The sequence below is a fragment of the Culex quinquefasciatus genome, chromosome 2 (genome assembly GCF_015732765.1).
Source record: "Culex quinquefasciatus strain JHB chromosome 2, VPISU_Cqui_1.0_pri_paternal, whole genome shotgun sequence".
Lineage (NCBI taxonomy): Eukaryota > Metazoa > Arthropoda > Insecta > Diptera > Culicidae > Culex > Culex quinquefasciatus.
The window spans coordinates 34,886,634-34,958,722 of NC_051862.1; the positions used below are offsets into that span (position 1 = coordinate 34,886,634).

A 72,089-nucleotide genomic window follows, 5' to 3' on the forward strand; every position below is an offset into this window, starting at 1 on the left:
TTTTAGTTTTTAGTTTTTAGTTTTTAGTTTTAGTTTTTAGTTTTTAGTTTTTAGTTTTTAGTTTTTAGTTTTTAGTTTTTAGTTTTTAGTTTTTAGTTTTTAGTTTTTAGTTTTTAGTTTTTAGTTTTTAGTTTTTAGTTTTTAGTTTTTAGTTTTTAGTTTTTAGTTTTGAGTTTTTAGTTTTTAGTTTTGAGTTTTTGGTTTTTAGTTTTTAGTTTTTAGTTTTTAGTTTTGAGTTTTGAGTTTTTAGTTTTTAGTTTTTAGTTTTTAGTTTTTAGTTTTTAGTTTTTAGTTTTAGTTTTTAGTTTTTAGTTTTAGTTTTAGTTTTTAGTTTTTAGTTTTTAGTTTTTAGTTTTTAGTTTTTAGTTTTTAGTTTTTAGTTTTTAGTTTTTAGTTTTTAGTTTTTAGTTTTTAGTTTTTAGTTTTTAGTTTTTAGTTTTTAGTTTTTAGTTTTTAGTTTTTAGTTTTTAGTTTTTAGTTTTTAGTTTTTAGTTTTTAGTTTTTAGTTTTTAGTTTTTAGTTTTTAGTTTTTAGTTTTTAGTTTTTAGTTTTTAGTTTTTAGTTTTTAGTTTTTAGTTTTTAGTTTTTAGTTTTTAGTTTTTAGTTTTTAGTTTTTAGTTTTTTTTTTGAAAAATGTCATTTTGTGAATTCCAGAAGCTCAAATACTTTTAAAATTCCTTAAACATCGGAGAGGACGAATCAGCACTCCATACCGGTACAGCCTCAAACGAAAATGGAAGTCTACCTGAATTCTGTGATCCTCACAGAACGTGCGTACGTGACCCGCAAACCGGCTACGTATGGAAAACTTTGTCACCTCAATCCATAATTTGGTGTGATATTGACCCTGATGATCCTCATAGATTGTTGTTGTTGCTGCTGCTGTCGTCAGCAAAATCCGCTTCAAACAGCAGCAGAAAACATCGCGCTCACCTTAATTTATAATGCACAAGTTTTACTAACGGGGCCGGATTCTTCCCGGGTCTGACCGCCGCCCGTGCGTTAGTATAAATTCTTATCAAGACGGTATCGCCCAGCTGCAAAGCTGACGGAAAAAGAACAATCATTTAATTTTCGACAATTTTGGAGAACTGCGTTTGTAGGAGGGTTTCGTGGTGTGGGTGCTTAGGGCGATTACTACGTTATTGGAGTATGTTTAAAATTCTCCGAATTTTAGGTTAATATTCAGAATTGGGACATAATTTTAACACTAAGATGTTCTCTTCTAAATTGTATTGCTCAAACTTATTGATGACAGAATCACCCTAATGTAAGAATCCGGAGTGACCCTCAAATGCCTAGTTTCGTTCAAGGATGGTTCCACCAAAAGCTTAACTGCCGTATCGTTTTATGTTTACGTCAGTGCTATCACTTAAATATGGTAGGATCCTCTGTATTTGGAACCTAACCCTTACAATTTGTTGTCTTAGATTGTTAACTTGAAAATTTTTACTTTTTTTGTTTTGCTTGGAAGAACTATAATTTCTCAAATATTTTCCTAGGGTCCAAAACAGATTTTCTTTCCCTATGATCACTGCTAAAAAGTGGTCCCTCTCTGGGCATGTGGTCGCATTTGACCTACTTTTCAGCGACATCGGTCGTACACATTAAAATTAATAATGTTTTCATTTTCAATTCATTAGACTGATATCATCTCTGGCCGTGTCCTAGGTCAGACTTGTTGCGAACGCAGCACGATAGTTGACTATGCTATGAGGAGGTAAGATGTGCCATTTTGTACGGATGGGGACATTAAGAAAGTGGCGCCACCGATGCCAGCAGTTTAAAAATGATAAACTGCCCCGACACTCACGGAGTTGTACTCACCGATCCACGAGCCCATCTCGATGTCGATGACCAGCGGTTCGCTCATGTTGTAGAGCTGGGGCAGCAGCACCGCTGAGTATCCGATTGGCATCCCGCATGCCGCGGCCAGGAGCAGCACGGCACCCGTCACCAGGATCTGTGGAAAGTGACAAAACGATGTTGGGTTAAAATATTTTCATGAAATTGAACTTAAAAAATATGTAACCAAATTCGGCTCAATTCCGTTGAAATTCATCAATTTTTAACATTTTTTTCTTAAATATTAAAAAGCTTATCAAGAAGTTTTTCGGAATAAAAAAAAAATATTTAAGTTTTATTTTCCATTTCGCCCCAATGTTCCTTTTCTCCAGAGGGAGAAACATTTAATTGCTTTAAATGGGAACGGAGACCAATAACTGGGATATGATTGTTTTGATTCAGCATCCAGAGAGTTGATCAATTTGTTGCCACGCGGCGGTGTCGAGACGGAGTCGACCAGCTGATTGGATCGAAAGTGCATCGCTGCTGCTGGGAATGTTGATTAATTGGGACCAAATGGTGTTTGTTATAACGACACACGTGACTGGGGGAATATTAATTGATTTCTTCTGTGGTAACGCATAAATAAAAAGTTGCTTCGTATTTCTTCAATGAGCAATTCTCTGGTTTTTAATCTGGCTGATACTTTTTGGTGCCTTCGGTATGCCCAAATAAGCCATTTTGCATCATTAGTTTGTCCAAACAATTTTCCATACAAATTTGGCAGCTGTCCATACAAAAATGATATATAAAAATTCAAAAATCATTATCTTTTGAAGGATTTTTTTATCGATTTGGTGTCTTCGGCAAAGTGGTAGGTTTGGATAAGGACTACACTAAAAAAAAAGATACACGGTAAAAAAAACTGGTGATTTTTAATTTATCTTTTTGTCACTAAAACTTGATTTCCAAAAAAACCCTATTTTTAATTTTTTTTCATTTTCTGATACGTTTTAGGGGACATAAAATGCCAACTTTTTCAGAAATTTTTGTGCATAAAATCTTTGATCGAGTTATGAATATTTGAATCAATACCGATTTTTTCATAAACTTAATTTTTCGATGTAAAATCAAATTTTCAATCAAAAAGTACTTGAGTTATAGCCATTTTTAGGTTGCAAATATTTTTCAAAGTTTATTTAGCATTTTTGGGCTGGATTAAAAGTATTTTGAATTTTTATGAAATTCCAATGTACAGCACCGCAAAATTTTTGTCAATACTTAGGTATTTTGGAAACTAATGATTGCAAAACAACTGGGCAGGTGTAAAATGCATTTTTCCAATCAAATTTACAACTCCAATACTTCTAACTTACGTGAAATTGTCTGAGGATTCCTAATATGATAAAATTGAGACCAAAAAGTGCACCTATGCACGGAGAAAAAAGAGTTCCCAAAATCGTGAACAAGCGTTCATGAAAATGGGAACCTCGAACAAAGTGTTCAAATCCCATGGTACGATTTTGAAAAACGTACCATGAAATTTGAACACTTTGTTCGTGGTTCCCATTTTCATGAACGCTGGTTCACGATTTTGGGAACTCTTTTTTCTCCGTGTGACGGCTTACAGGGGAAAAACTAACGTTGTAAAATATTTGTTATAGAAAAATCAAAAGTTATTACCGTAGACTTATAGTCCATGAAATTACCTAACTTTTGACTTATGGGAGTATGGGTGTTGGAGGCTGTTGCAAAAAGATATTAAGGTTTAAAAAAAATCCATTTTTGACAGTAATTTACAAAAGCTAAGAGAAAAAGTCGAACCAATCCTGGATGTCTATGGCACATTTTCAACTGCTTCAAAAGATCTTTCGAATGCATCAAAGAGAATTGGAATTGATAAGCATAAGCATAGGTGCCCACCCGCAGTTGCTACTCCGTTATTGACCAGGACCTCCAGAAGTTACATCCACGAGCCGTGGAAGATAAGTGGGTGCTATCTTTCCTCGCTTCGCAACTTCTCAAAGGCCCCTATCATGCTGATCAATACCGGCGCCGGCCACGACCAATGGTAGGGTCACGGGGAAGTGGATGGGAATGTTAGTCCGATACTTGAGTGATAGAGACCGCCCAATCGACTGCTTCTCCGACAAAGTATCACATGAGTTTTGAGGGGGTTAGTAGATGGGTATGAGGTCAGGATTCACGAGTGGCAGTGATGTGACCATGAGCATTTTGTTTATCGGTTGAAATTTTAAATCTTAGGCAGCCGGCTGCGGAAAGATAAATAATTGATTATTTAAAAAGTTTGTTTTAATCGAACGCGTGCCAACCGAGCGGTAGTGCTATGGGCTGGACTTATCAGTATATTTTTACTGTTGGTACAATTAAGATAACGCGAGCAAATGTCAAAAATAGTAGATGAGTTAATACTAAAGCTGCCAGTTGGAATAAATTATTACGATCAACGAATATAAACGAAAAGAAAACAGGACACCACGTAACCGATTGTAATGAAATTAAAACAATAACTTAAACGAACTTAACCGGCGGCGTGCCTTCCTATCAACGATGATAAAAGAAGGACTTATAAATTTAAAATATAAAAAGACTCCAAAAATACGTTGCATAGTAACCGCGAAGTCCCGCTACTCACAATCGAATCCGAAAGATAGCTATCTAGAATTTTAAATATAGTATTAATTCGACCGCGATCCTCCAGAAATTCTTCGTCGGCGTGCCTTCCGATCAACGGTGATGTAAGAAGGGCTTTATTCATTAAAATGATTTTATATCATAAGCCTTAAAACATATTCGTCGGCGTGCCTTCCGATCATCGATGATATAGAAAGGACTTAATCCAGCAATACGACTTGCTTGTCTCGAAAAAAGAATTCGGATCGTTTCTATCGAAAACTATGTAAAGAGAACAAAAATAAACTCATTGGCCAACGAACGCGCGAACTAAAAATAAAGAAAAAAGAAGAAGAAGAAGACCAATCACCCCATGCACACAAACAGCGACACAAAAAAGATGAAAACAACACGAATCAGAAGAAATCCAATCACCCCATGTACACAAATAGCGACACAAAAGAGATGGAAAATAACACGAAAAAACAGGACTGCACGTCCACACAGGCACCGCACTACTGATGCCATTATTTAATTTTAATGACCAATCACCCCATGCACTCGAACAGCGACACAAAAGAGACGGAAAATAACACGAAAAAACAGGACTGCGCGTCCACACAGGCACCGCACTACTGATGCCATTATTTAATTATAGTGACCAATCACCCCATGCACTCGAACAGCGACACAAAAGAGACGGAAAATAACACGAAAAAACAGGACTGCGCGTCCACACAGGCACCGCACTACTCCATCAAAGAGAATTGGAATTGATGAAGTTTTACTGAAATGCGAGCAATTTTAAGATTTTTTATGTTTTTCGGAACTCAAACTTCAATGCCCCTTTTACCCCACTTCCCTTTGTCGTAGAGGGCTCATATTTGGCATGAGTTCATCTCATGTATAGAAAAAACAAACGCTGAATGTTTTACCAAATCGGAGCACCTCGATACGACCTGTTACACATTGGTGAAAAACTCGCTCTTAAGTGCGTTAAATAAATGTACGACCCGTGCTGAAAAGAACTTCTTTTTGGAAGTACATAGGAACTTGTTTTGTTTTGGAGCATTAGTTTAGCGTTATTTGACCCAATGTCGCATCTCAAACTTTTTTGATTGGCATTTAGGACAGGTTTCATATTTTTTTGCAAAATTTTGGGAAAATGGTGGTAACCTGTAGAGACCAGCTCCATGAAAAAGTACTAAAAATAAAAAAAAAGCAGTTGTAGGGTAGGGTAGTCATCAATGAGACACTTTTGGTTTTCAACTTTCAACGATTTTTCTAAATTTTCCATCAGCATGTTTTAATGAGCTTTTTGTTGCATTTTCTTTCTTTTAGTGTGTTCAAACATTGACCAAAATATGAGATCGATCCGACATCTACAGCCAGAGTTATTCAACTGTCTCATTGTAGACGCACTAATCAGGAACAATGAGACAGCTGGGGAACAATGAGACACTCTACGAAAGTCAATACTTTTCTAGTAAAACATCATGTTTTTGTATTGTTCCATTACAGGTGACTTGCCTTGAACATTTTAGAGCAATTTTGCCAACATGAAACTTTAATTAACAAAAGTTATACTAAAAAGTATTTTAATTTTGTAAAATCCATATATTTGTACCAAATAACTTTGTATGTCTGGTTAAATGAAGTTAAGATTCTATAAATATGCCAAAAATCACTTTCAATTCATGTTTTGAAAGATTTACATGGATTTTGAAATGTTTAATGAAGAAAAATCAAAGTGTCTCATTGTTACCCATTGGCTAACATGAGTGGGGAACAATGAGACAGCCCTGGATTCTGGGTATATTCTAAATTTTGGTCAAATCTAATGAAAGGACATTGTAGCCCAACTCAATCCCTATGGAACGTCGAAATAAATTTGAAGAAATATTAGTTTTGGTGTAAATGGCAGCCTACGAGCGAAAAAGTATTTTTTGTCCATAATTTACTTTTACACCCCAGAATCAAACATTTATGAATAACTTTTTAGAGGGGCGTCCATAACCAAACCCACTATTATGGCAGACGTGTATCCCGTAGACACACCTTTCCTCCAAATATGAGCCTGATTGGTTGAAACTACGACTTGTGAGAGCCATTTTATCATTGTTCCCCGTGTCTCATTGATGACTACTCTACCCTAAATAGATTCACATCGATAATTCGAGGAAATTTTCGTTTGCTTGGCGAGTAAGGATTTTATGTTTTTTTTTAAACATGAAAATAAGCTAGTTTTTTTTAAATTGTAACAGCTCTGTTTGCCCAAAACACTTATCTACTACCGGTGATGAATGAACATGTATTGTATTGGTTGAAGTCACTCTAACTAAATAAACTAATTTCTATTCACGTCAACTGTCTCCACAATTAAAATTGTCACCGATATCATCTCCTCCATCACACGTCACTCACCTGGTGGAACACGCCTCTGGCATTGGAGTTGATTTCATGACCGCTGGGACCGTCGTCAATTTTCTTATCCACTTCCTGTGGCGCCATCCCTCCGTTAAGGTACACCGTCATCAGCTGATTACTGGGACTACTGTCGGCAGTCACTGTTTGGACCGGCAGGTTGCAATCACCATTTCGCAGCAAAGGTCTCGTGCTATTTTCGAACTCTGTCGTTGTTGTTGTTGCGTTACTGTTATCACCACCGTTCAGGTACATCAATTTGTTTGGTTTGTCGAGGGGGCTGGTGGGGGTGGGGAATTTTGAATTGTAAGAATGCAAGCGATAGATGATTGAGCGTTTTTTCTGACTGTATCGAACTTATTCATTCAAAGGTTTGAGAGAATAGGTGCAACACGTGAATGTTTATATAATTCCAGTAAATAGCAAAAAAAAAAAAAAATAACATGACTTGCTCAACGTGCTCAACTTTTATTTATTTTCTGACGTGAATTCTAACACACGTTTTGGTTTTTACGTAAACAAAGCCTAACTATTTACTGAACGATCCATATAATGACCCCCTGAATCATGTTGTTGACGATATGCTATCAGTTCAGTAATTTAATCCGCCGGCCTATTATAGTAAGTAATTGGTCCGAAATGAAAAGGGCGGACTGGAGACAACAACATAGTGATAGAGTATTTGGGGCAAGGCCACAACGATATCGTTTTCAATAAGGTTAGCGTGATAGGATGGAAGTAAATTTCGGCTCTAGGCTCTAGTAAGTAAATTTGATTCGCAAAAAATCGTTACGAAAGTTAAAACCTAAAATATTTACCGTTTTAAGTTAAAATGTGAGGGTAATTTTCATTTTTGTTTCATTTCTTAAGCAATATAGACGCGCTTATTTAAACAAAACTTTCAAAAAAATGTTGATACGCCCTCATATTTTGTTATAAATGTTTTAGGCACAGTGCCACTATCAATAATAGACCCTAATGAAAAAAAGAGAAAGCGATGAAAAATTCACAAACATTTTTTTAAAAAGTAGACAGCTTATATCCTATCCAACTAAACACAACATTTAACCGTAATTTCGAGTGTCTCAAAACTTTTTATGACGCATGACGAAGCCTTAAATACACTGAAAAACTTCAAAATTAAAAGTCAAAATTGCTATTTGAGATTTCCTACATTATCTTTTGTGCAGAAGCGGTCACATTGTACTATGACACTAGGCAAACAATTTTTATTTTGAGGATTTAAAAAAAACTGTCTAAAATTTCCAAAATGTCAATGAACTGACAAAAACATAATTTTGCTTTAAAGTTTTACGTCTTTTTCGATAAGTGGTCTAAAATAAAAGTGAAAGCTCAAAAGTGATCAAATGCAGTATAAACGTTCTGAAAGGTATTCTACAAAGTTCAAAACTGGTCGTATATTTTTTTTAAAGTTACTTTTTGAAATAAATTAATGGAAATACTTTGCCGAATTAAAAAAAAATAACTTTGCATTTTAATCAGAGCTTTATACACCAAGATTTTAGGCCTATTTTGAATAAATTTATGAAAATATTTTTTTCTTAGACTATTTTTTTGCGCTCCTAAATTTTAAAATGTGTAAAAATATCAGCATTATGCAATGTTTAACGAACAGTTTTCTATCGATTTATTTTTTTTCTAAATGAAAATGTCTATTTAACTCAATTATACAGCAATTCCATTTGAATAGAGCCTAAACCGAAAAAAAGTTCTCCGATCGGGCTCAACATTTTTCTGGGGGTTCCATGGCCAAAATAATTAAACCTTTTTTTTGTTTGGCCATTAGGGTGGCCTATATCAGTGGGTGGTTCAAACAATGGCATTTTTTGCAAAAACCCCTTTTTTCAAAAAAACATATCTCCGTGTCATTTTATTCGATTTTAGCTGTCTTAGACGCAACAGAAAGGTGATGAGTTTGGCTGTTTAGGAAGAATAGTAAGAACTTCTAAAAATCTAGCTTAACATTTGAAAAAGTCGTATGAAAACTTAAAATGGCGTTTTGACCGTGTCTGGACCAAAGGGCCTATGTCTGAAAATATTTTAAAACTTCTTACTATTTTTCTCAAATAGCCAAAAAATCATCTTTCTTTTGCATCTAAGACAGCTAAAATCGGATGAAATGACGCGGAGATATTATTTTTTGAAAAAAGTGGTTTTTGCCAAAAATTACGAAAATTGCCATTTTTTGAACCACCCTAGCACGATGTTGGTCACCCTAATGGGTAAACAAAAAAATACGGGTCTAATTATTTAGGCCAAGGAACCCTCAGAAAAATTTTAAGCCCGATCGGAGAACTTTTTTTCGGTTTAGGCTCTTTTCAAATGGAATTGCTGTATATTTATATTTTTTGCATTCTGATTTTTCAGGGCAATTTTGAAAGGTGGCGGGGAACAAAAACTTGAAATATTTTGACCTTTCCGTTTTTTTTGTTAAATCACAGTTTCTTCAAAAAATCATAGCATGGCCAAAGATGTTTTCCCAATTCTCTAACAAAAAAGAAGGCATTTTATTTCAAATAAGAGATATAAAAAATATAATGCTTTAAATAAATATTTACTGCTAAAAGTAAAAAAAAGTTAAGTATATGGATCACTTTTTATTGTTGAAGTTTGTACGGGAAAAACCGTAAATATGTATGGGGAAAAGCTAAAAACTCAAATTTCACCAAAACGTGGCGTTTAATATGTCGGATTATTGTCGAGTTTGATATTCTGAGTAAAATTTTATGACTTACAACTTTGTCCAAGACGGCAAAACGATCCAAGTTAACCCTGACGAGTTATTAGCGTTTTTAAGAAGACGTTTTTGAATGACAAGATTTTTTCACTAGCTTTGACGATAAAAGCGACCCTTAAACCTTATCCGATTTCGCTCAAAATTTGCACGGTGTCTTATTTTTGCTAAAGGAATCGATTCAGGGAGTATCCCTGAGATCGATTTTTTTTCATTGTCACCCTATGATTCAAAATGACTTTTTATGGATTACGGAAGTCATTCAACAAGAGTCATTCAAGTTTAAAAATGCAAAAAAAAAATATATATATATATATGGGATGGTCGAAATCTTAGAAAATGGCTCTTGTATGTATTTTGTGATACTGTTTGCCCAAAAAAATAAAAATTAATGGTTTGAATTATGAAAAAAATAATTAAAAGTCTTTTTTAAATTGATCTTTTTTTGGTTTATCCCAAAATATCAATTTGGCCTACAGTGGCGAAATTATGAAATTGCCGAGAAAAACCTGTAATTTCCACTCGTCACTCTATATCTTATTTTTTGCAATTCCGCTGTGAAACTGTCAACTTTTCCTGTCCTTCTGAAGAAATGAAACGGCCTACTTTTTCCTACCAAAAATAACAGAATCGAATAGCAACACTTTTCAAAATAAATGCTGAAAAGTTCTACTTTTCAGCACTGAAATGAGTGCTGAAAAGTTGAACTTTTCAGCACTTGTTTCGAAAAGTAAAACTTTTCAACATTTTTTTTATTTAAACAATTTATTGGAAAAATACATGAAAATTTTACTTAAAATTTCACTCAATGGGTGTTTTTCGGAATTGCAAAAAATATTGTATGGAACTCGTTGCAAAACTTGATTTTTTCAACACTCGTCGTATTTATCCAACTCGGTGAACCTCGTTGGATAAATGTACGACTCGTGCTGAAAAAATCCTCTTTTTGCAACTTGTTGCATAAACTACTATTTTGTGAAAATTTACTTTCGGTTCAAATTGAAAATGCTGTCAGCAAATTTTAAACTTAAATATTCTTTAACAATAATATAAGTTTTTATACATCTTATTGGCTTTATTTGAGTCCGTTTTAATTTCCTCAATGACTGTAGAACACACAATAAATTTTTCATTTTTTAAACCAGTTGGTATTTTAGTTCAAAATTTTTTAATGATATTTTGTCTCAAAATTTTGTTCTTTTTGGCAGATTTACTAATCTAAGTTCATTTTTTCACAACTAATTTTGCATTTGTTGCATTCATTCCAAAAAAATATTTTGTTTAAACATAACACAAAATATAAAAAGGGTTTCCAGTAAGTGATTTGATAAAATATTGCAATTTTGATACACAAGTCAAAAACAATCTTGCTCTTTTTTTAAATCTGTAATTATTTCAATTTTATCTTCAATTTTGGTACTCTTCCTCCACATGACACCATTATCCCTGGTATGCGGCCACCTTCTTCGCACACGCACTGTCCACTCAGTCCATTCCGTTCCAGATTGCCTAATTTGTGAGAGTTTAAATTTCACCACCCGTTTGGCCTGAGCTGCTGGAATTATGTCATTGCCACCCAAACACAATTTCGTTGAACGTTGTTCTGTCTTCCTTCCACTTTCACGCAAGACGTAGATTTCGGTCTCAGGATTCGTTGCTGGATGTTTATCCTTAAACGCCAGCGAGGGTTCGAATCCTGTGCGGTTCATTGACCCTCGACGAGTTTCGTGTTTTTCCTGTTTTCCACCGCTGCTATTACCTTTCGCTGGAATTCATTTTCACTTCGGTATCTTCCTTGGTTGGTTCACTACGATGCAAGGAATCCTCACTTCTTCGCTCTACAGTGAGCAAACACCTCTGGCAAGACACTTTGTTCACACTAAACACCTTTGCACAGTCACTTTAGAAGAAAGCTCTCAACGATAACTCCGTAGACACATCTTGTCCCGACGGCGGACACGATACGAATGCTTGCGCTGCTCAGAATCGATTTCGTATATATCCCACTTGGCGAGCTTCCGGAGCGCGCGTTGTGCGTGTCCAAGCTGCTATCACACTTCTTCCTAGTTGAACGCCTCTTCACCGACTACATCGGTCCGCCCAGCTTGCTGGTCAGCCTAGATGTACATTGGAACAGATATGTCACCGTTTGTTCCGATATGACGTTCTGCTCTTGCGGTGACGTAGTGATATATCGCGGGAGAGTGACTCTTCCAACCATCAAAAGAGTAAGAGAGTCTCGCGACGCTCTCTGTTGATGTCTCGCGTGTTCAGCGGTCTTCGCGGCGTCGAAAGCGAAAGTATCGGCGTAAACAAGTAATCGACGAGGACCGGCTTCGGGAGCAGCGGATGGTGAAGATGATGTGGAGAAACGGTTCAACAGCTGTTCGGGCTTGTGTGTTCGTGAGAGCGATACGCAGGGAACCCTTGCGGGACTTGGTGGTAAAGAATCGTATTCATGACAATGTCTCAATTCTGACTCGAAGTCTGTGCAAACATTTTACTTTGGATAATTGAATTCAATTTGTGTTCGATGTCTTGATTTGGATCGTTGAGCTCAAATATGACCCCAACATGCACCTAAGAGAACTAAAACTAAAACTAAGGTTTGTTTCATGTTTTGATTATTTATAGAGCAATTCCATTTGAAAAGGGCACAACCCGAATAAAAAGTTCTCCGATCGGGCTTCGATTATTTTGGCCAAGGAACCCCCACCAAAATTTTGAGCCCGATCGGAGAACTTTTTTTCGGTTTGTTTGTGCCCTTTTCAAATGGAATTTCTGAATAATTATCGGAACTTTTTTTTCAGGACCTTTGAATAATTAAACTTTGGATTATCGAACATTGGATAGTCGAACTTTGGATAGTCTAACATTGGATAACTAAACGAACATTGGATAATCAATCGAACTTTGGATAATCAATCTGTGGATAGTCGAAATTTAGATAATCAAATTTTGAATTATCAAAACCGTGGATATGAAAATTGTCGCAAAATGAATCATCAGACTATTGAAAATTCTGTTTTTTTTTTATAATTATATATCATTAGCATTTAGATAAGTGAAGTGCTTCTGGGGACGCGCAGTTTTGTTTTCTCGCGATAATTTTCGTCTCTTTTGTGTCGCTGTTTGTGTGCATGGGGTGATTGGTCATAATAATCGAATAATGCCTTCATAAGTGCAGTGCTTCTGGGGACGCGCAGTCCTGTTTTCTCGCGATAATTTTCGTCGTAAATGATCGTAAAAATTTATTCCAACATTCAGTTTTAGTATTAACTCATCAAACTATCGATTTTATGAAGAGTAAAGCGTCATTTATTTACTATTTTTGAAATTTGCTCGCGTTATCTAAATGGTAAAAACAGTAAAAATATACTGATAAGTCCAGCCCATAGCACTACTGCTCAGCTGGCACGCGTACGATAAAAATAAACTATTTTAAATAATCAATTATCTATCTTTCCGCAGCCGGCTGCCTAAGATTTAAAAAATTTCAACCGATAAACAAAATGCTCATGGTCACATCACTGCCACTCGTGAATCCTGACCTCATACCCATCTACTAACCCCTCAAAACTCATGTGATACTTTGTCGGAGAAGCAGTCGATTGGGCGGTCTCTATCACTCAAGTATCGGACTAACATTCCCATCCACTTCCCCGTGACCCTACCACTGGTCGTGGCCGGCGCCGATATTGATCAGCATGATAGGGGCCTTTGAGAAGTTGCGAAGCGAGGAAAGATAGCACCCACTCATCTTCCACGGCTCGTGGATGTAACTTCTGGAGGTCCTGGTCAATAACGGAGTAGCACCTATGCTTATGCTTATAATTATATATCATTAGCATTTAGATTAAAACTCTACGTTTTCGTTATGTATTTTTTTGATTTAGATTAAACTTTGTCCATGAATTAATTTTGCATAACAGTCCAGTCTCGATTATCCGATAATTTTTTTTTATGGTTACATTTTTTTTTACTTTTTACATCAAATTCGAGTTCTGCAACCCGTTTTTAGTCAAATTTAAATAGTTGATTGCCTATTAAAATACAAAATGCTTTTTTCAATATTTCATCACCGCCATTTTGGCCGCCATCTTGGTTTAAAAAATTCGAAATCACTTCAGAGTAGTTTAGGGGTCATACATAAGCTGAAATTTTGCCAAGGCCTTCGGATAATCGAGTTTGGACTGTATTAGATTTTCCATGCAAGCCTCCATTCAATTTTGCGGGCATTTCTAAAGATTGTAAAAAGAGTAGTTTTTGTAAGATTGTTGTTATACATTTTTAGAAAGGTATTGAAAAGACCTTTCCCACGAGCCCAAAACATTGTAGATCTGACAACCCTATCAAATGTTAATAGCACTTAAGTTTTATTTATACACTTTTTGGAAGCCGGATTTAAGACAATTGGATGAAAATTATGTCCGGGTCCATCATGCGACCCATCGTTAGATAGATAATTGAAAGACCATTCAAATGAGCCTAAATGAGCCATTATGCAACCCATCTATAGTTAGATAATTGAACGATCTTTCAAATAAGCATAAAACATTGAGGATCTGACAACCCTATCAAAAGTTATTAGCACTTAAGTATTATTTATACACTTTTTGGAGGCCGGATCTTAGATATTTCAATGAAAATGATGTCCAGGTCCATTATGCTACCCATCTATAGTTAGATAATTAAACGATCTTTCAAATTAGCCTAAAATATCGACTTCTCAAAAGTTATTAGCACTTAAGTGTAATTTATATACTCTTTGGAGGCCGGAGTCCTAATCATAATCTACAGTTTTGCAGAAGATATCAAATCGATTTAAAAATCCTTCAAGATAAAGATTTTAGATGAAAATATATTATGTTACAATGTTTTGTTCGCTGCATTAACTTTGTCTACCATTTCGGTGACTCATCAACAACCAATGAATAAATCTGTTATCTCTTTAGGTAAGAGGTACAGCTAAACTTCCCCTCGCGGAATTTGGGGAACCTCATGTTCGCCGAAAATATAGGGATATAACATGTGCTATCCAAACGCAACCCAGCACTCATTCCGGAGGTAACCGTCTACCGGTTCGGACAGTTTTGTAAAAAGTCTGTTAGAAGTTTAGATTGAAATGGATTGTATTAATAAGGATGGCGTTGATTCCGATTTTCGAAGACGAGGTAATTTAAACTTCTCGATTTAAATGTTTGTGGAAATAATAACATTGTTTTAAATTCGTAGTTCAAAATACTCCAGAACGAATCTCACCCGAGTTCTACGATGCAGCTCACAAGTCAGAACATACTTGCGTTAAAAGGATACGCCTGAAAGAGTTTGCATGTCGGGAGTCCCTGCTCACCGAACTGCTCGAAGTTCCTCACATAAGATCAATCCGGCGACTCTTTGTGGGAATATTCTGCATGGCGATCCTGCTCACCGTGCTCTACAATTTGGCCGAGTTTGGCACGCTGAACCTGGGTTTGGGAGTTTTCCAAGCAGGATTCGCCAAGCCCCACCTCTCGCTGGCCGTGTGGGTCACCATGCAGACGGCAACGTTTTGCGTTTATCCCTGCTTTATCGGATGGGCTTGCTATCGGAAGCGGCTCAAGCACGGTGAGTCATGTCTACCGGCGGGCGGGGATGTGCAAGCGGACAGTTTGTAGACTAATTTGCGATATCTTCCAGGTGTTTTGCGAGCGGTTTGTGATTACGCGTACTATCTGGGGGTTTTCACGTTCCAGTGTAGCTTCTTGGTTCTGGTGACCTGTTCCGTTGTTTGGCTGGAGCTGCCACCGGCGGCTACGGTAGCGGTGTTGATGGAGATGCTACGATTCGTCATGAAGATCCATGCGTTCTTTTGGAGTAACGTTTCACGAGTTGTGGACAACTCGACTGGCGTTGCTTCTTTCAGACAGTTTGCGTACTTTTTGTTTGCACCGACGCTGGTGTATCGTGATGAGTACCCACGAACCAGTGGAATCCGATGGCCAGTGGTTTTCCGCCATCTGAAAGAGTTTGTTTGCTGTGTTTGGTTCTTCAGTTTGGTCTACGAATGGTTGGTGTTCCGACAGATTGGTAGTTTAGGTGCGGTGAAGCTATCCGGAGGTCAGTTCATATTGGCGTTCTTCAGTGCAAGTGCGGCAGGACTCACGTCGGTGCTGCTGTTCTTCTACTGCGTCCAACACTGCTGGAGCAATGCCGTGGCGGAGGTTATGTGCTTCGGGGATCGACAGTTCTACGATGACTGGTGGAATGCGCACACCTTTGCGCAGTATATGCGCCGTTGGAACGGGATAGTTCACGATTGGTTGCATACGTACGTGTACCGGGAGTCGATCGAGTTGGTGTTCCGGGAACGTCGCTGGCTGGGAACCGTGCTGGTGTTTACGATTTCGGCGTTTTTTCACGAGGTCGTTATAACGGCCGCGTTTCGGAACTTGTATCCTGTAATGGCGATCCAGTTTGAGGTTGGCGGATTGACGTTCATGTTTGTGAAGGTTCACATGAGCCAAGGTTTGGGCAATACGATGCTGTGGATCATGCACTGCCTCGGTAACGGGGTCCACGTGTTACTGTACGCGATGGAATACTACGCGAGGAGGAACTGCCCAGCTGATATGGGTTCACTGCTGCATTACGCAGTTCCCGTCTCCTGGTCCTGCAACGGAATAGCGTTGAGTGGGAACTGGAGCACGTCGTGGAATTAGCTAGCATCCCTACTTTAGTAGGCTAAGCGTGCCAAGGTTGAGTTCAAAGTACAGGCTACGATCCGTAGTAACAGCGCTGTTTATTACCGATATTTACTGTAAATAACGAACCTGCGGATCGTGAAGTGATAGCCTATGAACTACTTACCTATAGTCGTTATCAGCCAGCCACGCTTTATTGTACTAACGCTGATAACGTGCCGGTAAACTAGTAAGTGCAAAAGGATTAAGGAGTTATTTTAAGCATCCAGATCTCAATAAAAACGAGGAATGTTCTAAGAGATAAATCTACAACCCTTTCAATACCTTACACCACATCCCTCAAATCCAACTCAGCCCATCGGTAGGTATCGCTCTTCCTAGTGCAGCTGAACTTTGTTCGCTATCGTGGAACGTCACGCCATACCAGTCAAACGATAGCGAAAGCAATGCGTGTCGTGTGACTAAGCTAACGCTTAAACTTACCCGCGGGTTTGGTCAACGTCAAGTGTGAGCCGAGTGCACGCGTCCTCAAAGTACACGTGCACTCGGGGCGGTCCAAAACAACGCCGTCTTCTAATACACTGTTTTGGTTCATAGAGACACGTACACACGTACGCTTTCTTGAGAGCAGGATGGGCGATAAAGCAATCGGGATTTACTGGAGCAGGTTGGCCGCAAGAATGACGAAAAAGATTTCTGACTGGTAGTGGTTGCTTAAGGTTGGGTTTCATTCCCGGTCGGCAATACGTCGGCCATGTTTGTTTTAGAAAAACATACAATCCTTAACTAAGAATGGTGGTGGTGGTTAATTTATTTCAGGCAGCTTTAACAATATTTGTCATTCGCTGCCTTAACTAAGAATGAATCGATCAAAAAATGGTTTGCTACATGTAGGTTTAAGAAGTATTTCGCATATCGTGATTTTTTTTATATTTTAATTTATTAATTTTGAATATTTGTTACTACGGGCTTTCCCCATACTTGGGTCTGAAGGACCCTGACAACGCCCCAGCCGGTTGGTCTTAGAGCCACGGCCGGACTGGGGTGGGCTCAGGGCCTCTTTTCGCGCTGGCGGGGCTAGTCAAGCAAGAGCTCTTTCTTTCAAGGGTCGGCTCGAAGCTCAAGGAATCAAGGTACTATTTTAGTTAAATTAAGCACTGTATTTCTTGGACTCACGCTGTGTATGTGTGTGTGTTGTGCGGGGCAGGTTGGCTGCTACATCTGCTGCTGTTGGTCACCTCCGATGACACTCTCGTGGCTGGCTTGCTCCGGAGGTCCACGATCGCCCTCGACCGCGTCCGGAACTTGTTTCTGGAGCATCTGGCCTGCTCTTCGCAGGTACGCCCACGCCACGCACGAGGAGGGGGGGGGGCGCTGGTATCTCCGGCCTTGCAGGCCGACATCTTGGGTGTGGGTTAGACCGGGACCACGTGGTCACGTGCCGGGTCTTCAGGCGGTTTTTTGATGGACTTTCGCCGGATAGCCTTCGGCATCGAGTCCGTCACTTCGGCGTGCTGACGGCGATCGTTCGCGGTCACCGTGATCTGGTTCTTGAGCGGAAACCTTGGGTCCTTCGGGTGAGAACACAGGGGAAAGGGGGGTTAGAGTACTACTGGGGCAGCTTTGAGGGCTTCACTATCGATTTCACTCGAGTTGTACCTGAATCGCCGATCTTTGCTTGCGTGTTATAGTTTTCCACTATTGAATACTGTACAAGTTCAAGGGCACTGATACTTGCTGGCTCTTTGGTTTGAAGGTCTTGCTAGCGGGCTGGTCAATGTGGAAAAGATCTTCCTAGTCAACGCTGACCCTCAGTAGAGTACTCTCTCGCTTCTTGTTAGCCCCTTTATTCCCTTTTTCTTCTAGTCCTCTCCTTACAGTACTACTTCGTACTTTTCTGGTAGCAATCCCGCAATGTAGGTTTGTACAGTGTGTTAACAAACTTTGTTCCTGCGGTTTGCAATAACAGTGTGTTTTATAGTTATGATTCCTAGCTGTGCTCTGATTTTATATTGTTTGTGATATTTATTTTACTTTTATTTACTTGACAATATTTAATTTAAAGACTACACAAACTCTCTAATCTGTGATACCCTAATTTTAATGTAAAGCTTGCCAAATCCTCCTATTTGCCCATGACTGATTAAGGGGCAAAGTAGAGCATATAGCCGCAACGGTAACACTACCTCACACTCCCCCTTAAAAAAAATTAAAAATGTAAAACATTTATTAATTTTTTTATACTAGGAAAAATCAAGTCAAAATAGGCCCGGGTTTTTGACACTGTTTTCACAGTTAAGCCTTTGATCGGGCTCGATCGAAAATCCACATTCGTACGTCGAACTAGCGAATAGATTCACCTTAACAAAGGATGATTATTCTTCAACGATACTAAGTAAACCGATTACTCGACCTTACTTCTCCCTTATTCCCGAACAGATCTTTGTTCTAAGGAAGAGAACAATCTTCTCTCTCTGGAATCATTACGAGATTTCCTGATGAGGTTGTTTGAATGTTTGAGCGTTTTGATCTTTTATCACAAATCGGAAGTTTATCGAATTGTTACTTCAAAATTGAACATTCAACACATAACATCAAAGTAGGGTAAATTTAATTCGTCAATCAAATTACTCATCGCGATTCTGAATTCTGCATTCTTAGTCTCGTAATCTTGTATCAGTTTGATTCATCTGTCGCTTCCACTTTATTTAAATTTTTGTGGATTGTTTTCTTTCTGTTTTCATTCAACCTTTTGTTGCACGAGTACATCAAGGACTACAAACAACAAACGAAAATATACTCAAATACTATACAAACAAACTTCTCATTAGACTCGTGTCATCTCTCTTGTACTCTTGTAGCTTGTAAATAACAAAAAACCTTGATCATGATCACACATTTACTATGCCCGTCCAATTGGTACGGGACAATAGTGTACTAATACTCTGGTACTTGGCTGGAAATTTCTTGGCTCTATACACTTTTCAGCGAAACAACGATAAAGATGTTTCAAAGTGTTAAAATCTTTGTTCTGGTACTGTGACTTTTTTTTTGGCATTCAAGTTCACAAACTGTCCACCACAAATAAATCTTGCTCTTCTTGTTCTTACTTGTTGCCACGCTTGACCGAAAGAAAAACTTAGGATCAGCTTCGCGTTTACTGGCACTTCCAGATACTTCGTTTCTCCCGCAGTTCTTTAGTCTCACCTGAATTCTATCAAGCTTCCGAAACTAAAGAATCTCTGCTTTCAAAACTTGCTTGCTTGTACACCATTCTGCTGTTAACAACCATTCTAGTGTAAACTCTATACTTCTCTTGATGAACACATAAATTTAACATTCAACATAAAACATTGATTTAAATTCCTCAAAACTCGTTGTCAGAAAATTCAGTCTCACCTGTTGAAGTCGTGCAGTCGCGAAACTGGAAAATCTGTTTTTCATCTTGCTTTTCTCGTAATCAATCGTCGTTTTTCTGCTAGTTCTCTTCTCTTTTCCGTTCTTAAAACATCCTTTTTACATTTTGAAACCAATTCATTTGAACACACAAAAATCAATAATCACAGATTAGCCCACTACAAATCATTTTGTTGTACTTTTTATTTTTTTTATCACATGCTTGAATCTTTTATCTTGTACTCACTGTACTCACTTTACTTCGCACAACATTTTGTATATAAATCCGACAAAAGACTAGCAGTTAAAAGCTGTCCACAAAACTCTTGCTCTTGTTGGCGATAGTATTTGTAACATATTTTTTTTTAAATGTATTTGTGAAACTAAAAAAAGGTTTGCTTGTAGCTCGTTGCTCGTTGTGTATGGGCAAACATTATTATTGCTCTGGAAATAAATCTGGACTTGAAATCTCTTGCTAGGGTGTCAACTCAACTGTTGCTCAAAAATATTCACAATAATAAATAAATAAATAGGATACACATTGAAACAAAATAAATAAATAAATAACTAAATTACATTTACAATTGAACTCCAACCATAACATATCATGCTCCGAAATTGTGTTTCTTTCTTGAAATCTACTTTAAGTTGCCAATTTGGTAGACTATCATGCGTCTCCATGTACTCTCTTGTCTTTCTTTTACGTTTTCCAAATTTTAGCACAGTTGAAAATTGTTAATTAAAAATGTTTCTTTGCTGATCACTCTGTATTGCTCTCTTGTACTTCTGCTAAATTAATGGGCGCCATGAGAACAAAACCGAAAATATTCTCAAACAACACAAAATAAATACTAACTTGAACATCTCTACAACAAATTAAAACCTAGAGAAACAATACTCTCTCAAAATTATATCACAGCTAAATCTCACATTAACTTCTTATCAGTAAGTGTGCGTTTTCTAAGAATTTGATCTTACTATTACTTGTGCATGGTTATTGTAATCCACACAAAAGACTTCCCTCAAACAATTTGATCTTGCTAGTCAGATTCTGCAGTTCAACTGATGAAGGTTGTGATTCCCCAACTTCATCCATTTCAAATGTTTTTTGTGCTATCTACCCGAATAAATGTTGTTACTTGTAACTGCAAGTGTTTTCAGTTAAAAATTATCACAGAGAAAGCTGATGTCTCAAAAACAAACACAAGAAATATGGACACCTATGAAAATAAAAATTAATCCTGAAAATTTTCAACCTTTTCTTCAACATGCAAAACAGGCTAATTAAAAGTAAGTGCTGTGGAAAATTGCTGATAACAGACTTAATGATACTACTGAAAACTTATTAAGATATTTTATTGTTGAATTTTCATGCAAAATTGGCTACAAGTGGTGCTTGTTTGGAGGAAATGTTGTTTCTTCAAACATTTTTTCCCAATTTTCCCCTTCCGTTTCTCTCTCTCTCCTTTTCCTTCTTGTATAATTTCTTGTATGTGCAACTGCAAAAGTGTAACCAATACAAATAAAACGTAATTGTTCAGATCTATATACAGTAATCATCTTCTATCTTGCTCGACAAAAGAATGTCGATCCCAAGTTTCACGGTCAATGTCAGTGAATCACTTCTTTTGTTCTGCTATCATTTGCTTGGCTGCTAACCAGTTTATGGATAAAATCCTATATTTCTGGCCCGTTTTTAACCTTAAAAAAACTTGTATTTATCAGCGCAGTTTTGAAATTTTTGTAAAGCATCGTACATTTTTGAATTCTTCTCAACTTACTTCAAATTATGGTTTCGTATCAAGATGCGACACAATTCTGAACTTTGTTACTCTTGCACAGATTGTTTAAAATCAAGAAATTGATCAATTGGAAAAACGTGTGTTGATTTCAAAGTACTTTTTACAGTTAATTTGCATCAAACATCATCAACGATCTTCAAGAAAAATGAATAAATCCAAACAAAATATCTGCTAAGGAAGTCGGTCGAATCAAGACCCAATAATCCCGAAAAATCAATTTTTTATACTAAAACTCCCGCTATTCGCTGGTTCCACAGTACAAGTGCTGATTTCGGTCGCGTTCGCGCACCGGCAGCAAATGTTAACTAAAATTCAACCATTTTTAGAAAAAGTGTAATTTAATGATATCGTTTTGGCTAAACACTCTCTAACCAGAGACTTTGAAAATTTCCCTACAGCTCCTGACACACTTTACGCAAACAGACCTTGAAACCTTGATACTTTTAGATTAAACTACTTTTAGTTGGTCGCCATTTGTTACTACGGGCTTTCCCCATACTTGGGTCTGAAGGACCCTGACAACGCCCCAGCCGGTTGGTCTTAGAGCCACGGCCGGACTGGGGTGGGCTCAGGGCCTCTTTTCGCGCTGGCGGGGCTAGTCAAGCAAGAGCTCTTTCTTTCAAGGGTCGGCTCGAAGCTCAAGGAATCAAGGTACTATTTTAGTTAAATTAAGCACTGTATTTCTTGGACTCACGCTGTGTATGTGTGTGTGTTGTGCGGGGCAGGTTGGCTGCTACATCTGCTGCTGTTGGTCACCTCCGATGACACTCTCGTGGCTGGCTTGCTCCGGAGGTCCACGATCGCCCTCGACCGCGTCCGGAACTTGTTTCTGGAGCATCTGGCCTGCTCTTCGCAGGTACGCCCACGCCACGCACGAGGAGGGGGGGGGGGGGGGCGCTGGTATCTCCGGCCTTGCAGGCCGACATCTTGGGTGTGGGTTAGACCGGGACCACGTGCACGGAACAAAATCCGGTTTGCGGAATCGCAAACTTTGCTTCCGATTTGCTCTACCAATCGCAAACCTCCGTTCACACCCGTCAGCAGGAAACATTGCTTCCAATATCGCAAACGGTGATTTTCGATATCGCAAACGTAACGCCGTAACGCATGCCTGCCAAAAGCACGCAGCACGCAGCCCCTACAATATTTACTGTTTTGAATTGACCGTTGCTTTTCAGATTTTGGATGGAAATAAGAAGAAGAAGAGATTTCAATGTTTTTATTTATTTAATCGTTATTCAAAACCAAATCAAAGCAATTCTGTGAGCGGTTTACTACGGATTTTTTTTTTTTTTTTTTTCGATGTGTTTTGCCTTTGACTTGTGAAGGTTCGAACGAGTCGATTGTTCTGATCTGGCCGTCCTCGATGTCCGTGGGGCAGCAGGTTACCGCTGGGTGTCGGTGCCGCCGTTGGAATGTTACTCCCCGTGACGTGAGTCCCGGTGCTAGCAGTAAGAAAAGAAGGTGGCGTGGCCGAAATGCACTCGTTGATGCTCCACTTGCCAGTCTTTGTGGCTGGCACCGCGGCAGCTATGTTTTTTTTTTGGTAATGATTGTACAGGTCCTTCCCGTGCTCGGTGACGTCGGCGGCGGGGTCACCCGGATAGAGGCGCTGAGACCGGTGCAGCGTGCTCGGGTCGTCGATCTGGCTGATTTCCCGCGTCGCGCAGCGAGCTGTTTCGTCCTGGAGGTTGACCGCCGATCTTCACCTAGAGAATCGACTTGAGCGGAGTGGCCTCCACTAGAAGACCGTCCGACTGGAACATGTCCCCAGAATCTCCGCCAGCAGTCGGATCTGTGAAGGTGTTCGCCGAACTCACGCTGCAATTGCGAGCCGTAGACTGCGAATGAGAAAATATATCAAAAATTCTTAAAAAGTTCTCTTAAATTATCCAATTTTTATAAATTTTATTCTCAAAAATTCTGAAAAATCTCAAAAATTCTCAAAAAGTCTCAAAATTTCAAAAATTTCCCAAAAATTCTCAAAAAATTTCAAAAATACTCAAAAATTCTCAAAAATACTCAAAAATTCTCGAAAATCTAAAAATTCTCAAAACTTCTCAAAGATTCTCAAAATTCTCAAAAGTTCTCAAAATTCTCAAAATTCTCAAAATTCTCAAAATTCTCAAAATTCTCGAAAAATCTCAAAATTATCAAAATTCTCAAATTTTTTAAAAATTCTCAAAATTTTCAAAAATTCTCAAAAACTCTCAAAAATTGTGAATTTTTTTTCAAAAATTCTCAAAAATTCTTAAAAATTCTCAAAATATTTCGAAAATTCTCAAAAATTATCAAAAATTTTCGAAAAATCTCAAAAAATCTCAAAAAGTTCTCTAAAATTATCTAATTTTTTATCAAATTTTCAAAAATTCTTAGAAATTTTCCAAAAATTGTTAAAAGTTCTAATTTTTTTTCAAAAATTCTCAAAAATTTTCTAAAATTCTTAAAAATTCTAGAAATTTTAAAAATTCTGGAAAAAAATTCTCAAAATACTTCAAATATTCTTAAATATTCTCAAAAAATCACGAAAATTCTCCAAATTTTTTCGAATTTCTCAAAATTTCTAAAAAATTCTCAAATTCTAAATTTCTAGAAATTTTAAAATTTCTAGAAATTTTAGACATTTTAGGAATTTCAGAAATTTCAGAAATTTTAAAAATTTTAATTTTTAAAAAAATTAAATTTTTTTTAAATTTTTTAAAAATTTAAAAAAAAACTTACAAAAATTCTCAAAATTTTTCAAAATATATCAAAAATTCTTAAAAGTTATCTTGAATTATCCATTTTTAGTTTAATTCTCAAAATTCTCAAAATTCTCAAAATACTCAAAAATTCCCGAAAATTCTCAAAAATTCAAAATTCTCAAAATACTCAAAAATACCCGAAAATTTGCAAAATTCTCGAAAATTCTCAAAATTCTCAAAATTTCAAAATTGTCAAAAATTTTCAAAATTCTCAAAATTCTTAAAATTCTCAAAAATCTCAAAATTCTCAAAAATTCTCAAAACTTTTCGAAAATTCTCAAAAATCTCAAAAGTTCTCTAAAATTATCTAATTTTTATTAAACTTTCAAAATTCTTAGAAATTTTCAAAAATTGTAAAAATTCTCATTTTTTTCAAAAATTCTCAAAATTTTTCTAAAATTCTTGAAAATTTTAAAAATTCCAAAAAATCTCAAAATATTTCAAATATTCTAAAATATTCTCAAAAAAATCCCAAAATTTTTTTAAAATTCTCAAAACTTTTTCGAATTTCTCAAAAATTCTAAAATTTTAAATTTCTAGAAATTTTAAAATTTCAAGAAATTTTAGACATTTTACGAAATTTCAGAAATTTTAGAAATTTTCGAAATTTTCGAAATTTTAGAAATTTTAGAAGTTTTAGAAATTTTAGAAATTTTAGAAATTTTAGAAATTTAAGAAATCTTAGGCATTTTAAAAATTTTAAAAATTTTAGAAATTTTAGAAATTTTAGAAATTTTAGAAATTTTAGAAATTTTAGAAATTTTAGAAATTTTTAGAAATTTTAGAAATTTTAGAAATTTTAGAAATTTTAGAAATTTTAGAAATTTTAGAAATTTTAGAAATTTTAGAAATTTTAGAAATTTTAGAAATTTTAGAAATTTTAGAAATTTTAGAAATTTTAGAAATTTTAGAAATTTTAGAAATTTTAGAAATTTTAGAAATTTTAGAAATTTTAGAAATTTTAGAAATTTTAGAAATTTTAGAAATTTTAGAAATTTTAGAAATTTTAGAAATTTTAGAAATTTTAGAAATTTTAGAAATTTTAGAAATTTTAGAAATTTTAGAAATTTTAGAAATTTTAGAAATTTTAGAAATTTTAGAAATTTTAGAAATTTTAGAAATTTTAGAAATTTTAGAAATTTTAGAAATTTTAGAAATTTTAGAAATTTTAGAAATTTTAGAAATTTTAGAAATTTTAGAAATTTTAGAAATTTTAGAAATTTTAGAAATTTTAGAAATTTTAGAAATTTTAGAAATGTAAAATTTTTTAGAAATTTAAGAAATTTTAGAAATTTTAGAAATTTTAGACATTTAAGACATTTTAGACATTTTAGACATTTTAGACATTTTAGACATTTTAGACATTTTAGACATTTTAGACATTTTAGACATTTTAGACATTTTAGACATTTTAGACAATTTAGGCATTTTAGACATTTTAGACATTTTAGACATTTTAGACATTTTAGACATTTTAGACATTTTAGACATTTTAGACATTTTAGACATTTTAGACATTTTAGACATTTTAGACATTTTAGACATTTTAGACATTTTAGACATTTTAGACATTTTAGACATTTTAGACATTTTAGACATTTTAGGCATTTTAGACATTTTAATATTTTAGACATTTTAGACATTTTAGACATTTTAGACATTTTAGACATTTTAGACATTTTAGACATTTTAGACATTTTAGACATTTTAGACATTTTAGACATTTTAGACATTTTAGACATTTTAGACATTTTAGACATTTTAGACATTTTAGACATTTTAGACATTTTAGACATTTTAGACATTTTAGACATTTTAGACATTTTAGACATTTTAGACATTTTAGACATTTTAGACATTTTAGACATTTTAGACATTTTAGAATTTTAGAAGTTTAGAATTTTAGAAGTTTAGAATTTTAGAATTTTAGAATTTTAGAGTTTTAGAATTTTAGAATTTTAGAATTTTAGAATTTTAGAATTTTAGAATTTTAGAATTTTAGAATTTTAGAATTTTAGAATTTTAGAATTTTAGAATTTTAGAATTTTAGAATTTTAGAATTTTAGAATTTTAGAATTTTAGAATTTTAGAATTTTAAATTTTAGAATTTTAGAATTTTAGAATTTTAGAATTTTAGAATTTTAAATTTTAGAATTTTAGAATTTTAGAATTTTAGAATTTTAGAATTTTAGAATTTTAGAATTTTAGAATTTTAGAATTTTAGAATTTTAGAATTTTAGAATTTTAGAATTTTAGAATTTTAGAATTTTATAATTTTAGAATTTTAGAATTTTAGAATTTTAGAATTTTAGAATTTGAAAATTTGAAAATTTGAAAATTTTAGAATTTTAGAATTGTGGATTTTTAGTATTTTAGATTTTTAGATTTTTAGAATTTTGGATTTTTTGAATTTTAGTATTTTTTTGAATTTTAGAATTAAATAAAATACGAAATGACAAAAACTGTAAAGAAAACTTGTACAAGCCTTATTTTTTAACAAATTTGAAAGGCTGATTTCCTTTTTAATAATCAATCTTTTATTGTCGCCATTTTGACCGCTATCTTGAAAAGTCACTTTGAAGTTGTTTAGTGGTCATACCTGAAATAGAACATCAAAAATAAGACAAAGAGGAAAAATCGTGATTCGATTTTCCGAAAATTCGATAAACCGATGTGATTTTTTTCCAAGGCCAAATAATAGAGTTTGTACTGTATCTAACATTTCTTTAATTAAAAAAAATCTTTCATTTGTTTAAATTTTCTTTGATTTTCCAAGCTTTTAAATCACGGCGTTTATATATTTAGCTTAATTTTTATAATTTTTATAATTTTACAAAATGAGGAAAGTTTTAATTATTTAGCACTTGCCTTATTATTACATAATAATTTTTTTTTAATTTTAGATTGCACCCAAAAACGACTGTGAATGCAAAAAAACTTATAAATCCGCACGTGGTTCGTTTTGTGAAACTGTACAGGAAGCCACCTTTTCCGAAAATAATCGTCAATCGGATACGTTGTTGTTTTTCCCACGCAATACCATTAATGTCCTCCTCGCAGATTTCGAACAGCTTCTGGTCTACTTCCGGAAGGGGATCGGCGGATTCTTCCCGTTGTGGCCGATTTCGCTCCGAGCCGAGCTCGAAAAGTAACTGCTCTCATCATCATCGTCGGGGCAACCGGCGGAGCGGATTTTCTTCAATGGCAGATTTGGTGGCCTGAAGAATGGTCGGAAAAGGAAAGCTGCAAATAAAATGGGTTTCAGTGAAAACAACTTTTAAAGACTCATGCAACGGAATCAGCCCGACTGAGCCAAAGTCGGTTCCGACTTTTCGAAAAACGTAAGCAGCTGCTGCGTGATCATTTTTTCTTGGTTCTGGCCAAATCAATTATATTCAGCAGCTTACCTTGTTGTACTCATGGCGATTGTCCTTCTCCAAGTACCGCAGAAATACGTCGGCTGCCATTACTGCCGTGGTCGCGACGGCCCTCAAGAAGCAAACGGAACGTCGGATGGTCAGAACTCCCGGCGGATGAGCAAACTGCAGGGTACCGAGGATTGACCGGATCCAGTCTTGAAGCTGGATGAGGCCGTGGCTGTTGACTAACAGACCGGGTCGGGAACAGATTTTGACGAACCGAAATCGCGGCGGACAAGTCGAAAAAAAAACAACAAAAACTTCAACGCGAGACCAACTTTTGTTTTGTTGTTTTCCTTCTTCGCGGCTGATTCTGACAGTTCGTAACGGTGGCTGCGGCATGCTACACTCTCAAATAAGCCGGCAACAAAGCGCTTTCGATTTTGGAAGCAATTTCTTTCGTTATCGAAAACATTTTCTCCAGAATCGGCAACATTCGCGATGAATTCGCAAACGATCAATGTTTTCGGATTCATCGCATTATTTTTTCGGATCCGCAGCCCGGATTTTGTTCCGTGTGGTCACGTGCCGGGTCTTCAGGCGGTTTTTTGATGGACTTTCGCCGGATAGCCTTCGGCATCGAGTCCGTCACTTCGGCGTGCTGACGGCGATCGTTCGCGGTCACCGTGATCTGGTTCTTGAGCGGAAACCTTGGGTCCTTCGGGTGAGAACACAGGGGAAAGGGGGTTAGAGTACTACTGGGGCAGCTTTGAGGGCTTCACTATCGATTTCACTCGAGTTGTACCTGAATCGCCGATCTTTGCTTGCGTGTTATAGTTTTCCACTATTGAATACTGTACAAGTTCAAGGGCACTGATACTTGCTGGCTCTTTGGTTTGAAGGTCTTGCTAGCGGGCTGGTCAATGTGGAAAAGATCTTCCTAGTCAACGCTGACCCTCAGTAGAGTACTCTCTCGCTTCTTGTTAGCCCCTTTATTCCTTTTTTCTTCTAGTCCTCTCCTTACAGTACTACTTCGTACTTTTCTGGTAGCAATCCCGCAATGTAGGTTTGTACAGTGTGTTAACAAACTTTGTTCCTGCGGTTTGCAATAACAGTGTGTTTTATAGTTATGATTCCTAGCTGTGCTCTGATTTTATATTGTTTGTGATATTTATTTTACTTTTATTTACTTGACAATATTTAATTTAAAGACTACACAAACTCTCTAATCTGTGATACCCTAATTTTAATGTAAAGCTTGCCAAATCCTCCTATTTGCCCATGACTGATTAAGGGGCAAAGTAGAGCATATAGCCGCAACGGTAACATATTATATCCAGAAACATCATTGACAGTCTTTGCTCCAAGAGTGAATGACACCATAAACGACCTTATGATTTGAATTCAAAAGCAATAAATTTTAAAATTGTTATCCCTTGGTTCAACATCCGCCACTTTAACGATCACCAGACCCCGATTAGTTCTACCACATTCACCGACCTGCACGGGAAGAAGGGCTTCCACTTGTTACACACACAACGCGCACACAAATGCAACCAGAAAGCTGATTAGAGCCGCAACTCTAACGATCCTTAGAAAAAAAAAGTTACACGCCCTGTATAGTGGCAAACGTACGGACTCATCCAAGTTCAGTTTGTTTTGTTCGGCCGTCGAGCCTGGAACCTCGTCTGTCGCTCTGTTGTCCAGTGAAAGTGGCCCTTTGTTCTGTGTGTGTGTTTCCATGATCTAGAATCCGGAATAGATTTGTGTGCGCAAGAAGTTGAAGAAGCTGTGAAGATGAGTGAACTCAACAGTTCAACGAACAGTGCTAGCGGATCGAGCTCCTGCGGAAGTTCCGACGGGGAAAGCAATGGCGTTGGGAAACGTGGTAGGATTCCGTTGGATCATGATGCAATGAGGAAGTGGATATTTACTGATTGTATGAATCATTCCCAATATTCGAAGTTCGCTGTAGGAGGCGGTTTTGCTTTGATTTTCAATTAGAATACTGTCTAGTACTGCTTCCATGAATAGATGTCCAACGGTTGCGTAAGAATTAGGCTTGTGGAATGTAACGTACCATTGCTAGTAGACCAAGCATGGTAGCGGATATTAGGGTGGTCATATAAATATTAGATCTTCGTATATCATTAGGAGTAATCAATAAAATACAACTTGCTTATCAAGCTTAGTGCGCTTAAATCTTATAATTATCTCATCATTATCTCGAATTACTACAAGAATAACTTCCTCAATGCCATCGAACTGCGTACCGCTCTGTAAAAATGTATTCAACAAACACGCTCCCCCTTACAGCACAACGCGAACTCAAGGAAGAAGTGGTCAAAGACATGGCAATCGATAAAATGCGGGAAAAGATGGATGTAAGTTTCCCGGGAGTTACCAACTTGTGCAACCGTAATCGATATCTTGCCACCATTCCAGAGCTTAGTTCACAAGCTGGAGAAGGACGTCGAACGCAAGCTGGACCTGCTGGTGGAGGATTTGGTGGGTGAGGTGAAACTGTTCAATCTCAAAAACTACAAGCTGCGGGAGCTGTTCAAGGAGACGAGCTCGTCCTCGATAAGTACCGCCGACGGCGGCAGTTCCAGTAGTCGAGGTCGCAACCGATCGCGTACCGGTGGCAAGCTGCCGGACAAGGAGTTTGTGGCGAGGAACTCGCTGCTGACGGACCTTTTCGAGGTGAAGCACATCAAGACGATCTATCACATCTTCGTGGTGATACTGATTATCATGTTTCTGAACACGGTCGTGCACGACTTCGTCGATCGGGGACGCATCAATCTGGGATTCCGACCGATCGTGGCCGGATTCGGGAAGTTTCATATCGCGCTGCTGTTGTGGAGCTGCATGCAGATCGCTACGTTGTGCGTGTATCCGAGCTTCTGTTTGTGGGTGTTTGTGCGGAAGGACTGTAAAAAGAGTAGGTTGTTGACAATTTTGTTAGGATTGTCATTTGAACGATTTCTTTGATTCCAGACGAATCCCGCAAGGTTTGGGACATCAGCTCTATCTTCGGACTAGTATTATACCAGTGCACCTTTGTGGCGTTCGTTATAAAAGCCGTGCTTTGGTTGGACCTTCCACCGGCGTCTTCGGTAGCAGTCCTCATGGAAATGACCCGGTTCGTAATGAAGGTCCACGCCTTCGTCCGTAGCAACATCCCACGTGCCTTGGAAAGGACAACCAAATCTTCCTCGGAAGACAAACCTGCCCACGCCGTTGCAGTTCCATCGTTCTCAAAGTTCATCTACTTCCTATTCGCTCCAACCCTGGTATACCGTGACGAATACCCGCGCACTAAGCGAATCCGCTGGTCCGTGGTGTTCCGCCACGTTCTGGAAGTAATCGGCGTAATCTTCTACATCAGCTTCATCTTCGAACGCTTCCTGACTCCACTGTTTGACCGGTTCGGACACGCGGAAATCAGTTCCGGCAAGTTTGTCCTCTCCCTGTTCGGAAGTGTCATGCCCGGATCGCTGTCCTTCCTGTGTGGATTCTACTGCCTGCTGCATGCCTGGATGAACGCCAGCTCGGAGCTGTTACGATTCGCGGATCGTCTGTTCTACCGGGACTGGTGGAACGCGTCCTCGTTCGCCGAGTACATCCGATCCTGGAACGTGGTGGTCCACGACTGGTTGTACACGTACATCTACAAGGACGCCGTTGAGCATGTGTTCAAGGATTGCCGGTTTTTGGCAACCGTGCTGGTGTTCACCGTGTCGGCAATCTTCCACGAGGTGATCCTAGCGTTCGCCTTCCGGTTCTTCTTCCCGGTGATGTTTGTGCAGTTCGAGTTCATGGGACTGCTGCTAATGTTCGTGACGCGCAATATGAGCAAAGACGTCGGCAACATTCTGCTGTGGCTGATGCTGTGCATCGGAAACGGTATCCAGCTTAGTCTGTACAACATGGAGTACTACGCTAGGAGGAACTGCCCGGTTAGCGGAGAATCGCTGGTGGACTACTTGATACCGGTGTCGTGGTCCTGCAACGGAATCTCGCATAATCCGAACTGGACGATCAGCGCTCCGTGGGAACTGAATTGACTGAATTCCGTGAATGTTCATAGCTAGATAAGTAAACATAATTACGTCGAGATTAGACTTAAGCCATGTGCCATGAGAGTGGAATCAATTGCCTTTGACCAGTGATTGCCGAACGTTATCTGCTTCAAAAATATATTTATTGCATGATGTCTTGCAAAATCGTATTAGTCATATATTTAAATACAAAACTGTAAGTAAAGTGTTCATTTGTTATTTAGTTCATACCAAAAAGATCCTCGAGACATTTGAAGTAATGACAAGGAAGTTCATGGACTATCTAAGCAGTGACCACCTTTTGTTCCGCATTTCTTTCGCTCTTATTGTGATCTGAGTACACTCAAACTCAACTCCACATTCATTCAGTGCTGATACGGCTACTGACATCTGTTGGCAGCTTTACTGTAAACCAATGATGATGGATAATCTTGTTTCTAGCTGATGAATATAGTTGGAGTGCAATGACGAAGAGGATGTTGACAGTGGTAAAGATTTAAGGAGGTATTAGACTATGACAAACAAACAAACTCGCACTTTTTAACAGGTTGGCAGTTTGCCTGCATTTGTTTGCAGAAACATTAGCTTTGCTTTGTTTGCGAATTTGGCAAAAAAGTGCGAGTTTGTTTGTTTGCCATAGTCTAATACCTCCTCTCAATCGAAGCCTGCTTAAAAATCTGTAAACATTAGGAAAGTTTGTTTACCCTGCGTCTTTGGACCATTTGCATTTTTTGACATTGGGTGCTAAAGCCGCTCTCGTAGCAGCAAAGTTGGCGTTACGAAGAAAAGTGTGGCTGTATGCCATGGCACACTTTTTTGTAATGTTGGTACCACTGCGTGATTTTGACATTTCGGGCGTGCACCGTAACGCCATCTCCGCTTAAAAATCGGGATAGGTGTACACTGATAATCAACATTACACACTGTTCAGTTCACTTTTACACACTTGTATGGGATTTTTCAGTTCAAGTATGATTACACGAAAGTGCGTAATCATACTTGAACTGAAAAATCCCATACAAGTGTGCAAAAGTGAACTGAAAAAAGTGTAATGCTGTTTACCAGTGTAGACAGTGGAGTTCAAGTGTTCTTACTTGTATGAATGTTGTTGTTGGAGTCATAGTCAAAGCAGCTGGAGTCGAGTCTTTTTGAGTAATTTTGGGTAAGATTACAAACCCATAAGCAAACTTCATGTAAATTTTTAAAAACTTTTTTTACTTCGTCCTAACCAAAAAAAAAAAAATATCTTTACATAAAAACGCCCAACAAAACTCGATCACCACCCGGCTCCACCGGTTATTGCATGCCTCATGGGCGGTACGGTTGCGGCCACCGTCGCCGGTCCCCCGTTGGCGCCCCCACTTTTCTCGTTGATTTCCGGACAGATCGTGCTCAGGTTAAAGTTCGCCAGCGAGCTTCCTGGCGTCGTCGTCGTCACATTCGTCGGAGGTTGCTGGTAGGAATGGTTGTTGGAGTAGTTTGTTGTGACCGGTGCGTAGGTTGACTGCGACGATGCTTTCGGGGTGTTGAAGTTGAAGTTGGTGTAGGAAAGCGGGTCGTCTGGGATGCTGGGGGGTGGTGGGAGGATCGTCGGGAAGAAGTCGTTGGTGACGGGTTGTTTGTGGTGTTTTTTGGATTTGGTGGGTGAGGTTGTGGTGGCTTGCTGGTGGGTTCGCTTCTCGCTGGATGGGACGTAGTAGGGGACGTCTGCGGGTGTCGTTTGGTAGGATGAACTCTGGTAGTAAGTGGTGGATTGCTTCTTGTCTGTTGAGTAGCTGTAGTTGGAGTAGTTGGTAACGGATGATGAGGTGGTAACGGTTGGAGGAGGAAGCGTTGGTAGTCCGTAGCTGTTGTCGATGAAGGAAGGCATGTAGTTCTGCTGACAGCCGTAGTTGTAGCTTTTGTTGTAGTCCGTCGAGTAGTCAAAGTTGAACGACAGTGGGTTGTCGGCGGTGTTGTACGTGCTGCAGGTATTGTTCTTGGCGCTAGGAGCAGCTATCAACGATTCGGCGGAATAGTTGTTGTTCAGCGGTTTCTGTTGCGTTGTCGAGTAGTTGCTACAACTGGGGTAGGTTTTGGTGGTGTTTCTTCTCGGTTGATCGACAAGCTGTTGCACGGAGAGGAAGGTGCTTCCGGAATCGTTGGCTTTCCTTTGGGTGCCGGTCTTGGTGGTGGTTGTGGGTGGTTGATAGTTGGGTAAGTTGTTCAGGGCAAGATCTCCGTTCAGGTTTGGTAGACTAGTGGCGGTGGGAGGATAGTAGGAAGACGAAGTGTCGTTCAGGATGTTGGTGAGTTTGTTTGGCGACCATGAAACCAAGTTGTCCTCTGCAGTGGGATGAGCAAAGAAGATATCCGACTTCCGGCTTAGATCGAAGTTTGTTTGATAGGAGCTGTTGTTGAACTCGATTGACGGGTGCAGCTGGTTGTAGTCCTGACTTGTGGTAGGGAGCTTTGGGTCTTGAGAAGCCATCCAGCTGACTTCGTACTTTGATTGTGTATTCGTGACGGACTGGTAATTGGTTACAGCTGGATACGAATTGTTCTTCGGCTTGGAGGAAGTTTTGTATGGTTGATGCGACGATTTTACGCTTTTGTACAAGCAATCTTCAACCTTGCTGTAGTTGGAAGAAGCGCTGCTCACTGGATATTGTGGTACACAGCCTGAAGACGTTGTAGTCATTACCGAGTGCGTATATTTGGGCACACTTTTGGTGGTTGACGTCAGCGAGAAGGTGAAGCTTGTCGCAGGTTTCTCCGCTTCCGGCAAATCGTACTTCTTGGGCGTTTTTGCAACAGTCTTCGCCGCGTCAGGAATGTAGTTGGAACTGTAACTGGCAGCTTTGTTGCTACTTCTGGGTTGATGTCCGTACGTGCTGTAAGAGGGCGTTGTAATCGTTGAAGCGAATATCGCACTGTTCGTATACTGCGACTGAACGGTCTTTGGAGCGCTGGGAGTCGTGCTGGTCAAGCAGAACGTAAACTCGCTGACGATCGCTGGCTTCAGCAAGCAGTACTCGTCGATCGGTTTGCTAGAGGTCACCGGCGTCGGATAGAAGTACCCGGATGACGAAGAATGCTTGTAGTCGTAGCAGGACTGAGTCGAAACTGTGGTGGTGGAAGAAGTTAGCGTGAAGGTGAACGGAGCTGAGTTGTACCGACAGTCGGAACTACTCGTTGTACGAGAAGTCTTGTGCTCCAGCATGCTGTCGATCGACTGGTACAGGGTGGAGACATTCGTAGCTGTACTAGTCAATGGAATATCCGGCAAAGGAGGCAATATGCTCTCCAGTCCTCCGTATCCGCTGGAATTGAAGTACGACGAGAAGTTATCCAACAAAAGGGTATCACTAGCTTGTTGCGTCGACGCTTTCTTATCCAACTCCGTACAGTCTCCATCTTCCACGTCCCCAGATCCTTCGACATGATTCCCACTGGCTTTTCCACCTATTGCAACCAGTGGGAAGTTCATCAGATATGCAGCCGTCGGTGAAAGCGATCCCTGATGATCGTCAGTCTCTCCAACTGGGACTTGTAGATTCGCGAAAATATCCGCCGACAAATCTCCCTGATCAAGGTTCATATCCAAGGAATTCGCCTGATCTTCTGGTTCTGGCACACCATTCGCTTTAGTTTCCTCAACAACCTTCTGCTCAACCGCCTTATTGCACTCTTCATTCACCTTCTGTACACTCGGATCTTCAACTTGAACTTGTTCTTCCGGTTGCCCAGTCGACCCTCCCTCCTCATCAACCCTCGCTTTTTTCGCTTCCCTCCCATCATAATCCTTCACCCCCTCAACCTCCTTCCGACTTCGCTTCCTGCGGTACTGCTTTCGCTCCTTCTTCGATGGCTGTGGTGACCGCTTGAGCGCCGGAATCGGAATCTTCCCGTTCACGATCCGGCCCGGTATCACATCGATCGACTTTATCGTGAATTTTCCCGAAGATTTGCCCTTCTTCGGCGACGCTTTGGAGTCAGCGCCGGTTCGTGCTCGCCGTTTCTTCATGCTGATCTTGGCGCGGACATCCTCGTTGCTGACGATCAGGAGGGATGATGCGGACGGTACCATTGGCATCTGGAGCACATTTCCGTTGTTCGATATGATGACACCGGTGGCCATTATTGGCGTTGGCAGCAGGGAGGATGTTACGTTGACTGAAATTTGAGGATTTTAGAAAAATAATTTAAGAGGGTTGTTCTTCTTTTACCTCCATTCGTTTGCTGAAGCGTTCCAACAATCTGATTGTTGGCCATTACGAGGCACGTACTCGGGATGTTGACGGTGGACATTGCTGGCGTTGATTCCGCAGCAACCGCAGTATCATTGATTACGGTTGTAACAGCTGCTGGCTCTGCTGGTTGAATTTCTAAAGTCCTACATTCTAATGTTTTGTTCGGATTCGTGATATTCGCTGAAGCAGAACTCGTTACGGGACATTCCGCTACAACTTTGTCTTGCACAACATCTTGGTCCTTCGATACAGTCTTTTTGCTAACGTCGTCTAAAGGTTTAATTAGCTGATCCTCAGGTGAATCCCTCTTCGCGATCGCTTCCGCCTTACATGGTGGCACAGTGATGTTTGCTTTCTTCAGCAAGGCTGCCAGATCTTCGTTACGAGCAATCAGTGCCTGCAGACGTTCCTCCAGTTCGTCAACGTGTTCTTGAAATTAAAATAAAAAAGCTCAGTATTTTTTTTTTTTCAATTTGAACAAACAAATTGAACTACTTTTCAACAGCTCGTCCTGCTCCTCGAGGAAGGCTTTAATCTTGTCCTGTAGTTTCTCCACATGCTCGATCGTCCGCTGGAGGATCTCGATCTTGCTGAGCTGCGTAGCCGGCTCATAGTCGGGCAGCAGCTTGGCCAAGCTGTCGAACGTTTGGTTCAACCGGTCGCGGCGTTCCTTTTCCCAGATGCGGTTTTGTCTTTAAAAATAAATTATTGATAAGGGAATAAATTTGATATCCCGATTAGGTAAAACAACAAAAAATTAATAAAAAAAATAAATAATAAAATGTCTTCTTCTTCATTCCATCACCTAAAAAAATAAGATTTAAGTGCAAAATAAGCCTAATAATACTCAAATAACTGTATATTTCTAAAGTAAACAAAAATTACGATAAACTAAATAAAAAAATGTAATTATTAAAACAACATAAATTTAACAATTTCAATCTTACGGTGATGGTTTCTTTTTTGTCATTCTAGCTAAGTTGGCAGCTGATCGGAACAGAACACATTTTCGATGTTGAATTTTAAAACTATTTACAAAAAATATACACGACTTTTTTGTCCACAAGAATTTGCGACCTGTAGGCTCTCGGTTTTGTTTTTACGTTCGTGTTGTGTCAACGCAACGATTCCAACAGGTCCAGTGTAAAAAAGAAGCAGGAATGTTGATTGCCTTCTGCAGGGCACTAGCTAAACCAGCAGCTTGCACGATGTGGCCGATAGATGGCTTTATTCATGGCGATGTTACCACTTTGAATGGACTGTTTGGTCTGCCTTTGTCGTCTAAGCAGTTTGTTTTGGTATTTTGTTAAATGTTAAATATTCGAAAATCTGTATTTTGAGAAGAGATTTTCTAATCGGTTTCATGTTCTTCGGAAAAGTAGTAGGTTATGATTAGGACTATTCGAAAAAAACAGTTGCAGTCCAGACTCGATTATCATCATCCGAAGCCCACGGAAAAAATCATTTCCGATATTGCGCAATTCCCACTAACTTGGACTTCGCACTAAATTATTGCTACTGATCGCACTATTGCGACTTGTCAGACTGGCTTGAGAAGTTTTGAATTTCCTCAAAAAATATCAAAGTGAGCCGAGGTTAATCGCTTGTTTTCCAGCTGTCACTCGCAATTTTGAAGTGCGAAAGTCCAGTTTGGTGGAAACTGCGACTGGAAATGTAAATAAACAACGAGCGGTTGCCTAGTTTTGAGAATTCTTGTTGTCAAAAGTGCGAGAGAAAACTGCGGGCAAAATCCAAGTTACAGTGAAAGGATCAATAATTATAATTTATTAATCCAAGATGGCGGTTACAATCAGCCATTCAAATTTGACTGAAATAGGGTCACAGAATTCTAAATTCATTTGTTTTTCCATCATTATTTTCCAAAATATCTAAGGCCGTTGCAAATATTTGTCAGTTTATGTCACCCCCCTTTAAAATTGGCCTGAATAATCAGGGGGCAAAAAAATATTTTTTCGAAAAACTTCAAAATTTGAATGAAAATTAAAGTTTAATAAACAGAAAACCAGTCAAAATGCATTTCCCGCGTTTATAATAATGTTCAGCATGTTTGAACTCCTTTGAAAACATTTTAAATTTTCATGAAATACCAATGTACAGTCCCACGAAAAGTTTTTTTTTGCGAAAAAAAAATTCCGTCAATATCTCCATATTTTCAAAACTAATAATCTCTAATAATTGGAAAGCAACTGTACGCCTGTTAAATGTATTTTAAAACATTTTTTTCATGCAAATGTTGAAACCTTGGCTTGTGATTTCAATTTTTATATTTTTATATTTTTTGGTTGCAACTTTTTTTTTGTGTTTGCAAAAATTGTACATGCAGTGTGTAATATTAAGTGTTTGTTTTGAAGAAGGTGATGTGCATGCTTTTGCATTCGTTTTTTCCATCAGATTTTTTTCTGTGTTGTGTTAGGGACACGTTCAACATTTTTTTGCAAAAAATACGTTCTAATACAAATTCGGTTGAACAGTTATTGAAAGTTAAGGTACATTCAGATACTTACTTTTCCCGTCGTTCTCGAATGACAAAACGACCTTTTTCATCGCTGATAATAACAACACTGAAATAGTAGTTTATGCAACAAGTTGCAAAAAGAAATTTTTTTTAAGCACGTGTCGTACACTTATCCAACGAGGTTCACCGAGTTGGATAAATACGACAAGTGCTGAAAAAATCAAAGTTTGCAACGAGTTCCATACAACATTTTTGGCATTTCTGAAAAACACCCATTGAGTGAAATTATATGTCGAATGTTCATGTTTTTTGTCAATAAATCGTTTAAATCACCTTTCCTGTCATTCGAAGACGAAATTACCTAAAATCAATGGCCAATGGCACTTAATAAAAAATATTGTTAAGTGCTTTTCGATTCCAAATTTAATTTTACATTAAAAAGTGAAATCAAACAAGATCTATTTTTCTAAAAAAAAAAACTCGGTGGCAAAATTTAGTCCATAACAAATGGCATTTTTTTTCTAAATAGTTCTTCAATACCTTCAAAAATACAGATGTTCGTACCATTTTTGTATGGAGAGCTTCCAAAATTGTATAGAGTCTTGTATGGGTGAACCAATAACACAAAATGGATTTTTTGGTCATAGGGAAGGCCCCCGAAAAGTTTGAGACAAAATACAAAAAATCTTGATTAAATTTACAAACAATCCTATCTGCATAGTAAACCTTAACTCATAGGTTGTTTTGAAAATTTGCTCTAGAAATATAAATTCACGGAATCCGCTGAATTCGAAGATAATTGCTCATACTTAAAACTTAGTTAGGATCGTAGATTTGTTGATTATGCCGTTTTTTTGAAAACCTTGAAAAATCTAAGTTGCATTATTTTCATTAGGGTTCAAGAAAGAACAAACACCATATGACACGCGTAACATTTGTTCACATTAGAAATAAATCGTCTGCTAATCAATTGGAACTACATTTTCACGCTCGATTGTCCCGATAGTTCATCCCAATTACAAAACTCTAATGTCCGTCTCCTCTGTTCCACAACTGACAACATTCATCTTGGTTAAGGGGCAACGCTCCTCAGTCCGAAGGGGTCGTCTCCATTCACGCGTAAAACAATTTGCCTCCGCGCGTGATCGCGTGCCCACGATTTAACCCCTGTCCTGCTCGCACGGGAGGACCCTAACTGATGCGTGACCATTCCGACCACTCTAGAACCATGTGGTGGTGTCACCATATCCACCACACCGAGTTTGAATGTATTGCTATTTGGAAAATGAGGAAAATTTTGTGGAAAACAACCTCCGTGCCATGGAGCGCCTCCTGTGGGGATTCGAGTTGAACTCCCTTCATTGGATTTGCATATTTTCCGCACGCCTTCGCCGACTGGAGTGGAAAGTTGGTGCTCCATTTTCCACAAACACACACATATGGGGTGAGGGAAAACCGGGAAATGCTATCACTCACGCACCTTTGCGGTATAATGTGGCCGGAGGGTATACGACGGTCTGTAGAGCGGGCCCGCCATAAAAATATACACTTTGATGAAGTCATGCGTGCTGACTAGACTCACCCCGCTAATTGGAGCTGAATATGTGGGTGTGAAATAATTGAAATTGTTGGAAATTTGTCATTTTGCTACCTGAGTTGGTGTGCCTGGCAAAGGTGCAAACTGCGTGGAAAGCGAACGAAAAACGGGGAAAATCAATTTTCCAGGGAAAGTTTGTGCTATGGAGGGGAGTCGTTGTAAGTTGATATCCAAATCAATTTGTTGCTTGTACGTTAGGATGTTTGTTTAATATTTGTTCAAATTTTGAATGCAAATGTTACGTGTGCCATTTGACAACAAAGACTTGCACGGAATAAAATAATAATAAAAAAATTCGAGGTACCAACAAATTGCTACATTAAAGTTTTTGCCTTCCTCACCTCCAGGCCTGCAAAATGTTTTCAACCCAGCGTACACATGAAGCAAACCAAAATGTCAGTTCACTGATAGCATCTGACTGTAAGCCTACTGTGTCCGTTCAACCACTGCCGCCTGACATGTGCCGGTCGGCTGCTGGAGAATGAGAGACGTGAAAAAATTAGCTACACTCTCTCAATTCGTGTCGTATGACTGACTCGTAAAATCCTCTCTAAACACTATTTTGACTATTTTCAAACAATTGAATGGTTCTAGACTGTGCAAAACACTTAAAACAACCATAACTTATATTCAAAATTACATTTCCACGCATAAATACAAACTTTTTGTGTAAAAACTTGTTCCTTTATGTGTGTGCGTGCAATGTCGAATGAGCGTTTGTCGACTACTGCCTCGCATTGCAGCTGCTCAGTGAGCTAGGGCACTCACGACTGAGTCGGGTTTATTTATGTCACGGTTTTGCGGTTCAGTGAATGGATCTCAAAAATTCGTGTCAGCGTCGCTGATTTTCGCGTCAGGACCCCTGACATTTTCAGCTCTGCTCACCTCAATGAGGAAAGGCTTTAAAATCACTCGAAAAATGAACTTCTTTATTTGACCACATAGACCCACCTTCACGTATACCTATCGACTCAGAATCAAATTCTGAACAAATGTCTGTGCGTGTGTCTGGATGTGAGTCCGTGCACCGAAAAATATGCACTCGATTATTTCCGGACTGGCTGAACCGATTTGGACCGTTTTGGTCTCATTCGATCCGTCTTGGGGTCCCACAAGACCCTAGTTGATAATATGAAGTTTAGAAAAGTACTTCAAAAGTTATGCTAAAAAAACGATTTTAGCTAAACTTCGGAAGATTGTAAAAAGGGTGGTTTTTGTAAGAAAACCCGTCATGCTATATATTACACCCAAAACTGGCAGCGCTAGTCCGGGAGAATGATGGTCTCGAGTCGAGAGAATAGTGGTACCATTCACGGACGCAGAGAACACAGCTCGAGATGGGCGATAGAACTATTCTCTCGAGGTTCATTTGCAAAAAAAGTTCATCCGTCAAACAAAAAACCAAAAGTGTCGACAACGGGAATCGAACCAGAGACCTTTGACAAACCAATCCAATGACTTAGCTGCCTCGGCCACCACAGCTTGGTGACCATGGAGAAGTCAGAAGTCGATGTATGACACTTGTTGGAGATTTATTGGTTTAACTAACGAATGAACTCATTTGTTATGATGGTGTGAGTTGGTACCATTATTCTATCGATTTTGGCACTGAGCCCTCAATAAATTTTGAGAGAACGATTATCTCGATTCTGAATTTTGGGTGTATTAGAAAGGTATTTGAAAGACCTTTCTAACGCGTTAAAAAGATTGAAGATCTGACAACCCCATCAAAAGTTATGAGCACTTAAGTGTTATTTATAGACTTTTTTGAAGCCGGATCTCAAATATTTTGATGAAAAAGTTGTCCGGATCTATCATGCGACCCATCGTTGGATAGGTAATCAAAAGACCTTTCCAACAAGCCCAAAAGATTGAAGATCTGACAACCCTATCAAAAGTTATAAGTACTTTAGTGTTTTTGATACACTTTTGAGGCCGGATCTCAGTTAATTTGATAAAAAAAAGTGTTATTTGTACATTTTTTTGGAGGATGTGTAGTGTCTTTACTTTATGAATGTGAGGAAGGCACCAACCACCTAAAGGTGGATTAAGTAACGTTTTTTTGTATAAGCTAACGGTAATTCTCCGCCAACTCACACAGCAGTTGCCCCGACCCCTCTTCGATTTGCGTGAAACTTTGTCCTAAGGGGTAACTTTTGTCCCTGATCACGTATCCGAGGTCCGTTTTTTGATATCTCGTGACGGAGGGGCGGTACGACCCCTTCCATTTTTGAACATGTGAAAAAAGAGGTGTTTTTCAATAATTTGCAGCCTGAAACGGTGTTGAGATAGAAATTTGGTGTCAAAGGGACTTTAGCATAGCATTGGTGTCTACCCGTAGCTGCTACTTCGTTATTGACCAGGACCCCCAAACATTGCTCCGTGGACCACAGATGAAAAGTAGGAACCAATCATCACCCCTTCGCAATTTTCAAAGGTCCCTATCGTGCTGATCAATACCGACGCCGGCCACGACCAGTGGTAAGACACGGGGAAGTGGATGGGAATGTTAGCCGATACTTGAGTGATGGGACCGCCAAATCGACTGCGTCTCCGACAAAGTATCACATGAGTTTTGAGGGGTTAGTAAGATGGGTATGAGGTCAGGATTCACTGTGGTAGGTGATGCGACCATTAGCAATTTGTTTATCGGTTGAAATTTTAAAAATCTTAGGCAGCCGGCTGCGGAAAGATACCTATCTAGGGATTTAAATATAGTATTAATTGGGTACTAAAGCCCTATGTAAATTTTTATGTACAACGGTAAAAAACACCATTAAAAACCATTTCTGATTACTTTTTTTCATTTTAATGCAAAAATAAATTTTGACAAGACAACATTTTTTCGATGAATCAACTATGGTTCCCTTGGAACGAGCTGTCAAGTAGGAGCTATTCTGTCAAGAAGGACCGCGAGGTTAATTTTTCAAAATTGATTTAAAAATCAATTTTAAACTCTTTGTGGTCGTACGAAGGGTCATTGTACTCAGAAAAATAAGCTTTATCGCTGTAAACAATAATATCAGCAATCTAAGCTTCATTTTAGGACCCAATTCGAGCGCGATTCTCCAGAAATTCTCCGTCAGCGTGCCTTCCGATCAACGGTGATGTAGGAAGGGCTTCATTCATTAAAATTATTTTATATCATAAGCCTTAAAACATATCCGTCGACGTGCCTTCCGATCCTCGATGATATGGAAAGGACTTAATCCAGCAATACGACTTGCTTGTCTCAAAAAACAAAAATCGGATCGTTTCTATCGAAAACTATATAAAGAGAACAAAAATAAAATTCATCGGCCAATGAACGCGCGAACAAAAAATAAATGAAAAAAGAAAAAGAAGAAATCCAATCACCCCATGCACTCGAACAGCTACACAAAAGAGTTGGTCACCCGCGACAGACACGGACGACGAAACAAAGAGAAACGCAAAAAGTAACTTTTTCAAAACTTTTTTTCGTAAAATCGCGATAACTCGTGATGTTTATAAGCAAACCCCTTATGTCTATATATCAAAATTTTCGTAATTGTCTGCTCTACATTTTTGTAGAACATTGTTACACTCTAAAAAATAACCCTGCAAAGTTAGAAAAAACACGAAATTTTAAAATGAAAAATTTTGTTCTAAATGAAAAAATGACCCTTCTGGGACAATGTAGATTCGAAAAGTACATTAACGTGGTGATTATTGCATTCGATCGTAATTTCTCGACTCACGATCGAGATTTCTCGATCGTAATATTACGATCTTAATTTGTCGATGGTAAGTCGTAATTTGTCGATAGTAGATTGAGATCATTCGATCGTAATTTCTCGATCTACCATTGACAATTTACGACTAACGATCGAGAAAATCTCGATACATGTTTTAAAAAATTCAAGTATTCAAAAATTTCAAGGATTTCAAAAATTTCAAAAATTTCTAAAAAATTTAAAATTACAAAAATTTTAAAAATTTAAAAAATTTCAAATTTTTTTAAAATTAAAAAAAAATGAAAAATTGCGATAATTTCAAATATTTTAATAATTTCAAAAATTTCCAAGATTTTCAATTTCAAAAATTCCAAAAAAAAATTTTTAAAAATTACAAAAATTTCAAAAAATAAAAAAAAAATCAAAAAATTAACAAAATTTAATATAATTTCAAATATTTCAAAAATTTCAAAATTTTTAAAAATTTCAAAAATTTCAAAAATTTTAAAAATTTTAAAAATTTTTAAAGATTTCAAAAATTTCAAAAAATTTCAAAAGATTGCAAAATTTCAATAATTTCAAATATTTTAATAATTTCAAAAATTTCAAAGATCTTTTAAAAAAAATTCAAAAAATTTTAAAAATTATAAAAAATTAAAAAATTTCATAAATTTCAAATATAATTTCAAAAATTTCAAAGATTTCAAAAATTTCAAAAAATTTCAAAAGATTGAAAAATTTCAATAATTTTAAATATTTTAATAATTTCAAAAATTTCAAAGATCTTTTAAAAAAAATTCAAAAAATTTTAAAAAAAATTAAAATTTGAAAAATTACAAAAATTTCAAAAAATTAAAAAATTTCAATAATTTCAAATATTATTTCAAAAATTTCAAAAATTTCAAAAATTTTAAAAATTTCAAAAATTCAAAAAATTTCGAAAATTTCACAAATTTTAAAAATTTCTAAAATTTCTAAAAATTTAAAAGTTTCAAAATATTCAAAAAAATTTAAAGTTTTAAAACTTTCAAAACATTCAAAATTTTTTAACATTTCAAATATTTCAAATATCTCAAAAATTTCAAGAAATTAAAATTAATGAAATTTTCAAAAACTATTTTTTTTTGAAATTTTTCAAAAACTTCAATTTTTTGAAATTTTTAAAAACATTTATTTTTTTTGAAATTTTTAAATTCTTTGAAATGTTTAAAATATTTGAATTTTTTTTAATTTTTAAAATTTTTGAAACTTTTAAAATTTTTGAAAGTATTGAATTTTTTTTAATTGTTTGAAATTAAAAAGAAATTCGTTTAGATTTTTTTTCATTTTTGTTATTTTTTCACACTAAAAAAAATAACTTAGATTTTATTTGAATATTCCGTTTAAATAAAAAAATAAAAAAAATGATATAACAAGTTACGATCGTAATTTCTCGATCCTCGATCGAGATTTCTCAACAGTAAAATTACGATCGTAATTTCTCGATGGTAGATCGAGATTTGTCGATGGTAAGTCGTAATCTTACTATCGAGAAATCTCGATTGTAAGTCGAGAAATTACGATCGAATGCAATAATCACCACATAAATTTCCCATAAAATGACATGTTCCAAAATTTTTTACAGTCGAGTAACGGAAAATGGGAGAATTTTTAAAACTTTTGTAGTGTTTTTTCGATGAAAAATACGTTTATTCGGAATTCTGAGTACGCCATCAAATCGGGCGTCTAATTTTACACAAAAGTCCCTTTGACACCAAATTTCTATCTCATCACCGTTTCAGGCTGCAAATTGTTGAAAAACAACACTCGCATGTTCAAAATGGAAGGGGTCATACCGCCCCTCCGTCACGAGATATCAAAAACCGGACCTCGGTTTCGTGATCAGGGACAAAAGTTACCATTTAGGACAAAGTTTCACGCAAATCGAAGAGGGGTCGGGGCAACTTTTCCCGATTTCGTGTGAGTTGGTAGAGAATTACCCATTGTTTAAAAATAAATAAAATAAAATAATCACTAAAACGTAATATTTTAAATGAATTATTGAATGTCGTGTCCTTACTTTCCCTTTCCATTTTCCCTTCCCCCCCTTTTTTCAAAGGATGACAATGACAAGAACAAACTAAAACACAAAAAAAAATCAAACAAAACTTCTATTGTCTGTCGTCGCAATTGACTCTTCGACTCGAAATGTAATAGATTTAGTTTATTTTTTCCCCCAAATTTTCATCGATGAGTACCCCGAGCGGAAGTACACGTTCCAATATGTTTGTCGATGATAAATTGCACTTGTTTTCCATATAGAGCACCGACTTACCATCCCACCCGGGATAATTTGTACACAATTTCTTGAAGGGCAAAGGGGTAGTGCGGCAACTGTACTTGTTACCCCCACGGGGGCCGCCCTTTTCGATGGCACAATTCGGCGCAAGAGGCCATTCATTACAGTTTGCTTCCAAGTCTGGGTGGGAGTTCCGTTCCGGGCAAAATCAATGGATGGGTGTTGTCTCCTTGCCACATTTTTTTTTTTTGAAATTTGAAGAGGCCTGGCGCAAACGACAGGTTCCGCTTCCTTCGACATTTTTTTTTTCGTTTTTCGCGATTCCATTTGTCATGTTTCGAAAGGATTCAGTACAGGTTTAGTGGGGAAGTGAGGGGGAAGCAGGAGTTCCCGTTTGGCATAGGGGATGATGTCCTGTTTTGGGACGAGTTGATGGACTTTAGTTAATCTGTACAAATTTTCTACAAACATCGTTTCAGAATAACGTCAGCAAAACAAAAATCCTTCATCTCAATTCAAGGGTCAGTTTGTAGTGATTACAATCTAAAAAAGGCGATTTTCCACGCATATAATTTTGACTTTGCCTATTTTTTTTCGAGGTAATCAAAACATTTTTTGAGAACCACAAAAACAGACACAATTTTATTTCACTAATTTTACCGGTTTTTTTTTTGGTGAATTACAATGAATGTTCTTCGTTTTGGAGTGATTACCCAAGTAACCACAAGCACTAGATCAAAACTCTAAATTCACTCTAAATAAACATGTTCGATGCTATGTCACTTTATATAGTCTTTGAAAATGTTTCGAAACATTTATAGCATGAAGCATTATTGCTAACTGTATAATTACATTTAGAACTTCCTATTAGAGCTTCAAAACATTAATCACAATAATGCTTCAAAGCATTAATGGTATGATTTAATGTCTCTATAGAGTAAGCCTTTAATGTGCCATAACACTAGTGGTGGGCAAAACCGCTCATTTCTGTGAGTCGCTCATTTTCGTTCGCTCATTTAAATGAGCGGCTCTTTTGAACGGCTCATCCGCTCATTTCGCTCAAAGTCAGAAAATAGACTGGAATGAACTAAAACATGTGCTCAAGATATTTAGATTTTTTTTCAAACGACCAATGGAGTGTCCATGAGTGTCACACTTCGTATGATTTTTGTTGATTGATAATTCAAAAATACATGTTTTCATCGCACTTATTCTGAACAGGTTGGAGATCGTCCATAAAACATAGAAAACCGTCGATTTGCTTTATCCTTTTTTGGAAAGCATTTCAAATATAAACGTTTTATATGAAAAAAAGAAAAACATTGATCTCTGAAATCCACAAATATCGAAAACTTTTTTCATAGATAGGTAAACAAACTTGAGTTTTTTTTTTTTCAGAAGTAAATATTTTCAACCAAATTATTGCTTTCAATTGTAAAAAGTAAAAAGTAATGAAAAGTTAGCTGAATTATCGTTTTGATAATTATCTTCCCATTATTTTGTGAAACAAAAGATTTAATTTGGTGCTCATTAACATGCATATTTGAAGTAGCGTTTTGCTGCACTTAATAAATTAGTCTTGAAATGCAGTTTTTTGTTTAATAAGAACAACTCTTATTCATGACAACAAATGAATGATCAAAACAAGCGTCAAAAAAGAAGATCTGAAAAAATGCCTTAATAAATCTATTGAACAATTACCACAAAAGAGTACCAAGTTTGTGTGATGTGCTGTGGTAAATTACATTTTAAATCATAAACGGTCCAATACATGGATTAAAACCGCAAACTAGCATACGAACTATGTTCGAATGCGTGTAACAACTTCATGTACATAACATTTGAGAAATGTATCGATATTTTCATAATGAGATCATGCAACATCGGGCGACAGTCAGCTGATTCAAAATCACAGGCTCTCCGACACAGGCTAGCAACAAGCATAAAGTGCGCCAAAATGTTGGAATATGAGGCGACCGGTGAGAACATAGTTTCCCCTCTTTTCTCCACAGCACCGTCACCACCAGCGCGTGGAAGAACGAACCGAACGAGAGCGAATGAGCGAGAGCTTAATAACGAAAGAGTGAGCGAAAACGACGCCGTTCGACGACGTCGACGACGGCGCGAGCGACGCTTATCAAGCGCTTCGTTCGTTCTTTCCGTTCATTTGCTCTCGCTCATTCGCTCTCGTTCGGTTCGTTCTTCGACTCGCTCTTTGATTTGACGGTTCTTTGAAAAGAACCGGTTCACAAAATGAACCGCCGCTCATTTTTTCTGAGCGGTCGCTCATTCGTTCTTTAGCTTGAGCCGGTTCATAAGAACGGTTCGCTCAAAAAAGCCCATCTCTACATAACACTAAATCAACTTCTGAAAATGCTTTGAAACTTTGACATTTCTTTTTATGTTTCAAACCACTAAATCCACTTTAGTAGTAGCAATTAATGTCGTAAAGCATTCGATCATAAAATGTAAACATTACGGAAAATTGTTCCGTGCGGCTTTTCGGTAGGTAAATTTGGATTATTTGGGACTATTTCGAAAGTTATCAGTTATGTTTATCATTCTGCAGGATCTGGGTGTTCATTTGAAGGAATTTAAATGGAAGATTGCGTTCCCGAGCACCAACCGTACCGGAAGAATCGGTTCAAACTGTGGCGGCTGTGGACCCGGAACAACCATCGTTGCTGACCAGTGCCGCAAATAGTACACTAAACTCACCCGTCGTAGGCCGGAGCAAGAGTTTGTTTTCCTCCGGGACGGGTAATTTGCTTGCGCGGCAGCTCAGTCAGCGGAAGAACCTCGCCGGCAGTGGAGAACACTTTAAAAACTTGAAGGAAAAGTTAGTGGCCAGCAAAAAGGGCATCTTAATTTTGCAGATCATATAATCGTGAGTGAGGAAAATAAACGAAGATTTTGTTGTTAACTATTTAGTGTTTTATATATCGCGAAAAAGATAAAGATGCACAGAAAGCCACACATTTTGCATGATGGTATCAGAAGATGAGCTAAACAAGACTACGCAAAAACTACAAATTGAACTACTTTTGTTGTACGTGAGAAACATATCGATTAAAATCTTCTCCTGAAGCATACTCCTCGATAGGAGAGATGATCGGCGCGTGTAATCAGCAGGGAAAATTCAACAATAACATCTAGGTTCGATTCTTTAAAGTGGGGCATTGCATCAAAAAATTATCCAAACAAGCTGAGAAAGCTCCTTCAAGTAAAAGAGAAAGAGAAAGAGAGCGACGTTGAAAAGCTTTTTGATTCCACGGCCAAAGTGTCGGTAAAGTAGTATTTGTTGTTTTTCTTAAGTGTAGTGTTACTCTATATCAACATTTTCCAGGGTTACTATATATCACCTCTGAAAGTCGCCACTTTTAGCTTTTATCCCACTTTAAAAGGGAATATAGAGTTATGTTACCGTAAATGGCTTATTTTATATACCGATATAGAGTTGATATAATGTTACTTTTTAGTGTCCCGTGGTTACTTGGGTAGTAACCTGGATATATTAATCGGGAACCGTGGTGTAGGGGTAAGCGTGGTTGCCCGTCGCTCAGTCGGCTTGGGTTCGATCCCAGACGGTCCTGGTGGCATTTTTCGAGACGAGAGTGTCTGACTACGCCTTCCGTCGGATGGGGATGTAAATGTTGGCCCTGGTCTAACCTAGAGGGTTAGGTCGTTAGCTCAATCCAGGTGTAGGAGTCGTCTCCCTGGGTCCTGCCTCGGTGGAATCGCTGGTTGGCAGTTGGACTAACAATCCAAAGGTCGTCAGTTCGAATCCCGGGGTGGATGGAAGCTTAGGTGTATAAAGAGGTTTGCAATTTTTCTCAACAATCAAGCCTTCGGACACCTACACTCAGAACTGGGTATCGGCATACGAGAGGATAAAGAGCACGATTCGGTAGTAAAATGGTACTGTGTGCGGACGGAGAGGATAAATCCCGAAATTACCGAGAGTACTTTGCTCATGGTTCATCTTCAAAAAAAGTTCATATATCAAAAAAAAAAAAATGTACCGGTACCGAGACTCGAACCCAAGACCTTCGGCATATAGAACCGTGCCTTTGCCGTATGGGCCACCATGGTTCGGTAACTAAGTGGCGGTCATTTGTCCATATAAGCCACTCAATAGGATGAACTGTTCCAATGAACGAATGAACACGCGAGAGGACTATACTCTCGCAAAATACACAGAAAAAAATAATGTAAATTTGGAAGCTGTAATTTTGGAAGGTTGAATATTACCTCTTTTATGATGTAATTTTACCTCAATTTAGACTGAAAAAGTGACATTACACCAGAAAAGTGGTAAAATTACACATTTCCAGAGGTAAAATTACACCTTTTTTCTGACATAAAAGATGTACCCCTTCCCAGATGTAATATTACCATGATTTTTTTTTCTGTGTAGCACTTTCCTCACGTTTCTTTTCGTGAGGACTATCCCCTCGTTCTTTAACTTTGGGTGTAGTTTCGAGTAGGAATCTCGCAATCGCAAACACTTACGTCCTTCTCAAATGTCATTATCGAGTGAAACTGGCTCCATATACACAAAAATGGCATACATAAGCGTAGGATAACATGTCTACAAAGTTTCATTGAAATCGGAGAGGGTCGAGAAAAACGTACCTTAAAATTCCTATTTTGGTCTGAAATTGCTCTTAAACCTCTGCGCTGAATATTTAATAAAGACGAAATTTTTTTTGGTGAAAATGGACAAAATTAAACTTATTAAAAAATGCTTTGAATATTTTTTGTCAGGGGGTTATATTTGTTTCTTGAACTAACAGGCTATTGTAACCAATGAAACAACAAATTACAAACTACGATTACTCATTGTTTAAATAACTTTTTTGAACAAAATTATTCCGAAACAACACATTTGCTTTTATTTAAAGAAATTTTAGAGTATCATGAAATTGCCCTGAAAATCCGTTGTTTTGCAATTTTAGGGGACCAGAAAAGGCATCATTTTTTCCATTTTCAATCATATTTTGATCACTTTTAGTTTGAGTGCCCAATGAGTGCCCATTTATGAAAATATAATTTTTTTCCCATAAATCTGAGATAATTTCCTATAAATTGGTCTTTTTATTCATGAGAAATAACTTAAATATAAAGAAGCAACCAAATTGAAGTTTGCACTGAATTTTCAAACACCAATGTATCAGAATAATTGGTCGGAAGTACAATATCAAACAACTAATCATTCGTGAAATATTCTGATTTCCTTGAAAAAATATTTTGAAAGTTTTAAAATCACGACGAACATGTCAAAAGAGTCAAAAATAGTAGTTTAAGTAACAAGTAGCAAAATAAGTTTTTTTTTTTCATCATGAGAGGTAGGGGAACAGCATCTAATTCAGTGTTTCTCAACCTTTTGCGATCCATTCCCCCCTTGACTGATTTGCAAGAACTTCATTCCCCCCCCCCCCTTATTTTTAATTTACTGGTATCAATGCACAAACATAATTATTTTTTTTAGGTTTGCAAAAAGATTACAGTTTTCATAACAAAAAAAAACTATAGAAGGTATTTGAAAACGTTTTATTTTAATTAAAAAAAAGCCACTATTCTGAGCTTCTTTTCGTTTAAATTACAATAAAAAAATACAATTATAAAATATGTACAAATATTAAACAAAATTAATAATTATCTGCGGCAAAAGACAGATTACTCTTAAAAATGTAAAGAATTCAAACAAAGTTAAATAATATTTGAAAAACTTTTCGTAAACTGCCAATTATTTAATAAAACATTCTTGTTAAAAAGTGTACAAAAATCTCACAGAAACCTGCAAATCTGTCCCAAAACAATCTGCTTGGGTCCAAAAAATACAAATACCTCAGAAATATTAAAAAAAAATCATTTTATTGATTCAAGAATTGTCAAAATTCACAGAAATTGAAACTTTAATAACTATTTTTTGGGAAAAAACAAATGTTGTTATTACTAATCAAAGAAACTGAAAGTTGCAAAGAATGATTCAAATAATGATTCAAGACATTGAATTTCTATTGAACCCTCATCCCCCCCCCTAGAATGGCCAAATTCCCCCCCAGGGGGGAATTCCTCACCGGTTGAGAAACACTGATCTAATTCCATCGTGCCTCTAAATTTGCCATATCAGCACTGTGACATTCAATAACAGCTCATTAAAAGCTTTAGTTCAATGGCATCCGTGTGTTTGGTGAACACATCACCAAAGAGAAGTACTTTTCGATACTAGTGCTGAAAAGTTGAGCTTTTCAGCACTTAAATGGGCTTAAAGGGCCCTGTTATTTTTGGGCCATTTCGTCACTACCGAATGACAGTAAAAGTATTTTCAAAGGGAATTGCAAAAATGACTTGACATATTTTTGTATGAAGTGCACAGTTTTGAAATTATAGATATTTTTGGCTAAGCAAATAGATATTTAAATTTAAATATGGCAATCAGTGGATTTTCCTTAGTGGCATAATCAGTTCTTATTTTGAAACTGCTGAGATCTAGACAACTATTGGTTTGATTTCCAATTTGTGTTTTTTTTTGCTTCTTCTGTGACACGTCCGCTCTAAAAATATATGAAGTTTCACAAGATAGCACACAAACAACGGTATCATAGTTTGAAAAATGAAAAAAAAACTTTTTAAAGTATAAACCAAATATTCATCAACTACCCTAGCCCTATTGACAGCCAGCCAGAGCTGGAGGACTTATTGAGGATACACTTTTTTTCGATGGCAAAAATATTACGTTGAAGTACGACGACGATTGCAATTTGCCAAATACTTGAAGAAAACCTTTTTTCACGAGGGGAGTGGGATGAAGTATTAGACGCCAAAACGACAGGTTCTTGCGAAAAAAAAGTTGTTGCTTTGGCAAACTGAAGTTTTTTATTTCGCTTCTAAACCGATCATTGGAAAAGCTTTCACGACCCAGTTTCGCCAAACGGACCTGGTTCCAGAAATCACTTTCGCACTCAGGAACTGTCACAATTGGAGGGTTTCCGCCGGTTGTTCCGGTGTCGGACGCCTGTCTGGGATTAACGAAGGTGAACGACTGTTTTAAAAAGGCTACTGCTGTTTGAAGTTGCGAAATTTTCCAGAACCTCGTTATGCAACGGGGATGATTCTTGAACCAGCACGCTGCACAACTTTTGTAATCACTGCTCTCAATTTGACCTTCACCGGCGGAGGTTATCACACGGTACGGGGTCCAGCGAAGAATTTGTTTAGAGTCGGAGCGCCATCAACGAGACTCCGTTTGAGACGTCTGTTGCCATCATGGCCGGAGCAGGTCAAAAGGTTATCCTCCCCTGGCTCGAGCTCGACAAATCAACCAACGGCGACGAAGACGGATGATAACGGCGGATGCTGGAATCTAGGGCGCAGGATTCAAGATGGACGGCGGCTGTTGGCAAGCAATTCATAATAAATCAGTCTTCGAGACTCGCGTCTAATCGCTGCGCATGCTCTAATTAAGGAGGCAATCGGCTCGTAAACAGAGAGTCTTTGAAACTAAACAGGAGAGCTGATTGGATGGATGCTGCAGCGAATCTTATCGCGTGACAGGTCATCACGATGAGGGATGCATGGCGACGCCATTTTGGATGCTGGAGCAACGTGATAGGTTGGAAAGGATGTTCGACGATTCTGCGTAATACTCAAGGAATCGAACTTTGATACCAATCTAAAAGACTCAAACTTGAACTCGTGCAAATGTGCAAATGCTCAACCTCGTTTAAACTTGAAACACACATTAATTTGCATAACTAATGTCGATCGTTGCACTGCACTGCACCCGCCGACCTGACGACCTGCAATTGCAGCAAGGACTCTTTTTGTCCGCTGGTGTATTGGTGTGGCGTACGTGTGTGCAGAACAATACCCTCCTCAACCTCCCAAACCAACAAACAGAAAAAAACAAGGGATTGCAGAGTGGGGTCACGGGAGTAACGAGTCCCGTTACGGTTGAATAGAGCTGCATATCACAAACTGTCCCACCCCGAACGCGGGAGTCGCGGGTTGAGGTGTTGAAAAGGACACCTTGGGGAGAGGACCGCGTGGAGTTCCGGACAGATGGCGTTTCTGTTGAACACGGGTTGTGGCCATTTGCAGCTGTGGCGGCCAATGCAATGCAATGAATGGAAGGAAGTAGCAGCAAGGACAATGCGACAGATTTGCAAGGGAAATGCACACTTGCACGTACACACACATACTGGGCGAGGGTAATTTGTGCCCGATAACATCTGACCCCTCACTGGTCGTGCTGGTGGTGAAAGTGGCTTGATTTGCTGAAAAGCGATGAACGGTGGAAGTGACTTTGATGATCTGACGAGGGCTTTGAATGAAAGAATTTTAGAAAATATTTCACTGTCGAACCTTTTAGATAATATTTAGATTAAACCAATATAAAAGGTTCCACATAAATAAGATATATTTTTAATGCATTAAGGCCGTTGGAAGTATTTTTCAAAGTTTATGTAATTAACATTTACATTTCAAAGAAAAACAACTTTTTAAATCAGTACAGTTGTTACAATCATAAGTTTTTTAAAAACCTGAGTTTTGACGAAGTATATTTTTTTTGCGAAAAATAACTTTTTGTGGGATCCTAAATCCTGTCCCCGTGGTTAATGCAAAACTCTATTCGAAAGTTGAGTAATTCTAGAGAATTTCCCATCAAGGTTCCCATGAAGGTTGGATTGTTGAAGCAATTGCAAATCTCTTTTAAATTTGCAAATAGTTTAATTTCGTGGCAATGAAAATCAAAACAATAGTTTCCGTGACATCAGTAGTTGAAAAATGTGGACTAATTTGGTGAAAGTGAAGTGCACTGAGGAAAATTCATTTTTCGCAATTTTTAACTATAAGAGGCTATTTCTCAGCAGCTAGCAGTCCGACCAACCTAGTCTTAAGCAAAAATGTTAAAACAATTCTCGGTTTTTTAAAACTATTTTGGCAAGGTTGCTTTTCCTTCCTGAAATATTTTTAAATTGCAAAAAACTCATCATTTTTAGAAAAAAAAACAGCACAGCATTTTTTCGATATGGGTAATTCTCCGCCAACTCACACAGCAGTTGCCCCGACCCCTCTTCGATTTGCGTGAAACTTTGTCCTAAGGGGTAACTTTTGTCCCTGATCACGAATCCGAGGTCCGTTTTTTGATATCTCGTGACGGAGGGGCGGTACGACCCCTTCCATTTTGAACATGCGAAAAAGAGGTGTTTTTCAATAATTTGCAGCCTGAAACGGTGATGAGATAGAAATTTGGTGTCAAAGGGACTTTTATGTAAAATTAGACGCCCGATTTGATGGCGTACTCAGAATTCCGAAAAACGTATTTTCATCGAAAAAACACTAAAAAAGTTTTAAAATTCTCCCATTTTTCGTTACTCGACTGTAAAAATTTTGGAACATGTCATTTTATGGGAAATTTAATGTACTTTTCGAATCTACATTGTCCCAGAAGGGTCATTTTTCATTTAGAACAAAATTTTTCATTTTAAAATTTCGTGTTTTTCTAACTTTGCAGGGTTATTTTTAGAGTGTAACAATGTTCTACAAAGTTGTAGAACAGACAATTACAAAAATTTTGATATATAGACATAAGGGGTTTGCTTATAAACATCACGAGTTATCGCGATTTTACGAAAAAAGTTTTGAAAAAGTTGGTCGTCATCGATCATGGCCGTTCATGGTCACCCGCGACAGACACGGACGACGAAACAAAGAGAAACGCAAAAGTAACTTTTTCAAAACTTTTTTTCGTAAAATCGCGATAACTCGTGATGTTTATAAGCAAACCCCTTATGTCTATATATCAAAATTTTTGTAATTGTCTGCTCTACAACTTTGTAGAACATTGTTACACTCTAAAAATAACCCTGCAAAGTTAGAAAAACACGAAATTTTAAAATGAAAAATTTTGTTCTAAATGAAAAATGACCCTTCTGGGACAATGTAGATTCGAAAAGTACATTAAATTTCCCATAAAATGACATGTTCCAAAATTTTTACAGTCGAGTAACGGAAAATGGGAGAATTTTAAAACTTTTTAGTGTTTTTTCGATGAAAAATACGTTTTTCGGAATTCTGAGTACGCCATCAAATCGGGCGTCTAATTTTACATAAAAGTCCCTTTGACACCAAATTTCTATCTCATCACCGTTTCAGGCTGCAAATTATTGAAAAACACCTCTTTTTTCGCATGTTCAAAAATGGAAGGGGTCGTACCGCCCCTCCGTCACGAGATATCAAAAAACGGACCTCGGATTCGTGATCAGGGACAAAAGTTACCCCTTAGGACAAAGTTTCACGCAAATCGAAGAGGGGTCGGGGCAACTTTTCCCGATTTCGTGTGAGCTGGTAGAGAATTACCCATATATTAACTATGGTCCTTTTGGAACGAGTTGTCAAGTAGGAACTTTCCTGTCAAGATGGGCCGCGAAGTTAATTTTTGAGAATTGATTCAAAAATCAATTATAAATCCTTTGCGGTCTTACAAAGGGTCATTTTACACAGAAAAATAAACTTTATCGTTGTGAACATCAATAAAACCAATTTAATCATAATTTTAGGACCCAATTATTCCAACATTTATTTTTTTTTCCAAAAAATTATAGCTCCGCTGCTTGATTCATTGCCATTACAAGCGCAAGAGATGTTTTTTGGTCACCTAACAAACGTAAAAAATATGTAAAATTATAAAAATACGTATTTTGTGACCTAAACTTTCAGTGATAAAAATTTGATACAAAAAGGGATTTTTTTTCTCCGTGTGCCTAGTTTTCTGATACTTTGTCGAAGACCAGACAATCTCTTCTCAAGCTACAGATTTTCAGCCCAAAAAAATGTATGGAAACCTGCTTGGAAAAATCAAAGAAAAAATAATTGACTGAAAAGTTGCAGTTTATAATGAATCAGAATACTGTAGTGAGTGTTTGGAAAAGTGACATTTAATTAAATTATCAGAGAGTTTACCAAATTGAATATTTTTCTAAAAAAATTCAATTAAATTATGCTTCGAATCTAAAATTTAACAGCAATGCTCATGCACTCATACAAAATTTCCCAAGGATTCTGAAAATGTAAAAATTGAGACCTGAAATGCTGTTTTATACGGCAGTGTTAAAATTTTTCTTTTCATTTCATGTTTTCATTTTTCTTTATTAGGAGGAAATCGGAAAATTATGAGAACAACTGCCGTTGTCCAAAAACTGTACCAGAGCTTTTTCTGCCCAAGAGATTATGGGTGTTGGAGACTGTTGCAAAAAGATAGTGGAGAATTTCAACAAATACGTTTTTGGCAGTAATTTGTCAAACTCATGATGAAATGTCAAACCACCCCAAAATCTTTATGCACATATTTTAGACGACATATAAAATGTGATTTCTTCAAGTTTGACGAAAATGCGAACAATTTCATTTTTGTAATGTTTTTCGGACCTCTAATGTTAATGGCCGTTTTACCTCACTTTGTCGCCGTCGTGCTAACTTGTCACACCTGCATTTTGGGCCAAATAGAGTTAAGAACGCCATTTTGTGAAGCTAACAATGCCTCACCTTTTGACCTTCACAGATGCTCAAAATTCTATTTCAATCTCGAGATATTCAATAAAAACCGAAAAAACTCCGCACAAGAAAACTGGTTTTTGGTTGATTAAACTTTAATTTTCATTAAAAATATGAAGTTTTTCGAACAATTTTTTTGCCCCCTGATTATTCAGGCCGACTTTGAAGGCATAAGCTTTGAAAAATATTTGCAACGGCCTAGTAATAAAAATCTGGTAAATTATAAAAAAGCATTTTCTTGGATTATTATTGAATCAGTCGGTTACGCTATCTATAATTTCTTCAAATAAGTCATATATTACTTCTAAAGTTACCGTCAAGACCAAGTTTCTATCCCCATCATGACGCGACGCAGCTCATTTAACCCGGGTGACATTACGTCAGTTGTGTGCTATCTTGTGACAACGACCATTTAGTACTTTTCGAGAAAATCGATTTTAAAGTTTGTTGGTAAATAATTTCAAAACTATGAATGATACAGCCAAACTTTTTGAAGCAATCGGTTCGTATACTATCGCTTAACAAACGCTCCAAGTTTCAACTAATTTGGTTACACCAGTTAAAAAACAGTAAATAATGTAAACAAAAGTCTGAAAAGCACGTGTTACAAGTGTGTTTCGAAAGTAAAATTGTACTACGTGTCACAAGTGTGCACAGAATTCCCATACAAACTAAAATAAGCTCAAATCAATGGTTTAATCGACTTAATCAGTATATTTTTATAAACAAAAGGTTTCATTGCCATTAGAAAGTATGTGTGTACATAAATTTGTGAAAAACAAGAAAAAATTTCCACATTTTCCAACAATATGTATGACGTGTCACAAGTGTGCACAATCATTTTTATGATAAATTGGTCTATGTCACAAGTGTGCATTGCGATATCCGGGAAACGGAAACGAGTTTCCAAAATCAGGTTAAAGCATCTTGTAGTGTTTGTTAAGTATAGCAAAACGTCATCATTAACTCATTTTCGACCAAAATGGTCTATGTCACAAGATAGCACACAGCTGACGATTAGTCACCTCCAATGACAGTTTGCCCATTCTTTCGGTCCACTCTCGAACATCTTTGCACTGCTGATGCTGCCCAGGAGGGGGTCAGCGAACACAACCGGAACTTGGTCAGCCCCACAAAGTAGAAGAAAGAAGAGAAATATAGGGTAGGGTAGTCATCAATGGGACACTTTTGGCTTTCAACTTTCAAAATTTTTTCTCATTTTTTCATCAGCATGTTTTAATGAGCTTTTTGTTGCATTATCCTTCTTTTAGTGTGTTCAAACATTGACCAAAATATGAGATCGATCCGACATCTACAGCCAGAGTTATTCAACTGTCTCATTGTAGACGCACTTGGCAGGAACAATGAGACAGCTGGGGAACAATGAGACACTCTACGAAAATCAAGATTTTTCTAGTAAAACATCATGTTTTTGTATTGTTCCATTGCAGGTAACTTGCCTTGAACATTTTAGAGCAATTTTGCCAACATGAAACTTTAATTAACAAAAGTTATACTAAAAAGTATTTAAATTTTGTAAAATCCGTATATTTATACCAAATAACTTTGTATTTTTGGTTAAATGAAGTTAAAACTCTATAAATATGCCAAAAATCACTTTTAATTCATGTTTTGAAAGATTTTCATAGATTTTGAAAAATTTAATGAAAAAAAATCAAAGTGTCTCATTGTTACCCATGAACTGAAATGAGTGGGGAACATTGAGACAGTCCTGGATACTGGGTATATTCTAAATTTTGGCCAAACCTAATGAAAGGACATTGTAGCCCAACTCAATCCCTATGGAACGTCGAAAGAAATTTGAAGAAATATTAGTTTTGGTGTAAATGGCAGCCTACGAGCGAAAAAGTAATTTTTGTTCATAATTTATTTTTACACCCCAGAATCAAACATTTATGAATAACTTTTCAAGGGAGCGTCCATAACCAAAGCCACTATAATGGCATACGTGTATCCAGTAGACACACCTTTCCCCCAAATATGAGCCTGATTGGTTGAAACTACGACTTGTGAGAGCCATTTTATCATTGTTCCTCGTGTCTCATTGATGACTACTCTACCCTAACCTAGAAATTACGAGACCACATGCCATCTTCAAGTCGCCAAAAACAGTGCAAAGTGTAAAATTTATCTTAATAAATTTGCGACCCGCAAAAGTGGGGCCGGCTTCGCCGGTTTGATTCTTTGCTTGCTTTTTCGCAGATTTTGTCTTGTTGGTGGGATTAATTTATTGCTTTTAATCGTATTACTAAGGAGGGGGAGAAATAGTACCAATAAAATTTTAAGTATTTTGTGGCTACTTGTTGCTACGTTCTATCTGATACTTTTCAAAATATGAAAAAAGGATTTGAAGTTGAAAATGGAATCATTCAATGAAAGTTCTTCAACCTCGTAATGAATCGCAATTTCCACCGGTTCAAGGCTCTCCCGAGAGGGCACTTACTTTTACCATTTCACGCAGTAAAATAATAGGGTTGTGAAAATAAAACAAACAACAGTTTTCCGAAAGTGGTGCCGGCGTTGTCGTCGTCACCACGAGAAAAGCGTGACAGTAATAAAATAAACGCGCCACGGATGACGATAATGTATTGGCGACAGCTGTCCTGCTTTTTTGAAATCGAAATTTTCATTCTCATCTCTGCTCGGTTTCTTTCGAATTTTGACAATGGAAACAAAAGGCCGCGTTTTGGTAATTTACAGGAAACGAAACTGTAAAAAATCGCCCGAAAAATTGTGTCATGGTCGTAAAACTTCTCGACAATCCCTTGAAAACATTCCATCAGGTCGGGGTTTTCCTCAGAAAAAAAAAAAAAACACAGAATCCATTCGAAATGACTCAATCAAACTGTGGCGATCTGCAACCCACGAGACACGAATTGACAAATGGATTCCGTCACATTCCCCAGGGTTGTGTCAAGAACCGCATTGGCCAGCCAGTATGTAGGATCATTTGCACCAAGTTCTCGTTCGTCGTTCTCCCAAATCGAGACGAAACCTCAAACATCCGAGAACATGTGTTCTCCACGAGGACACTTACACGCAGCAGCAGCAGCTTCTCTGCTGGCCCAATTTGGTGAGAGAATAAAAAAAAAAACAACAGTGAAACATTGTAACTTGTCTGGTCGTATGAATTGCTGAAGGTTTTTTTTTCTTCTGGTTATCATTTTCCACGTGTTTGAAGAGTTGGGAGAGACGTTCACTTGATAATTTAGGCATTTTTTTCATTCCAGATGGAAAGCCACGAGGGGTGATACGATGGATATGAAAAGAATTATTAATATTTTTTCAAACATTTTTAAAACAATTTTATGGACGAATTATCCGAATGTTAAAACATTTGATCGCAGATGATTTAAATATTTTTATTTATCTTGTGGTTTGGTTGAGCGTTTTAGCAGAATGCATTACTGTGAATACAAAGAGACGAGTTGTTCCTTTTAATTCCGCTATATATTTTTAATATCTTGACAATCGGAAAGGAAACGCAAGATACTGGACAACAAATTCCGACAACTGATTTCCCACATTGCCCCTACAACGAAACCAGTAGTTAAACCCTTAGAAGAGTTCGTTGTTAATCTTTCTTCTGAAACTTTTTCAGAAGAACAGTTAACTTTACTCAACAAAGGTCTTAAGTACGCGGTATCATCAAAACCAAACCTGGAAAACATTGTTATCGACATTGAAACTGTTATCAATGCTAAAAGCATCGACGAAAAACAGACAAAACCTCCCCCGCTCCTTCCAGCACAAATCATCAGCGTCAGGATGACGGTATCCAAATTAATACGAGAAGCAACAACAAAACAACAGGACAACGCCGAAGTACGAGTAGTAAAGGAACTCAAGGAGAAACCCGTGTACTACCTAAAAGCGGACAAAGGAAACCGGGTAGTAATCATGGACCGGGACGAATACGACAAGGAACTTCTTGAGAAACTCGGAAACAGGGAAAAATATTCACTACAACGAGGATACACGCGAAACGATATGGTCAACAAAGTAGAGAACACCATCAAAGAATGTGCAGGCCTTTTGAAATCAGTTGGGAAAACTGCAAAACCGTTGAGAGTATCGAACCCAACTCTACCAAGCATTAAAGCACTACCGAAAGTGCATAAACCAGGCAACGAGATGCGAGAAATCATTTCAGCAGTGGATGCCCCAACCAGTCGGATCGCAAAGTGGCTTGTCGAGGAATTCAAGAGTATGCCGAAACCCTTCCCGAGCCGTTCGATCATCAGTTCGCAGGTGTTCACAAAGGAGCTCTTAGAGTCGGGACCGATAGCTGAGGATGAAATAATGGTTTCATTCGACGTAACAGCACTGTTCCCAAGCATACCAGTAAACAACGCAATAGGAACTTTACGGGATTGGCTGCAATCACAATACGAGGGAGAACCATGGAGACAAAAAACGATCCAGTATATAACATTCGTCAAATTATGCATGGAACAGAGCTACTTCCAGTTCAGGGCTTGCATCTATCAACAGAGGATGGGAGCATCGATGGGTAACCCACTGTCACCGTTCCTGAGCGATGTTTATATGGCAGCTTTGGAACACGAACTACAAACCAAAAACCTTCTACCAGAACGTTGGTGGAGATACGTAGATGACGTCTTCTGCATCATCAAAAGGGATTCACTAACAACGGTACTGGACACCATAAACAGTGCACGCAGGAGCATCAAGTTCACTTACGAAATGGAAGTCGAAGGAGGACCAGGTTGCCCATCTTCGTTTTCTTTAGAGATCTACAGGAAGCCAACAAACACCAGAAGAACAATCCCAGCCACGTCAAACCATTCATTCCAACATAAAATGGCAGCATATCATTATTTCATACATAGGATGACAACTTTACCCCTCAGCGAAGCAGGAAAACAGAAAGAATTGGAGTACATATTTGAAACAGCGGAAATCAACTGTTACAGTAGAACAACTATCCAAGCAATCATCGATAAGAAGGAAAGAAAACTCCACAGAACTTCACTCACAACCCTTACGCCATCAGTAGAGCCACTACGAAGAGCAGCAGTAGAATTCGACTACAGGATAACACGCCCATTACGACAAAAACTGGCTAAATTTGGCATCGATTTAGTGTTCAGCAGTAGAAACAGCCAGTTGGAATCCATCTTAGGTTCAACGAAAGACCCCATACCGACTTTAGGCAAACCCGGCATCTACGAGGTATCCTGCGGCCACTGTGATATGAGCTACATTGGACAAACTAAGAGATTGCTGCAAACCAGGTTGGATGAGCATATAAACACATATGTCAAAATTGCCAAGGAGGAAAAACGGAAATGATTTGTCCCCCATTTCAGGTCAGCAGTAACCGAACACATCATCGAGGAAAAACATAACATCACAACTAGCGACGCGGTCATCTTAAGACACATCACAAACCCATCGAAGCTGGCTGTCGCCAAAAGTTTGGAAATCTTCAAGGCAGGCAACAAACGTTTACTCAACAAGGATTCAGGTAACGGCTTAACGTGGCTGTTTAAGCTGTTACCTATACAGGCACAAAAGAAGAACGAGGAGGTAGTACCTACAGTAACTACAAATACGGATACACCAGCGATGAACCTTCAGTCGAGAACAGAACACTGATGAAGTCTGCAAGTAGTAGACGAAATACGTATCTGTCAAGATATTAAAAATATATAGCGGAATTAAAAGGAACAACCCAACTTATTTATCTATTTGAAAAAAAAAGCATCACTGGTCATGGAGACCGGCCCGTGGCTTAATGGCTACGACTCCCGCCTCATAAGCGGAAGGTTCCGGGTTCGTTTCCCGACCGGTCTCCTTGAAATTATTCGACTATAATTGAACTTTGAATATGAACAAAAAACGCATGAAATCAGGTGGGATTCGAACGCACACCTTTGGGTTGGTGGTCAGATGCTTTAGCCACTCGGCCACCGAGGGGTTGACAACCCTTGAGTGAATTAATCCGTAGTGGTGAAATAATGTCACAAGGTCATTTACTATATAATACAACAATCCCTTTCCCAACAATTCCCCTACACACACTACACACCATATTCTATAAATAATTCGAAGTGGTTGGTACGGTATGTCCTCACTTCTTCTTCTTCCCCTGATGATTCCATGAAATGTGGGTTCCGTTCATAGAATCTGTCTCTTGCGGTTAATGCAACGCAGTAGGCCGGGCCGCTTTAGTGAGTGTAATACATTTTGGGGGTTCTCGAAAGTACTGCAATCATTAATAATGACAAGAAAGAACTTGAGGCGTAATCTAACCATAAGTTCTTCCCGGATGCTTTCTTCGGACTGGCTGCGCTTGTGTTCGATTAGATTAGATTAGATTGAAAAAAAAGCATCACTGGTCAGCTTTTTTGTTTCGTTTTATGTACTTGTGAAATATTTTTTATTTTGAAATTGCGTGTTTTTTGATAGCTCATGATGTAACCAAACCCTTTATGTTTTCTGGGCAGATTAGAAAAAAATACATTAAATTTCTCATAAAATGACAAGTGCCAAAAAATTTTACAGTTAACCCAAGTAACATTTTTAAACCAAATAGTCACCACCTAGTGTTATTGAGGTTTTATGGTAGCATCTTGATTGCTTATAAGCTTTATGTTGGCTTTCACAGCAACCAATAAGCCTGAGCTGATTTGAAGGTTCTATGCCTCGGACATAAAACCTGGTGACAATAAAAGCCAAGTGGCTTACAATATGGTTTTAAGAAAGTTTTAAGAGAGTCTTGAAAACCCGATGGCAATGTCATGCTTAATAGTTTTATCTTATGCTTCATTAAAACAAAGGGTGTTGTTGCTGTCAATTGCCATTAGGCATGCAAAAAGCTTACTTAAAACCATAAGCTCTTAAAAAATCTTTTAACGTGGCCAAATAGCAATGCGTAAATATGGCGCTAAACGCGTGGTTTGATTGATTGTGATTGACCGCCATCTTTTGAGCATTTGATGAAAACACACATTTATGCTGAATTACTGACATAATAAGAAAAAACAATCGACGTTCGAAAATATGTTGAAGATTTTTATCAAAAAACTGCAAAAAATATTTTTTAAATTAATAAATTGTAATGACAATACATTTATTTTTGGTGAAGCTAGTTGTTTTTTTTTTGGTTTTATCTTCCCCTCATTTATCGATAAAATTTTCACCGCAGCTGAAATGAAGCCAGCAACTGCGAGAAATAATCATTCAAATTATTATAATTACCTCCAATTCATATTATTTCATCATTGACATTTTTGCAAACCATCTCCATTATATCATTTGGCAAAGGAAAGACTATTTTTTTGCCAGAAAAAAAAACTGTCTTGCATAAGACGTTTGAAGACGTATGAAATGTCATTTTTCCATAACTCCTAACTGGGTTTTAACAAAGGTTTTATTAAGGCTTTAAGGAGGTTGCTAGGGTTCAATTTTAAAGCCTTGAACTCCTATGTAGGTTTTATAAATAGTATAAATAAATTATTTATCGGGGTTCTGGGGAGGCTGTTACGACTAAGGGGTTTTAATGTTGGTTTTGGCTTATCGGATTTATAGCGGGTGTGACAGCTTTGAGAAAGCCTAAAATGTTACTTGGGAAGTAACGAAAAATGTCAGCAATTTTGAAACTATTTTTGTATTTTTTTTTATGAAAAAATGTTTTTTTTTTAATTTTGAGTACGCCATCAAATCGGGCGTCCAATTTTACATAAAAGTCAAATCTCGTCCAATTGTCATTCTTATGCAAAATTGGCTAAATTTTTCGAAAAAAACTTTGAATAACTTGTGGTGGTCAAAATCATTACTTTTTCAAAAAAAAAAAACTTTTTCGTAAAATTCTGATAATCCGTAAAGAATATATGAATCTCCGTAATTTTGTACATAATTTTTCTGAATTGTTTTCTTTACAACTTTGTACAATATTGCACCATGCATGAGAGCAACACAAAAATAGCAAGAAGCTCAAACGAAAACCACCTCACCACGTTTAATGCATTTTAACATTTTTGAAGACATGTACGTTTCTTAATTGAATAAATAAATTAAATAAATACACTCTAAAAAGTAACCTCGCAAAGTTACAAGAAGCACGAAATTTTAAAATGAAAATATTTTTTCAAAATTGAAAAAATACCTGATTTGAAAACTACATTAGGTTTCCTATAAAATGACATGTATCATGATTTTCGAAAATTGAGTAACGAGAACAGGCAGTGACTTTAAAACTATTTTTAAACATTTCTGATGAAAATTACATTTTTCTGGAATTTTGAGTATGCCATCAAATCGGGCGTCCACCAAATGTCTATCTCTTTAGGTTTCGAGTTATAAGTCACTGAAAAAACGTGTCATAGTAAAAATCCTGAAAAATGAAAGGACTGCCCCTCCGCCACAAGGTATAAAAAATGGACCTCGAATTCGTTATCAGGGATCAAAAGTACCCTTTATAGCAAAGTTTCCCGAGCATGGGTAAATAACAAGGAAAATGCGTAATAATACCTTTCTCTGGTATCAATACCAAATTTTGGTATTCCTGGACCCTTCAAAATTTGTCTTAAGGATTATGCAAGAGCAAAATGTGGTATCATACCAATTTAAGGTATTGTTTTGATATTGCAAAATTGCAGAATTTGTCAATGACAACACCACATTTTGGTATTCTTTTGGTATTACAGTATTTTATCAAATTCCTCTGCAACTATGGGAAAATTTTGACCAATTTTGACAAAATAATTAATTCTGCGCTAAAATGATGTCTCAAAGCGAATGCTTTCATTCAAAACCGGAAATTTCAAACTTGATTTTAAACATTTTTGATATACCCCCTACAGAAACGACTTGAAATTGTGGAAAATTTTCTAAGTCAGGATGGCACATTTTGGTATTATTTTGGTATTTAAGTGTTTTATCAAATTCCTCTGAAACTATGGGAAAATTTTGACCAATATTGACAAAATAATTAATTTTGCGCTAAAATGTTGTCTCAAAGCGAATGCTTTCATTCAAAACCAGAAATTTCGAACTTGATTTTAAACATTTTTGATATACCCCCTATATCCCGAGCATGGGTAAATAACAAGGGAAATGCGTAATAATACCTTTCTCTGGTATCAATACCAAATTTTGGTATTCCTGGACCCTTTAAAATTTGTCTTAAGGATTATGCTAGAGCAAAATGTGGTATCATACCAATTTAAGGTATTGTTTTGATATTGCAAAATTGCAGAATTTGTCAATGATCGAACACCACATTTTGGTATTCTTTTGGTATTACAGTATTTTATCAAATTCCTCTGCAACTATGGTAAAAATTTTGACCAATTTTGACAAAATAAATAATTTTGCGCTATAATGATGTCTCAAATCGAATGCTTTCATTCAAAACCGGAAATTTCAAACTTGATTTTAAACATTTTTGATATACCCCCTACAGAAATGACTTGAAATTGTGGAAAATATTCTAAGTCAGGATGGCACATTTTGGTATTATTTTGGTATTAAAGTGTTTTAACAAATTCCTCTGAAACTATGGGAAAATTTTGACCAATATTGACAAAATAATTAATTTTGCGCTAAAATGATGTCTCAAAGCGAATGCTTTCATTCAAAACCGGAAATTTCAAACTTGATTTTAAACATTTTTGATATACCCCCTACAGAAATGACTTGAAATTGTGGAAAATATTCTAAGTCAGGATGGCACATTTTGGTATTATTTTGGTATTAAAGTGTTTTAACAAATTCCTCTGAAACTATGGGAAAATTTTGACCAATATTGACAAAATAATTAATTTTGCGCTAAAATGATGTCTCAAAGCGAATGCTTTCATTCAAAACCGGAAATTTCAAACTTGATTTTAAACATTTTTGATATACCCCCTACAGAAATGACTTGAAATTGTGGAAAATATTCTAAGTCAGGATGGCACATTTTGGTATTATTTTGGTATTAAAGTGTTTTAACAAATTCCTCTGAAACTATGGGAAAATTTTGACCAATTTTGACAAAATAATTAATTTTGCGCTAATATGATGTCTCAAAGCGAATGCTTTCATTCAAAACCGGAAATTTCAAACCTGATTTTAAACATTTTTGATGTACCTCCTACAGAAATGACTTGAAATTGTGGAAAATTTTCTAAGTCAGGATGGCACATTTTGGTATTATTTGAATATTGAAAGGTTTCATCAATTTTCTCTGAAACTATGGGAAATTTGTTAAAAAAAATTTACGAGTTTATCAATTTTGCGCTAAAATGACTTGAAACCCAAAAATGTTAAAGATGATTTTAAAAATTAGTGTGATATACCCACTAATATTTTTTTCAAAAACGTTGAAATATCTCTAAGTCGGGATAACCAAATACTTTGAAAAACGAGTCTATTGACAGATTAATGAATTTTGGTGAATTTCAATTCAGTTTCATTTTAATAATACTTATTTTTCAATCTTGTTATTTTTCAGAAGCTTCAAGAACTTCAAGCACAGGCCGTTCATCAATGACAAATGCATATGATGTGGTGAAGAATATCACTAAAAACAACATGGAATCATCAGGTGAGTAGATTTGGCTGTTGCATATGAATAATTTCCGTTTTTTCACTAACTGCAACTGCTGCACTAAAAATGGTATGAAAATACCAAATTTTGGTATTTCTTGTTCAAATACCAGCGACCATAATGTGCTCTTGGTTGCCCAGTAATAGATGGTAAAATACCATGAAATCATACCAAAATCATGTGTGTGAAAGACCACATAAATACCAAAATATGATTTTCCAAGGGCGCGGGAAAACCTAAAAATAAAACCATGGCAATACCAAGTTTTGGTATTCAAGCATTGTTCAAAAATCCAGAAGACCTCAACTTGGTATTGGAATGGTTTTATTTTGAGGTATTATTTTACCCTTGGAATAACATGGGTTGGCATTGTTGTGCCCTTACACATACAAGATTTTGGTATGATTTCATGGTATTTTACCATCTATTACTGGGCAACCAAGGGCACATTTTGGTCGCTGTTATTTGCCCAAGTAATACCAAAATTTGGTATTCCCGTGTTATTTACCCCTGCTCGGGTTAACGGAAAGCTAAGAGGGGTCGGGGCAACTGCTGTGTTTGTTGGCGGAGAATGACCCTATTTAGATATCAATTTTGTATGGAAAGTTGTATGGACAAACCACACAGAAAAAAACAATTCTCGTAATCATGATTATGGTGCATTTTTGTTCTATAAACTTAAACTTGAATATATTCCTTCGTGGTTCTCAAATTCATGAACACAATTCATGGTTACGGGAATTGATTTTTTTTCCGTGCAGTGATGCAAAATGGATACTTTGGTCAAAGTGATTGCCCCCACTAAGTTTAAAGCAAATCAACAATCAGAAATATGTCGATGACCAAAATTCTGGAGAATTGCTGAGCTAATAATCCCTGAATCCTCCATAACCCGTGGGGGATCATTATGACCCTCGGGTGGGAATCCAAACCACCACAACTCAAACACAACACAACTCGCAAGTGTAGGACGTCGGTCGTCTCGTCGCGTCGTCGTCGTCGTCAAATAGGTATTTCATCTCCAGGAACGCACAGTTGACAGCTTTACGACTGCGTCGGAATGCAGTTCTGCACCACCAGCTCGAGCCAGAGTCACAGTTTGAGTTTGCCCACTTGTCTAGCGAGCATTGTGTTGAAATTTGCCGTTGACGCACGTAAAATTCCTTGCCCTGCTCCAGTTAGTATCAACGCGGTTGGTACTTTGGGTGTTCTGCTATGAAGAACTTTGGGAAATAGAATCGAGTACCGCATTGGATATTCATGTATTCATGGGATGTGCTGTTTGGTGAAATGTCCGCGCAGTAACCAGCTGATGGGGCCTCGTTCCGATGTTGGAGATCCTTATCAGCGACGGAGTGGTCACACCCATCTTCGGCACACGCGAACTCCATTTGGCTAGCAAAAGTCATGCGTGCACGCTTCTTCAAACTGTCATTAATCGTTGCCAGAAGGTGGAGTTTTGAACTCATCGCTAAATTGAGTCCTTCAGTGAGATGTCCACGTATTACAGTCGATTCCAACGCTAAACTCATTAAACAGATATTATCCCAATATCCAATCGCTTAATTGATCCAACTACATTGTATGACGGATGTCCAATTGCGGCCACCGGGAATGCCAAGGACGCTGCCAGAATCGTCAAACAGTTGCTCTCATTGTCCCTGTCCAGCTCATTATACACGTCGAACGCTGGCCAGAAGTCAGGTCCGACGCATGGTCGCCATCCGCATTACATCATGCGAAAAGGTGATTATAAGGAATGCTGTTGCTGCTGACTTAACCGTGCTGAGGAAACGAAATAAAGGACGTACGTAATCGGTTTCCGAATGAAAGGCCATTAGCCAGACCCAGACCGACCGGTCAGCAGCAGGAGGCAGCAGCAAGAACCACACACACAAACACACGGTTCTTGTTCCTTTTTTTTTCTCCTTCACCATGTGGACCACATGGCACATGGCAGGCAGCAGTACCAGTAGCACTTGTGGAAGTTAGGAACGTTTTTTTTTCGAGCGATTGATATGCGTCTGAAATTTTGAAGTTATTTAAAATTTATTTTTGCAGTTCAAATCATCAAATTAAGAACTAACATAAAACAATTCCTGAAACATAACAGTCTCATAAGTAAGAGACCAACGCATTTTAATTACAAGAAAAACTTAAATTAAATCATGCTACACTGAAAAAACCCAATTCTCGAAATCTTGAATTAAATTCACGAATGCGAGAACCACGAAGGAATATATTCACGTTTATGGTGCAAATGCACCATACTCATGAATAAATTCCTTCTGATTTGTTATCCATCTAACTAACTACACTTAAAATAAGAAAATAACCTGTTTTCAATTATGAGCAATATTTTTAAGCTCTATTAGCTCATACTTCCAATTAAAAAACTGTTAAAGGCAAACTTATGGAAAATTTTAAGAGCTTTCTGGTAAAATTATTTTCGAGACTGAAAAATCAAGTCTCACACATGGAAACGGCCAAAAATTACCACAAAATGGCCAAAACCTCTTTTTTTCAACATTTTTAATTTTTATCATTTCAAAGATTGGACTTGGGACAATGGTCAACATGGAGACTTTTTTGCCATAATAAATGTTTTTTTGAGAGCCGTATTATTCTGCATTTTTCGAGAGGCTTTTTGCAACATCTTAGGCTTATTTCACAAATAAATTGAGCGGAAAAAATCGTGCGCAATTTAACAATAAAATCATTAAATCTCATAGAAATAGCGTGTATTTTTATTTCAGTGTCAAATTTCCTAAAAGTTTGTCTTTGAACACTTTTTGATACTGATTTTCGCTCAACTATTTCGCAAATCGAAGTATGCAATAATTTTTGGAGTGTCCTACACTATGCCTCGACGCATTTTTTACAATTTAAATGATAATGGTGCCATTTTATCGCTGACAATGTTAAAAACAAGCAAAAAAAATGAAAACAGTGACAGTAAAAACATGAAAAATTTGATAGGCAAAATGTAATGATAGGAGGTGATAGATAAATGCAAATTAAAATACTAAAAATGAAACAAGAAAAACATAGAACAAGAGAAGTTGAGCAATTCTCTACCAAAACCGGAAATGGTTTTTATTTGTATTTTTTTTTATTTGGCTCAAACTTTGTGGGGGCCTTCCCTATGTCCAAATAAGCAATTTTATGTCATTGGTTCACCCATACAAGTCACCATACAATTTTGGCTGCTGTCCATACAAAAATGGTATGTAAATATTCAAACAGCTATAACTTTTGAGTGAATTTTCTGATCAATTTGGTGTCTTCGGCAAAGTTGTAGGTATTGTTGAGGACTATTGAGAAAAAAATAGGCACACGGAAAAAAAATATGCAGATTTTTTAATCAACTTTTTTTTCACTAAAACTCAATTTCCCAAAATACGTATTTTTTGATTTTCGAGATTTTTTGATATGTTTTAGGGGACAAAAATCCACAACTTTTGAGCTATAGAGCTATAGCTATGGTCAAAAAATCTGCCGCTGAGTTATGAATTTTTGAAAAATAGTGATTTTTGGAAAAAATCGAAGTTTCATGCAAAAACAAATTTGATGTTATTTCTTAATGCAAAATTGAATTTGCAATCGAAAAGTACTTTACAGATTTTTTGATAAAGAGCTCCGTTTTCAAGATATAGCCACCGAAAGTTTGATTTTAGCGAAATATTTGCAGTTTTTCGATTTTTAAAAATTGTGACCATGAGTGACCATTTCTCAAACAATTTTATTTGAAAAGTTCAGAAAATTTGCTATAAAATTGAGACAAGACATTGAAGATTGGACCTCGGGTTGCTGAGATAGAGCCACTTTAAGAAAAAGAAACACGGAAATTGAAGTTTTCTAAGCCTCACCTAAACAACCCACCATTTTCTAATGTCGATATCTCAGCAACTAATGGTCCGATTTTCAATGTTAATACATGAAACATTCATGAATTTTTCCGATCTTTTTTAAAAAAAAATATTTTGAAATTTTTTAAATCAAGACTAGCATTATAAATGGT

At 37.2% G+C, this 72,089-nt stretch overlaps 4 protein-coding genes across 5 annotated transcripts in view; 2 read left to right on the top strand and 2 right to left on the bottom strand.

Moving 5' to 3' along the window:
- Positions 1-16,879, bottom strand: part of LOC6034222 (facilitated trehalose transporter Tret1-2 homolog) — a 24,480-nt gene extending 7,601 nt beyond the window's left edge. The window contains exons 1-3 of one of the 2 annotated variants that reach the window (XM_038253055.1): positions 16,765-16,879; positions 6,844-7,123; positions 1,828-1,963 (exon numbers count right to left, since the gene is read on the bottom strand). In XM_038253055.1, coding sequence (XP_038108983.1) covers positions 1,828-1,963; positions 6,844-7,098 — 391 coding nt within the window. In that variant the 5' untranslated portion in view covers positions 7,099-7,123; positions 16,765-16,879. Of the gene's footprint in view, positions 1-1,827; positions 1,964-6,843; positions 7,124-11,357; positions 11,767-16,764 lie in introns of those variants that run through there. The other variant, XM_038253054.1, reaches the window with a different exon arrangement.
- Positions 14,660-16,598, top strand: LOC6034223 (sterol O-acyltransferase 1). Its single transcript, XM_038253056.1, has 3 exons — positions 14,660-14,772; positions 14,834-15,205; positions 15,278-16,598. Exons 1-3 carry the CDS (start codon positions 14,724-14,726, stop codon positions 16,297-16,299), a joined length of 1,443 nt encoding a protein of 480 aa, XP_038108984.1. The 5' UTR covers positions 14,660-14,723; the 3' UTR covers positions 16,300-16,598.
- A 12,319-nt stretch (positions 16,880-29,198) lies between the features above and the next one.
- On the top strand, positions 29,199-31,851 carry LOC6034224 (sterol O-acyltransferase 1). The gene is made up of 4 exons (XM_001844525.2): positions 29,199-29,470; positions 29,899-29,966; positions 30,028-30,526; positions 30,583-31,851. Exons 1-4 carry the CDS (start codon positions 29,380-29,382, stop codon positions 31,650-31,652), a joined length of 1,728 nt encoding a protein of 575 aa, XP_001844577.2. The 5' UTR covers positions 29,199-29,379; the 3' UTR covers positions 31,653-31,851.
- A 989-nt stretch (positions 31,852-32,840) lies between these two features.
- Positions 32,841-36,974, bottom strand: LOC6034227 (mucin-5AC). Its single transcript, XM_001844528.2, has 4 exons — positions 36,826-36,974; positions 36,374-36,570; positions 35,855-36,307; positions 32,841-35,801 (listed from the first exon to the last, which is right to left on the bottom strand). Exons 1-4 carry the CDS (start codon positions 36,846-36,848, stop codon positions 32,923-32,925), a joined length of 3,552 nt encoding a protein of 1,183 aa, XP_001844580.2. The 5' UTR covers positions 36,849-36,974; the 3' UTR covers positions 32,841-32,922.
- Positions 36,975-72,089: the final 35,115 nt, after the last annotated feature.

What these genes read in the sequence shown, in the direction of transcription:
- LOC6034227 (XM_001844528.2), bottom strand. Translation starts at nt 36,848, where the DNA reads ATGACAAAAAAGAAACCATCACC. An exon ending in GCAGGACGAGCTGTTGAAAA is followed by an intron (nt 36,308 to 36,373) that starts GTAGTTCAATTT and finishes TTTAATTTCAAG; the next exon opens with AACACGTTGACGAACTGGAG. An exon ending in GCTTCAGCAAACGAATGGAG is followed by an intron (nt 35,802 to 35,854) that starts GTAAAAGAAGAA and finishes CTCAAATTTCAG; the next exon opens with TCAACGTAACATCCTCCCTG.
- LOC6034223 (XM_038253056.1), top strand. Translation starts at nt 14,724, where the DNA reads ATGGATTGTATTAATAAGGATGGCGTTGATTCCGATTTTCGAAGACGA. An exon ending in TTCCGATTTTCGAAGACGAG is followed by an intron (nt 14,773 to 14,833) that starts GTAATTTAAACT and finishes TTAAATTCGTAG; the next exon opens with TTCAAAATACTCCAGAACGA. An exon ending in TCGGAAGCGGCTCAAGCACG is followed by an intron (nt 15,206 to 15,277) that starts GTGAGTCATGTC and finishes GATATCTTCCAG; the next exon opens with GTGTTTTGCGAGCGGTTTGT.
- LOC6034224 (XM_001844525.2), top strand. Translation starts at nt 29,380, where the DNA reads ATGAGTGAACTCAACAGTTCAACGAACAGTGCTAGCGGATCGAGCTCC. An exon ending in CAATGGCGTTGGGAAACGTG is followed by an intron (nt 29,471 to 29,898) that starts GTAGGATTCCGT and finishes TCCCCCTTACAG; the next exon opens with CACAACGCGAACTCAAGGAA. An exon ending in AAATGCGGGAAAAGATGGAT is followed by an intron (nt 29,967 to 30,027) that starts GTAAGTTTCCCG and finishes CCACCATTCCAG; the next exon opens with AGCTTAGTTCACAAGCTGGA.